The sequence below is a fragment of the Strigops habroptila genome, chromosome 3, assembly GCF_004027225.2.
Source record: "Strigops habroptila isolate Jane chromosome 3, bStrHab1.2.pri, whole genome shotgun sequence".
Classification (NCBI taxonomy): Eukaryota; Metazoa; Chordata; class Aves; order Psittaciformes; family Psittacidae; genus Strigops; species Strigops habroptila.
The window spans coordinates 89,029,416-89,082,643 of NC_044279.2; the positions used below are offsets into that span (position 1 = coordinate 89,029,416).

A 53,228-nucleotide genomic window follows, 5' to 3' on the forward strand; every position below is an offset into this window, starting at 1 on the left:
ATGCTGGGAACTGAAGTTTTGTGCACAACTTTTGAACCTAGACTGCAGGCCTTTACTTCAGTCTTCACTCTTGTATTAATAGCTGCCAGAATAAAAATCAGTATGCAATATAAATTATATACATTCAGAGACATGAGAGGAGAGAAAGGAGGAAGCGTGACAGAAACCAGAACTTAGATGAAAAATCCTTTGAAGATTTTGCTAAGCTCCCTCAAGCCAGAACATGAAACAAGCAGAAAGATGGAGGTAAAACATAAAGGAGGCAAAACATTAACCTACAAATAACCTACAAATATTGAAACTGGATATAAAGAATGTACTGCGGCAAGAATCTGTAGGAGAAGCAGCATTCTGGCCGCAGGAGAGGGTGACAAAGAAAAGCCACTGCATGTAAAACTAAGATACAGCCCCCAATGTGCAACAAATTGCAGTAAACTGTCACAGCTGTGAAATACCCTGGAGACTAAACTTTGGTGAGAACAGCTTGCTGAAGATTTTTTAGAGCTGTTTGCTTGGAGTTAGTGATGAAACTTAAACTGCAGTGGTCAAGTGAAAATGAATTTAACATTTATACTTGAAAAACACTTAAATTATGTTAAAACAGGCAAGCAGTCTGCTCAGCCATTCCTTAAGAGTCTGGAAATGGGATTTCCACCAGTCTGGAAGCTAGCACATCGTGCTTTACCATCGATTTATCTGTAGGTCAGATATCCTGGTTGGAGCTCGGCCACCACATCCAGGGAGGCGCTGCGCGGGGGGGCGCTGCGCGGGGCGGCGCTGCGCGGGGGGGCGCTGCCTCCCGCGGCGATCCCGCCACGCCCCCACGCTGCTCGGGCCCCGCGGGCCCCGGTCGCCGCCGCCCCACCCGGCCTCCGCCACCGCAGCCAAGATGGCCAACGTGTTACGCGCCATTGACGTAGAGACGGAAGTGACGCACGGGCGGGAGCCAGGCGAAGCGGGTGGCAGAGGTCAGCGGCGCGGTGATGAACAGCCGCCTGCAGGAGATCAGGGAGCGGCAGAAGCTTCGCCGGCAGCTCCTGGCGCAGCAGGTACCGACGACACTATCCTCCGGCGGGCCGGGCCGGGCCGGGGCGGGCCGGGCGCTGGAGCGCGTGGGGCCCGCGCTTTCCCGGCGTGCGGGGGATGCTGGCGCGTGCCGCCTCAGGTGCACCGGTTGTGCTAACGGCGGCGGGTGGGCCTTTGTGGAGGCTGCTCGACGGTAACGCCAGGAAGGGGCCCTGCTTCTGGTGAGCGGCGAGGGGCACAGGTAAGCAGCGAGTCCCAGGGTGCTGCCCGGTTTGGACCCGCGGCTGAGGCTGGAGAGGTGGTCGCTGCTGGCGCCTCCAGCCAGCCTGCAGGCGGGCCTGGCTGGTGGGAGGGTGAGTCAGGCTTAAAGAGCGGCCTTTCGGCTTCCATCGTTACTGCCTGGTTTTTTTTTTTTATCAGTGTGAGCTGTGGCGTGAATTTGCTTTGCCTGTTGTTCAGTTAGGAGCTGAGAATGCGGACAGTATCGGTGCCGTGCTGAACAGTAAGGATGACCAGCGGGAGATCGCTGAAACAAGAGAGACGTGCAGGTCAGTATCAGTGCAGTTTCTGTTTGAAATGAGGGGTGAGTTTAACAGTAATACAAGCCTTTGAAGTACATAAAGGTTGCGCTCCAAAAAGCAAAAAAAAAAAAACCAACTTACGGTTTGTTTAATAACATACAATCCAGTGAAAGAAAATACTTTAGTTACTCAGATCTGACCTTTGAATAAGGTGAGTATGGTTTAGACACTCACGTTTAATAGTAGTTTGGAAATTAAGGAAAGTAAGGTTAACTTTTGCTTCCTATGTTAAAAAGCTACTGTGGAGCAAAACTGAGGTGTGAATTTCGTGTATGCCTGCTGCATTGTCCTAGAGTCTTTATGCTTTTGCTAAGAGCAACTACAGGGCAATTTAAAAGTTCTTACAGAGCAGTAGGCATGTCTAAGTGTACCTACTACTTATTAGTTCTCACATGTAATAGTAATCCTCTTGTGTGGTCAGGCTTAACTTTGTAGATGTACTGCTTTGGTAAAAGTTAGCTGTACGTTTTAGAGCAGAAAAGTAAGGAATTGAGAAACCTGTTTTCAGGAGTCCTGTCCTTAAGAAGTTGTGCTGGTCTCAAATATACTGAGAAAGGAACAGCTTCTCGTACACAAAGTTTCAAAAAAGTTTCGAACTTGTAACAGAAATATGTAGTCAAGGAAGATTGTCAGAGATCTCTCAAAAGTTCTCTCTGAAAAGAGAAACGATTTTATATGAAGATCGTTTTTGGATTTTTATAGGGCTGCTTATGATACTTCTGCACCAAATGCAAAACGCAAATACCCAGATGAGGGAGAAGCTGATGAGGAAGAGATTGAAGAATATAAGGTAAGAAAAAAAAAAAAAAGGAATAGTTACTTTTCTCTGGTGTTCATGGGTGTCTGAGGGATTTACAAAATTCGTATGTGTGTGTATAAATAAAAATAAAAGTGATGTCTATAGACACTTTAAAACACGTGTCCTTCAGTGGCATCTCCCTTGATGTTTCCCACGGCAGAGATCTAAGAGAGGGGGCACAGACACTAAACATTTCTCTTCAGATGTGGCTTAGGTGCATTGAACTGTATGTGCACCAGAACCCAACTTTTGGAGGCTTAATTTAGCGCTGCTTCTAGGTGGGCTTAGGTGATAGTACCCACAGGCAATGGCTGTCTTGCGTGGAAAGAAATGGTAAAATGTGGGTACACACAGGAAACATCTTGACCAGAATTCTTTGTGTCAGAAGAAAACCTTCCATTTAGCAAGAGGCACAGGCCACTGGATGAGATACAGGGAGGCTGATGGTGTCTTCCTACCTGCCTGTTAAGTGCAAAGGAATGCAGTTCTGGGTGAATGGAAGAAACGAGATATTCTAAGGAAGTGGAAGTAAGATGCTTGGCTTGGAGTATGCTTTAAGTATCCAAAATATCCAGGAAAAATTCGGTTTAAAGAAAACCAAAGTGTTTCCATGATCATTGAAGCATAAGTGGTTGTCACTCTCATCCCCTTCATTTTTTCAAATGCTCATCCAGGAGCTACGAACAGCTTTCTTTTTTTCATATCTAATGTGTTGTCTTAGCTGAGTGGTAGAGAACCAAGGTTAAGCAAAGGCATGATTATGGTACAGCTATGTTTCTGATTTGCTTTGTGATCTTGTTGCGGTATATATCCTCCCCCTTCCTTTTTAACTTGTGCTAGCCACCTTGCTTTTTTGATTAAGTAGAATCAAGGTCAGTGCATTTATGAAGTAATACAGTGTCTGCTGTTCTCATGGATGCCTAAAAATAGTAATTTTTGAAATATGAGGCTTTGGTAGCGTTACATTTGTGTTCTAAATGTAAATGTGTTGGTAAAAATGTCTATCTTCTGTCTCACAAAAGCAAAAAGGTAATGTGTGACAAGTAATGTATTTGTGATGATTGATTTTTATAAGTCTAAACATGCTAAGTGTTATTCTGTATGTCTTATTTAGCAAACCAATGAAGTCGCCACCTCAAAGAAGGGATTTCTTTGTGCACTATTTGTGGAATCTTTATAATCCCATCAGTTCATATCAGTTTATTTTACTCTTTCACCAAGTAGGTGCTTAACAACTTTTTTTTTTTTCTGTAAAATATATGTGGATAAGTCACTTCAGTTGGCAGAGTATCTGAACATTATAATTAACATTTTCTGCACTAGCATGGAGAAGACTTACTCTGAGGTGGGCTGTAACCACTTGCAAGTGGCCAGTCTCTTGCTATATTGTTGAAATTGAAAAATACTTTAATAATACTAGCTGGGACCAACTTCAGTCAAGGAGATGAATAGATATAAGAAACTTGAAACCCCCAAGTAGAACATCTGTTGTGGAGTCATCAGATGTGTTCTGCAGATGTTGCCGATTTCCACATGACAAGGAGATAAAAACTTAGTAAAATCCCATCTGTATTTATGTAATTTTTTTCCCTACTACTTTGAGCCTGTTTAAATTCACTCTTGTAATATGAACTGATACAAAAATCTAGATCCTTATGGTATCAAGCCCTATCGGATTGAGTTTAGTACTCTTTAGACAAAAGTAGTAATAAACTTAACTACTAGTGTTGCAGACAATATTGCAAATTTGTTGGCTTTATTAGGAAAATTAGAGGCAAGTATTTCCAGTGTGAAGTGGCTCATATGTCTCTAAAACGCTGATTTGCGGTGTTGGAGACAAGAAGCTGCATGGTGACCTTACAGCAGCCTTCCAGTATCTGAAGGGGACCTAGAAGGGTGCTGGAGAGGGACTCTTCATCAGGGGCTGTAGCAATAGGACAAGGAGTAATGGTTTCAAACTTACACAGGGGAAGTTCAGGTTAGATATGAGGAAGATGTTCTTTATTGTGAGCGTGGTGAGGCACTGGAACAGGTTGCCCAAGGGTGTTGTGAATGCTCCATCCCTGTCAGTGTTCAAGGCCAGGTTGGACAGGGTGACATGGTCTGGGGTGAGGCATCCCTGCCCATGGCAGGGGGTTTGGAACTAGATGATCTTAAGGTCCTTTCCAACCCTAACTATTCTATGATTCTATGGACTAGGTTAGTTGAGCTTCCTGGCCTGTATTTGGAAGTGACAGATAATGGGACTAGACTATCTGCTGCCGCTCCCAGGCTTTTCATAGCCTTCTGAGAGTTGTGATTGTTGCTTGTCACTTTCCCCTCCCCCAGGTGAATTTACTCAATTGTTTGAACCTTTGTAACTGTTTGGTATCACCAGTGTTTCGTGGCAAAGAGTTCCAGAGTTTTAACTTTGTATGAAGTAAAAAAATACCTGTCATTCAAATTTGCTGTCTGCCAGCTTAATTTGGTACAGTCCTGTTCTACTGTGTTACTGCAAGTAGTGGACTGCAAGCTTAGAGTACTTCCTTGTCATTATTCTGGAGGCTGAAAAAGTCTTCCTTGGCTGAATTGTGATAATTGCTGAATGTGTCTCTAATCACTTGGAAAAACTATATGCTTGAATATTGTGGGTAGTTTTTGTTTCAGCAACGATGTACATGATATGGAAAATGAGGACGGTTAATGTACAAGAACCTAGTATCTTGTGTTATGTTTGATTGTATCTTTTATTATGGTTAATTTTATTCTGTCTCTGGTTTGACTATGTCCTTTTTCCCTTTGAAGCTGGTGAAGTTGGTGGTGTGGGCATTTTGTTTGTGGTCACAAGATACTTTTTTTAATTGCTTACTAAGGCATGAAGAGAACTTGAATGAGTCAGAAGTAGGCATCTAACAAGTGCTTATCATCAGCAAAATTTAGAGGAAAATGGAAGAGGGGAACACGTGTAAACTTATGATGGCATAAGCAGTTTTTAGGAAAACTCAAGCTTTCAGTTGTTTTGGGGTTGTTTGTTTTTGGTCTGGTTAAACAAGCAAAACAAACAAACAAAAAAAACCCAAAACATACCTCTGGAAGTTCTTCACCTGTGACCTATTAATCACAGCAGGCATTTCAGAAGTTTGTTCAAAGCTCCCAGTTGGAAAGAAAACAGAGCTTGTTTTAAGATTTCCGTAGCTAGAGGGATCAAACTAGGGAGAACACTTATTTTTTCATTCTTCATTCAGACAGCTTGTGTAGCACAGGGTAAATGCAGCAGTAATAATAGCCTCTTCTCTACATCTTTTCATAGAATCATAGAATCCCAGGTTGGAAGGGATCTTGAGGATCATCTGGTCCAACATTTCTTGGCAAAAGCATGGTCTAGACAAGATGGCCCAGCACCCTGTCCAGCCAGATCTTAAAAGTGTCCAATGTTGGGGAATCCACCACTTCCCTGGGGAGATTATTCCAAAGCCTGATATTCTCAGCGAAGAGTTCTCAACTTCATAAGGTTCTTGTTAGCCCACTCTTCCATCCTATCCAGGTCTTCCTGAAGGCTGGCTCTCCTTTCTGAGGTGTCCCATTTCCACTCTCAGATTGGTATCATCGGCAAACTTGGTCAGGGTATGCTTGATCCCATCATCCAGATAATTTATCAAGATATTAAACAGGGTTGGGCCCAATACTGATCCCAGGGGGACCCCACTAGTGACAGGTCACCAGCTGGAGAAGGAGCTATTTACCGCTACTGTCTGGGTGCAGCCTGTCAGCCAGTTCCCCACCCACTGCGCAGGTCATTTGTACAGACTGTAATGCATCAGTTTCTTGGAAAGAGGCTCTGGGAAACTGTGTCAAAATTCCTGGACAAATCAAGGTAGACCATGTCTACTGCTTGGCTCACATCAGCCAAGCATGTTGCATTGTCAAGCAGAAGGCTATTGGGTTTGTCAAGCAAGAAGACTTCAACTTAAGGTGTGTGTCAGTGGGGAGAAGTTGAGTTCTTTTCTATGAAAAATCTGGTTCTCCATCATTCCTTTTATTTCAGTGAGCTAAAATGTTAAAAAAAAAAAACCCAAAAAAACCCTTCATCCTTGAGACTGCTTTTCTCCCCACATGAAGCATTGTATTAACCAATCAAGCATTTGTGTCGTAATCACTAATGTATGAAGGAGTGTAATCATTCTACTAAAATACGATAGATGATGTTAGTGGTTCTTCAGTTTTATTTCTGTATAATATATATACTAGTTTGTCTCAGGATCAATGGGAGAACAAGAAAGTGACATGAAGAAGTGACTCTCTTCTTTTGTTTCTGTTCCAAGTTCTATGTTGGATGTTCAGAGTATGTCAGTGTGACAGATCTCTGAACTCCAGAAATCGAATGAATGAACAGTTGGTGACACACTAACTGGGGGAAAAAAATTGCAATGCAATTCCTGGTTTCTGTAAATTTTGAGACTATAAAATGGTAATTTTAAAGTTACTTTTAAGAACAGTCCAAATGAAATACTGGCTTGTACCGTGTGCTCTTTCTGCAAAGTGTGACTTGGACAGATTTATATAGAGGAGGTGGTTTCAGCTGATAAGATTGGAACAGAAGAGATGATTGAACGGATATAAATATTCAGAGGTTCTACTACTTAAGAGCTTCAACAAAATAAATAATTTGCTTTAGTGCAAGGAGTGATATTTTGGAGAGACAAAGATTAAAAGTTCCACCCCTTGTAAAGCACTCCCTACACCGTTAGGGTCTGGAAATTAAGGGGTTTTTATTTTATTCTTCTTTCAGACACCTTTCCCAATAACACTCTCCTCCTTATTAAGAGAGAAGCAGACCTCTGGGAATACGTAAATCGTTTTTCTCCTCCAAAACTGGAGTTGGAATCATTAGTGACTGCTGTTGTAGGAGACTTCTCTTCGTAGACAGCCCACATCCTTCCTTAAGCAGCAGAATCGTAATGAAGAGAGAAACAGCATGATCTTGCATAATTGCCATACCTGTTTTATTTCCAAGGATGAAGTAGAGCTGCAGCAAGATGAAGAGAACCTGCCGTATGAAGAAGAGATTTACAAAGATTCCAGTACCTTTCTTAAGGTGAGCTGCTTTTGCAATTAGAAGTGTGGTTACAGCTGACATGGTTATGTTAAAGTATTTCTGCAATGATGGTATTTGAAATCATCTTTGGAGGCTGAAGTAATGAACTTGAATTCACAAGTATGAAAGTTTCCTGTGAAAGGTAGGACTGTAACTAGTGCTGACATTGACCTGACTAAAGATCTGGGTCAACTTGCAGTGGTAATGGTAACGGTGGGCCTGATTTGGAACTAAAAACACAATGATGGTTTTGACTAGCGTAGCTTAGAAAAGCATGTTGGAAAGAAAAACCCCAGCCTATTACTTTCTTATTTATCAGACTAACACATGTAGTATTTGTGTATGTCCACTTATCTACCTGTTGCGCTCACTGAACTCCCTGTTGTTCTCCAGGGTACTCAGAGCTTAAACCCACACAATGATTACTGCCAGCACTTTGTGGATACAGGACACAGACCCCAGAACTTCATCAGAGATGTTGGTATGTCATAGTATCGGTTTTATTCAATAGCGCTACTTTTTCTTCCCCTTTTTAATTCCTGACAGTTACTGGGAAATGCATATAGATATATACTTCGTAGTTTTGTCTCTCTGTAAGCATATATATCAATATATATATTTATATGAATAATTTTATTTTTAATCATTTAGGAGGTGATTATTACCAAGGCTACTCTTACTCTTGGTTTTTAACTCCTGGTATTTAACCAGGAAGATTTTTTCAAAACTAAGCTCTTTTTAATTCCAGGAAGTAGATGAGTCTATTGAGCAGATATTGGAACCTTTGGAAGTTTGAATAACTGACTTACAGCTCAGCTGCTTCCTGGACTATATTGCCTCCAAGAATGCATGTAGCATGCAAAGTATGGAAAATACTTATATTTATATTTAAGTCAGATAATATTTACCAGCTAAATTATGTAGCTGCTGACAACTCATCAGAAGGCCCAACACATTACTGAATTTAGAGGATGGTATTTTTAAAGTTTATGTTTGTCCTGCCATTACTGAACTTGTTATTGAGATCTTATTTTATTAGGCCTGAATTTAATCTTTCTAAAACTAAAGTATGATTTGGTCTTGTGCCCCAGAATGGGTGCCTGGTAGTTATATAGTTTTTGAAAAAAGCAGGACACCTCCCTCTGCAGTTTTTTACAACAGTTCTCTGTATTTTATCAAGTTTAAGATTGTCAGGGCAAGTGTGTTGTTTATAGATGCCAGCCCAAACAGGTTTTATTTGCTTATTGAAGCAGTTAGTTTTTATTCTTCTCATTTTGTGAATGCTGCTGTGAAACACATCTGGGTGTTTCATATGAAATATGAAAAATAGGCTGTTTTGACTCAGTTATGTCTTTATCTGAAAAGCCCTTGGGCTTCACAGTTGTGTACTTGAACGACACTGTTCTTTGAAATAAGATGATTATGAAGATACAGCAGCCCACGTTATTTACTCTGTCTTCTCTGCCACAGAAAGAATTGGGGACAGGACAGATTGTTATATGAGTATTAATATGGAAATGAACGTGTCAGCAGCAGTTAGTCTAGACCCTTTATTAGATATGAGTTATGTCAAGTTGCATATTGGTTAGCACACATTTTCTACATGACAATCAAACCTCTACTTAGGTGCTTCCTTGCAATTGGATGTGACCATACAAAAAGCAGTGGGGAAGGAGTGGTTTCAGAACACCCAGTTGTATCTTTCTGATGTTGCTGTTGGTAGAGTGGGGGAGACCTGTGGGTTTTGCCTTAGTTGGTTTGTTGGTTGTTTTTCATTTTGGTGGTTTGTTTTTGTTTGTTTGTTTTTTAACAACTGCATTCATCTTGATTGAAAGTTGGTTTACATCTGCTGCTTAGCTGGGAATAGTTGACTGCTGTTTCTGCTGGTCAGGAGTATTTGACTTGCGTTGGAAATCAGGAGAACACAGTTTTTAAGTTATGTATTATATAAGGAAAATGAAAACTTTTGGGTGTTTTATGCACATGGAATAAGAGAGAATGAGGTTTGATACTAACAACTTGGCTTTTACCAGTGTAATTCTGTTGTTGCTTGCTTTTCTCCTTGATTATATTTTTATTGGCTCCAGGATCTGCTGGTTCTTTTATTTCTTTCACTCGTCTTAAGCAAAAGGGACCAGAAGTGAGTCTTTGCTTCATGGCCTAGTTAGCCATCTAGTCTGCTCAGAAGTGCCCCCCAACCCAACCTGTGCTTGTAACACAGCTGCTTATTATGGGGAGAGACTTTTTAGCAGGGCTTGTTGGGACAAGACAAGGGGTGATCGTTTTAAACTAAAAGAGGGGAGATTCAGGCTGGATGCGAGGAAGAAATTTCTTTACAATAAGGGCGGTAAAATACTGGCACAGGTTGCCCGGGGAGGTGGTGGATGCACCATCGCTGAAGACATTGAAGGCCAGGCTGGATGTGGTTCTGGGCAATCAGATCTAGTTGAAGATTTCCCTGCTCATTGCAAGGGGGTTGGACTAGATGGCGTCTGAAGCTCCCTTCCAACCCAAGCTATTCTATGATTCTATGCTAGGGTTGGGAGTTCAGAAGCTGGAATTAAAATTAAAATAAGGAGGGGAATGAAGCCTTGTGGGGTTTGTGGGTTTAGGTGGTGGTGTGTTCTTTCCTTCCCCTCCTCCCATGGAATAGTACCAGTTAAAGTGGTAAATTTAAATCAATGTGAAACTTTGTAAATAACTCTATTAGTTGAACTGATAGTGATTGGGAGGTGGGAATGGTACCTTTTTTGGTTTGTGCTGAGTCTACTGCTAGCAATAACCAAAACATACTGTCTCTACTTAATTTTTGAAGGGGGAATGTAATATACGGAATCAGGTACTGGAACAGGCTGCTTAGGGAATGGTGGAATCACCATCCCTGGAAGTGTTAAAAAAACCTTGTATATGAGGCCCTCAGTGATGCGGTTTAGTGGTGGTCTTGGCAGTGCTGGGGTGGTGGTTGGGCCTGATGATCTTGAAGGTCTTTTCCAACCTGGTTGATCCTGTGAAAAGTTTAATGGTTTGGATTTTTTTCTTTTTTTAAAAAAGTTTGCTGCAGAAAACCTAATTAGGATTCTCCCTATTGCATTCTGTACATACAAAAGATTTGAAAAGTAACATCAGAAAGTTAAGTCTAGGAACCCAATAAATAAATCCACGTGTTCAAATCTTCATGACTGATGCCAGAGTACCCAATCCCAATGTAAAGGTTGCCAAAGGGAATCAGCCGTACCCCAGCTGCTGCCTTAGAAATAGTCTTCAAAGGTTAAAAAAGAGTAAATGAATGTTACTCAGATCTTAATATGAACTTATGGATGTAGGGGATAGCAAAATAACTTCCTCTCATCGTTCTGGCACTTTGAATTTAAATGAAAGATTGTTTCCTTCTGGTAGAAGGGATTGTGAACTCCTGATCACTGTAGCGCTCTACAGAAGGTTAGAGCACAGACACTACATTCAGTAACAGTCATAATTAACTGGGTGAAGGCGGGAGTCTTTTATGAAGTACTGAACAAAAAACTTCTTTGAAGGGTTTGGTTTGTTCTAACAGAAATTAAAATAAGGCTAAGTATTAACATTGGGTCCTATTCAGAATACTGGACAATGCTTGATTGATACAGATTTACTCTCTTAAGTAGTTGTTAACTTCATGTTTTCTTCTTCTTCTTAGGCTTAGCAGATAGGTTTGAAGAATACCCAAAACTTAGAGAGCTCATCAGGTTGAAGGATGAGCTGATATCTAAATCTAACACTCCTCCCATGTAAGTGTTCTTGTGGAAAATGCCTTTCTCTCCAGACCTGTTTGAAGTTAGCTGTCTGCTTTGCAAATCTCAGTCTTTTAGCACCTGCTCAGAATTTACATTTTCTATTTCTGTTTGTATATACAATTTAATCAATTGAAACTTCAGAAGAATAAAATCAGTTAGATTTTGCTAGTTCAATCTAGATGTTTCATATGGTGTATATAAGCTGGTTTGTTTTTCCAGTGTGTGATTATTCATAGTATCTAAAGCTTTGGTTTTTAAGATAGAACTGTCAGTTGATTGAACAGCAGGCTTTAATTTGGGAACTAAAAGAACACAGTATGATTGTGGATCTCATGATATCAGGCAGTTTACAGTAACAAGAAAAGCTTTAAAAAAATGGCCTCTTGATATAACATTAGTTGTTCTCCTAACAACTTTTTGTTTTATAATGTTCGGCCATTTTCTTAGTATCCATTAATCAGATTGGAGTTTAAGACGAGAAAAGTTTAGGTTGGCTGGAAGTGATTTGTCATATTCACTTTGAATTACCTCTGAGTTTTTGCTGAAGGTTAGGCACAGTATAAGCATGCTGCGTGTTACTCCCAGGAATTTGAACCTGTCTGAATGTTGAACCTAATGCTTTTGTTATACTGTAGTCATAATCTGTACAGAGTAAAACAGCATTACTTCATGATAGTCACAGGAAAACCTCTGAAATAGTTATTTGAACAACTGAAACACAAACTGCAAAACTCAGGTTGCCATTTTGAAGTTAGATACGTTTTGGCATTTTTAGTCTTAAAGCACAACAGGGGAAAAATAGTAACCAAATGCTGCCTTCTGATAATACCAAATATGCTTACGGAATAATAATCTCTTCTATTCACTTTGTTTGGAAGGGGGAGGTGGTGCTCTGCTGATCGGCTTTTTGAAGATTAAAGGTATTGAGGGGAGGGTAGTGTTATTCTTTTCATAGTGATGCAGCAGTGAGTGGTGGGCAGGTGTGGAGGCCAGTCGTAAGAGTACATTTGAGAGTGTATATAATAAAATCAGTGTGTATGGGGATTAGACTTTTGTTATAGCGACAGAGAAATAGATTTCTACTGTATGAAAAGTAACCACATTTCCAGTGTTCAGAATCTTCTGAACATAACATGTAGTAAGTGGCAATTCTAAAAATAGGCCACCTTGTAGCAAACCAAAAGTCCGTTAGCCAGGTAGTGAGAGTTTGAGTCTTAAATGTTGATATTTTTTCCTGTATAGTCTATGGATGTACACAAAGTTCAGTGATTCTGTGCATATTGTACCATCTGTGCAGGCATCTGTTTCCTGCTTGCTAAATTAGAATCCTGAAAGCTGTTTATTTAGAGAAAGCCTACTTTTTAAAACCTAATGCAACAGCATCCAGCCTAGGTTAAGTGAGAATGTGTTATGCATCTCTACTGGTCTTGGTGCGTATGAGCTATACGGACTACACAAGGAGGCGCTACTCTTAACTGCTGACACGGACGTGCTTTGTGGAGTATAATTTTCAAACCAGTGTTACAGTTTGTCCAAGCAGTCGATCATCTTTTGTTTAAACAGGTACTTACAAGCAGATTTGGAAGCTTTTGATATTAGAGAACTGAAGTCCAAATTTGATGTGATTCTTCTGGAACCACCACTGGAAGAATACTACCGAGAGACTGGCATTACTGCTAATGAAAAATGCTGGACCTGGGATGATGTAAGTATTTTTCTTGCTGTGAAGAAGATTTCATACATGTAATTAAGCAAAAAATTTTAGGGTTTTTTTTTTTTTTCCCTTTTTTTAAGAAAAAATAGAGTATGTTCTTTTGTTATGTTTTTGAAGAGAAGTCTAGATTCTTACAAAAAGTAAGTTTTATATTGTATGCATGCCTGCACTATTTGTGCTTGAAAGATGGGGGCTGGTTTTTTTTTTGAGGAGTTTAATGAATTACATCTACCTTCTTATTCTCCCTGAGCCTGGTTGAAAACTGAAATCTAATAACAGTGTTATTTCTCCCTACCCTCTGTGAGTTTTCTATTTGTTTTTTGCTATTGAAATTCAGAGTATCCGTTGTAAATATTCCCTTGTTTCTTGAAATTCTCAAAAAGGTTTTTAAGGTATGCTTTTTAATACGCTGGTCATCTAGTCAAAAGAGATGGGTATGTTTCAATGACATACCTCCTTTCTCCAGAGTACTGATTGGACAGGAAATTTTTACAGTCAAACCAACTGTAATCCTGAGAAGCCTAATAAAATAGATAAACCCTGCTTGTGGATTGTTTTGCTTGTATTTATGTATTCCCTTACTGTTTAGTCATGTCAACAGATTAGGATTTTTCTTTTTTTTTTTTTAAGTCATGTTGATTTCTGACCCCTTTTTGGTAACAAGGAGAAATCTTAATGTGTAAGATGTGATCTTTTCTGAGATCACTGTTGCTGCTCTTGTTTTATTGTGCTCTAGTAAACATTTAGAGGATTGAGTCAGAGTAAAGATTTTCAAGTTCCTTCTGTAGTAATGCATGTAGATGCTTGTAAAGAAGGAAACAGTATATAGATGTATTAATAAGTAACTGCGTTCTATATCTTTACCCTTCCAATAAAGTGAGCCCTGGAAAAGCAAGGTGAAGGCTGGAGGCTATGAAGTGCTGGATGTCATCAAGCATAACAATTTGATGACATAAAGCCTGCTGCCAAATTGCCCTGTCCTTCAAGATTGAACTGGAGAATTCCTTCACTTGAGCATTGAATAAAGAACTTGTAATGTGAAAAATAGTGGTAAATTTGCTCTGCCCTATATACCTACACTTTACTCATGGGGGGAGGGGAAACCCAAAAAGCAGAAAACCAAACCAACAAACAAACAATCACACAAAAAAAACCCGAAAAACAAACCCCACCCTCACAGCAGTACAGACAATCTGGAGGTGAGGAACAGCAGATTAAAAAAATGTTTGTGTAATGGTGTCAGGAATTCTTAGGTTCAGGCGTGAATGGGAATATGCAACTAATAAATACACGTTATTTAGACACCCTACTTGAAAGGTATGCAGGACTATGTCTGCATTAGCAGCACATTCGTCATAATACAAGTGAATAAGTAGATGAAGGCAGTTGTTATTGAGATTTTCTTACTTGTGTTCTGTTCAATTCAGGGGAGAATGGTGGTCTTACTTTAAACTAGGTTTAGTTTGTTCTTTGGCTGAAACCTACACATGTGTAACTTCAGAAGTGAATCAGTCAAACTGAAGGATCATGGAAACAAAATAAAATTCAGCCTACCTTTTCAGGAATGAATTTGGAAACAAAGGCCTGTGACAAGGTTAAGGAATAAGTAGCTTCTGTATTAGCCATTCTGTTACATCAGGTAAAACAGGTGCCTGGTAGCATTGCCCCAGGGAAAAACATTCTGTCCTAAAAGAAAAACCGGAAGTGTTTGGGGCAGGAGTCATACTCTTAGCTGGGAGTCACACCCTCTTAGAATGGCTTCTACTGCATAATTTTTCTTCACAATGGCACAAAATGAAGCTTGAGTTGATGTGTTAGCAAGTTGTAGATGCATCTTCTCATTGCGTCTACATTGCAGATACTTTGCATCTGAAGTTATTTTATCCTGAATGTTACTCATTTGTCATTGTTGAGCGGTGTCATGACAAATTCTTGCTTCTTTTTTCCTGAAAGGGAAAATGGAGAGAATGTCTTTGCTATATAATAATAGGAATTGAGGTGAGGTTTTTTAATAATGTGTCTTCACAAGCTTCATGTAAGTAACCCCAGGGCTGAAAAGAAGCAGAGCACTGTGGCTGTGTTACTAAATCTTTTTGCTACCAATGGAATGATAAAATGAAGGAGAGGTTTGGGTGGGGGGAAATCACGTGGTGGGTTGTATTAGTCCCTGAAGTCTGGAATTTTCTATGCAGATAGAATTTCTGTTAAAAAGAATTAATTAAGCTGGTCATCAGCTATGTTGAAAACATAGACTTGGGTTCTGATTAACTTTTACAACATGTTTTCTGGAAAACAATTTTCAGAGGATGGCTGTGAATGGTATACAGACTAAAATTTTTAATAGAAGTGCTTCCTGATGGTTTCTGCTGTAATGCTTCAACACTTATTTAATGTTCTTCCTGATATAATAGGAAATTTATATTTAATTCATAAACACTTCTATTACTGTTGTTATTAGATAATGAAGTTGGAAATTGAAGAAATTGCAGCCCCAAGGTCATTTGTGTTTCTGTGGTGCGGTTCAGGCGAGGGTCTGGATCTTGGTCGAGTGGTAAGATGATGTTTTAATTCAATTTATCAGGGACAGGCTTAGCAGTTTATTTTTATCATTGACTTTTTCTGTATAGAAATCTCAACTGTAGCTTCTAAGAGATATTTTGTTACTGTGTTAGAGGATACAGAATTTTAAATGGATTAGATATATTTAAGTGTATCTGGCATTAACTTTTTAGATACTGTTGTGTTCCAGATAAGTTACTCTGACCATGTGAGGAAGCATAATTCTATAGGGTCTAGAAAGCTGTACTGCTGTCTTGTTCTGATGTATGCATTTTGCCATAGCAGGTTGCCATGTTGAGTGCATTTACAATATTTTTTTTTTTCAACAGAAACCTTAATAGTTTTCTGCCAGAAATACTCATGCTAGTAGAAAGAAGCTACTGTTTCGTAAAGTGAGATAAGCTTGTGTGCTTAGCACTGCTTGTTTTCAGATTAGGTTTATTCTTAGTGAGCTTTACAAAGTTTTACTCCTCTGTAAGATCTTGGAATTTTAGGGTAATCTTTCTCTATGCCAGTGTAGCACTGCTTGTGCTTGGGTTGGTGGACTAAGAATTTCCAGTTGGCTCTTGCTGTGCTGAAACACTCTTTGCTTAGTTTGAGCAGTGCTTTCTACTAAAACAATACAGCATTTGTATAAGGACAACAGGCAGTTACTAATCTGATTGCTTTGTCTGCTTTTCATTGTGAGTTTGGTTAAAATAGCTGTTCTGGATAGATTGATTTTGGTCGTAGTATCTGTAGTAGCTGGAGAGTTCTTTAACACAGCAGTAGCCAAATGAGTAAATGAGTTTGAGTCCTTAATGCCCAATTTCCTCCCTTTCAAAGGCTACACTTGCAGGAGTTAAGAATTAAAGAGTCATGTAAGTTGGTTTTGGTGGTGGGTTTGCATTTTGGTTTTGTTAGGCTGGGGGTGGGTGGGTTTGGTTTGTTTTGGTGGGTTTTTTGCCCGGTATAAAACCCCAAAATAGTAGCAAAAGCTTTTGGCTATTTATCTTCCCATTTATAGAATTTTACATTCATGTGAAAAACCATCAGAGTGCAGCAGTTAGTGGAGACAGGACCAAGGTAGCTGATCACTATGCTGGTCAGACTGATTTTGATGAAGTTTAGGTGTCACTGGGTAAAAATGAGTGCAGAGTTCTGTAAGGGGATCTGTGCAGTGGTTAGATATTTAAGAAAAGGGGGGGAGGCCGGGAAGCAACGCGCAGACAAGTCTGTGCCCATAAGCCTCTTCTTTTTCTTTCTTGGGGTTTTTTTTTTTTTTCCCTTTCCAATTCTGGGAGGGGAGCAGCTTGACAAACCATAGTACAGTCCTGCCAGTAAACTGTTTCAGTTATCTGTGACAAACTTCTCTTCCAGCTATGCTTCAAGAAAAATACAGTACCTATGTGAGTGTTCAGTTTAAGTTATTTGGTGTAGTGTGAACTGTTTTATCTGATTGTAATATTTAGTGTCTACGCAAGTGGGGCTACAGAAGATGCGAGGACATTTGCTGGATTAAAACAAATAAGAACAATCCTGGAAAGACCAAGACTCTCGACCCTAAGGCTGTTTTCCAAAGAACCAAGGTAAAAGGTTTGGCTCAATTTCTCCTCTGTCCCCACCGTGTCTCTTTATGCTGGTAATACACCCAGTGCTCCACAGCAGCTGGTGGCACGCTTTCAGGAAAGCAGACATGCGGACTTCAGAGTTCTGTTCTGCAGTGTACATTATATGGAAATAAACGTATTCATAGGATGAACGATGAACTTCTGTCCCATTTGACTTTAGTCAGTGTGAAGTATAGAGGTTTCATCTACATTTAATACTGCTTGGTAGATTTCTATTACAGTCCATTAAATGTGGTACTCATTTGACCCTTGTGGAAATGCAGGTACCTGGGGAGGATTCATAGATTGATGGAAGAAGAATGAAATCCCGAGAGGGAAGGTGGAAACTGAATAGAAAATGTTACTTTACGTTGCAGTGTCTTTGACTTCTGGGTCATTTTGGTTAAGAGTGAATGGTAAATAAGCAGTTGGTCTGTCAGCAATACCTTTTGTGTAAAATACAAGCTCCTTTCCAGATTAAACTTGCTGGAGGAGGAACACCTTTTGAAAGGAACTAAAATTAGCAGTACGGTTTGACTAAATTTAGTGTCAAAAGAAGTCTTTAAAACTGTAAATTATAAATGGATGTTTTTGTAAAAATAACTCTGGAAGACTGACTAGTTTTCCTAAATACATGCTTGCAAGTAAGTGCCCAGAGCTTAAACCAGATACAGGACTGGTGGCTCAGTCGCATTGCCTGACTTCCTAGACATGACAGAATTGGTCAGCTTGCTTTAATTAACATAAACAGCTTCTTAGGGGATTTTTGTGGAGGACATCTATTGAAGAAGGTGCAGAGAAGAGAAAAAAAGTGTTCTGATTCAAGAGACTCAACTGTATGTTATTAAGAAACTTTGAAAAATGTAGGTAGGATTAATAAAGGATTGTTTTGGGTATATGTGGGTGTAACTATGGCAGTTGTACTGAATACAGAGAATTGGCTGATGAGTTAATAATTAAAAGTGTCATTTAACCTCAGGACTCATTCTACATTCACTGATCATTCATGAGTATTGAACATCATCAAGTCTGTCTCAGATTTGCCATTTTTTAGGAGTATAAACTTCCCTTTTAGATACCTGAAATCTTCCTTTGACTGGCATTTACATTAATCTGAAGTTTGTTTGAAAGTGTGTTGTATTAGTTATACAATATTTAGACTTATAAATATTGTATTTTTATTGCATATAATATTGCAAGTATGTGCAGCTCACTCCTAAGGGAGAGGTTAAAACTAATACAGGAGTATTGAGGAGACTAGTTTCTGGTATTAGAGGATTTCTCTGTTTATTGAGCAAGGGTTGGGCTGAGGTCACTATTTATAATAACAAACATTGAAAATCAAGCTAGCTTATTCTGACTAAATAATCTGTTGTGCAAGATGTATTTACCAATGATCACGACAGCAAATGCTATCCTGTTACATTTAGTTCAGGCATCTCTAGGTGGATGCTTTATGCTGTGCCACCTGTTGCAGAATCTAAGGTATTGATGAATGACATTCCATGTGTTAGGAAAAGAAAATGGTTTGGCTAGTTTTTCTAAAGACTAGATTTACGAGGCTTTGCTGGATGGATATTTGCTGGGCAGTGTTCTGCCTTTTCATTTAGTTAAATTTAGTTAAAACCCTTCCTAAAAATCCGTAAATGATTACATAGTCTTGTCTGAAGCCTTTTTTAGAGCCATCTGGTGGCACTTAGTGAATCAGTGTATTTTTATGGTACTGGAGGAAATGGCTCATCTGAGTTTAATAATCCCAGAGACAGAACTCTGAAAGAAATATGTAGAACACTCTTTCCATCCCGTACCAATTACGGTGATTCCTCATTCATCACTTAAATTGATCTACAGTGTTCTAGAGGAAAGCAATGCTTATCACAGCTAAAGAACATTTTAATGCTGATGGAGTGAGAGTACATTGACAATTTGATAATGGTTTTAATTTTTTGATGCAGCCGTATCTTCTAGAAAGGAATCTAAGGGTGAAAGCTACTGTTAGCAGAGTTATGGTCTGAAAAAGTACATCTTATTTTCCCTGAGTGGCTGTTCTGTGATTGAGAACTTTGAAAATTATTTACGTGAATAAAGTTAGGATCAGAATGCTGATACAAGTATTAATCATAATTATTAACTATTCCCTTACTCTTGCCATCACCTTGTAATCTCTTTCCTTGTGGTCAACTTAGAGCTCTATCTTTGCTGTAATTAAAGAAGTCCAAATATCTTTTGGCCAGCTAACTGGTCTCTGCTTTGTTTTCAAAGGCTGTTTTGGTAGCTCCAGTTTATTCTGTTCTTCTAGTTTGTGCTTCAGACTTTTCTCTCTAGGCACAGTAGATTCTACTCTTACACAATTTCCTTTTCTCTCCATTGCGCTAAAACCACAGGCGTATGTTCTGCAGCAGTATTTGCAGCACGTGACAGGTACTCTTCTGTGTTCTGTGTGCATAGGAGCACTGCCTCATGGGCATTAAGGGAACTGTGCGTCGCAGTACAGATGGTGACTTCATCCATGCTAATGTTGATATTGACCTCATCATCACAGAAGAGCCTGAAATTGGCAACATAGAAAAACCCGTAGAGATTTTTCACATCATTGAGCATTTCTGCCTTGGACGACGACGTCTTCATCTTTTTGGAAGGGACAGTACGATTCGGCCAGGTAACTGTTCTGTTTATTTTTGTCAAATGCTTAAATTCTAATTTACTTTAATAACCCTATTCCGATTTAATAATCCTCTTCCATCATCTGAGACCACTTGATGGATTCTGATGGAAGCTGAGACAATAATGGTTAATCCTAACGCATGATTCTTCTGCCAGGACTTGCACCAGCTGAATAACTGTGCATTTCTGCATATGACTCGATTTCCCTCCACCATGGGATTAGGATGCTGCCCAAAGCTGGATGAGCTTTCTTGGAGATTTCTCCATAATGAATACCTAGTCAGAAGGCAGAAAATCTACTGGGTGGAGACATTTCCAGGTTTCCTACCCTTCAAATTCAGAAAACTAACCAGCCTAGTGTTCAGCAACAGAGGGATTGACAGTTTTCCCAACACTTGGACAGTAGCAAAGTGATTTCTGCCCTAGTTAATGTTCTAACTCTCATGATCAAATAGCAGAAAATTTGGCTAGAACTAAAGATCTCACATGGGTATTTTCTTAGCAAGAATGTCTTAGGGTGAATCCTCAGCTTGTGTTGCAGGAGCATCATAGAGACCCCTACTAAGGGATGTTACAATTAGATTATAATTTCTATTACTGTCTTTGAGAGCAAGACCAAGTCACAAATCCAGTTTTAACACTGCTTACTGTTAAGTTTTGGTTTATAAATACTTATTTTTGGAAGTAAATGATTGCTCACACAGTAAGACTTTTACTCTCTTGTTTGTTCCACGTTACCTCTAATTGAAGATAAATGCTGAAATTAATAACTTTTCTACTGGAATAGGAAAATGCACAATTTCTGTACTTTAAGTTCAAATTCTGAATAATTCCTTTCTACTAAACTTTTATTTTTGGACTTAATAGTGAAGTAAACTCCACACTAACTCTAGAAATTAAGATGTATTTATCATCTGCAAGACAGAGTAGCAGAAATCTCTGCTTGTAAAATTCTTGTCAGGGTCCTAAAGAGGTTTCCAGACCTGTCCTAGGTGAGACAATAGATCTCAAGGGGATACAGTTTTGGTTTATACGAAGATCTGTCAGTCACAAAACTGTTGTTTGTAAAGTGTATGACAAGTATCAATTCTATCAATTTTTTCAGAAGAAGGTTTTTTGTTCACCAGTATTTTTTGCTTGTTCATCTGTTTAATTCATCAGCAAGTATAACAGAATTCAGTTGAGATTTCTTTTTTCCCTATGTGCCATCTGTTTACACTTCTGAGAAGCGCTATTTCTATCTCTAAACTGATTTTAAATCCCCGTGAGTTTAGTGCTGGTCCTGTTGCCAGTGTCTGAAGACCCAGTGTGTTACACTGGATGCTGCATCTGGCGTGATAAAAAATGCGTAGAAATAGATGGATCAGATTGAAGGTAACTGCATTTTATTTGTTGACTGATGATGTCAGTCTTAATTCTTTTGGCTATTGTGTGTGTATGTGGAGGGGGCTGTTTTGTTTGGTAGAAAGACATTGTTCAGGTGTTACTGCAGTCCCGTTGTGTGTGAATTCTTATATGTTAATTTCTCATGGGGTCATGTTAGTCCAATTCAACTTTTGTGTTTTCTAAATTTGGTAGTAACCCTGGAATTGCATTGCACACTGTAAATTCTAAACTCATCACAGATCCTGTGCTACTTTAGCTCATAATCTGAAGAAATAGGAATGTTCGTGCTTTAAATATCTGCCTGCTGTAATTCATCTGGTGAAGCTGAAGTGCCCACTGAGTATGCATGAACAGGTTAATTTAACTCTTTAAGCTGTGTGTCCATATTGTGGGCTTCAGCAGAATTGTTTCTGGATTTTCAGATACGTGCTTCCAGCATGCTGTGCTCTTGGCTGCACTGTCACAACTGGTTTCTGGAGACGAAATTACCTAATTCAAGTTTAACTGCCTTTTTTAAAAGGGGAGGAGGATGAGGATGGTGTTATTTTTAAACTAGATGAATTTGCTGATCTGGTTTAGTGTGGTCCTAAAGGGGCTGGAAAACATTGTGGTAGTGTAAGAGCAAAGAACAAGTAGGAAGGACTCTAGTGAAACCTCAGCATGAATGTTCCCATAGCCATGTGTAATCAGAAAAAGAAAAAAAGGAAAAAAAAAAAGAAAGGGGGAGGGGGAAAGAAAATAAAAGAAGCCTTTAGAAATAATCAAACTGAAATCTTCACTTCCCAACAACCCTGGCTTTCCTAGAGGTGACCTTTTCAATTCTGTTCAACACTGGTGCCATGTAGGTAAGTGTTTGTCCCTATCACTTTAAAGTTCATTGACTGGGAAAAAGACAAGAATGGCCTTGAAGCCTGAGTTTTTTTCTTGCTTTTGTTGACTCTGGTTTTGTTCCCTAGGTTGGCTGACTGTAGGACCCACCCTCACAAACAGCAATTTCAATGCAGAAACGTATTCTTCATACTTCACTGCTCCAAATTCCCACCTGACTGGCTGTACTGAAGAGATTGAGAGACTTCGGCCCAAGTCACCGCCGCCCAAGTCCAAGTCTGACCGGGGAGGTGGTGCTCCAAGGGGAGGAGGAAGAGGAGGGACTTCAGCAGGCCGAGGAGAAAGGGGCAGAGAGAGGAACAGAACTAACTTCCGGGGTGAGAGGGGTGGCTTCAGAGGGGGACGGGGAGGTACCCACAGAGGAGGCTTTCCCGCCCGCTGATCACTGTTAGGTAATTGCTTCTTCCCCCAGTCCTGTGCCTCATCTCTGAACCTTTTTCTTGGTCTCGTTTTTGCTAAAGTGAATTATTCTGGTGACTCAAGCTAGGTGACTTTTAGAGTTGGTTTTGGTGCGAGCAGTTACAGTTAGTCTGCCTTGCAGTGACTGGCCTGGTGCATCACCTCACCTACCTCCCGCATCCTGTAGCGAGAGCGCTACGCTTGGCCTCCTGGCAGATTCTCGTGTCAGAGCAGAGCGCACCATCTCTTCAAACCCCAGCTGGGACTGAGGTGAAGATACTTGCTTTTCCCTTCTGAAATGTGCAAAGTGTAGGCTTTTTTGTTTTCTCGAAAACATGGATTTCTCTTCTCTGAGGGTTCAGGTTTGGACTGACTTGGATTAATGTGGTGGAATGGGCATGAAATGCGGTTCTGAATTGCATGGCCATGCCAGACTTGCTCTCTTACTCACGGAAGAAAAAGTGCTGTGTCTATATTGACACTTGTTTAAACTTCTCTGAAACCAAGGAGCAAACTAAATAAATAGAATTCTATTTTTTTCTTACTTGGTTTAAATTTCCCAGATTATTGCTGGGAATAGGGAACATGTTTATTTTTCATTTGTGGTGTATATGCACTCACTTTTCACATCTGTCATAGAGGGAGTGGTAATTCTGTGCAGTCGTGTGTTATGCTTTATGAAAAACAGGAAGCTGTGTATTTATGTGTAGTCCAGCACTACACATAGGTCTGGGTTGCTGCTCAAGTAGAGGTCTTCACCAAGCATCTGTTTATCATAGCCTTGTCCTTTGGTAGTTTATTGCCAAGCAATTGCAAAGCAAGTAGTAGAAAGACCTGGCTGGAGGTCATATTGGAAATGTGAGGTCGCGCTGTAAGAGCGAGCGCTTCCGGAGACGAATCCCCTGGGTAAGGAGGGCACGGTAATCCAACCGAGTGTTGTGCTTTGCCTGTGAACCCTCCATGCACTGGAAGTAGACTGCTGATGATCAGCTCCAGAGTACGGTGTGAAGAGAAAGCGATTCACTTGGGTATGTACAATGAACTTCTAGTCAGTACTTCGCAGACTGAACAAACCTGGCTGCTGAAGTCTCAAAGGCTTAGGTGTGGATGTTTGAAAACTGTCTTTTAGGTCTCAGTGATGTTTCTCTGTTTAAGCCTAGCTTTTAAATAACTTCCTGTAAAGTAGTGGATTATTAAACTTGTTTATCAAAACTAATTTTGAAATATTTTTCTTAGTATTTTGTGGGTTTGTTCTCCTTGAGGTTTTGGAATTGCTAAGTTTTGCTGTGGTTTCCTCCCTGCTGTCCCCTTCTTACTGCTAAAATGAAACGGTACAGGGAAACTCATCTGGTGTTTACATTTTGTGTTTTCCTGTGTTATATTTGCACATCTGAAGAGTGACTGGATTTAGGTTAGGGGGTATTTGACAGGTAGAGCTCATTGAATTGTCGGTGATGTCTATGAAAGACTACCTGGAACAGCATCCGATGGAAGTTATGTGCCACAGTAAGAAAACCTTGTGATTTTGCCCTTATGTTCTTACTCAAGAAGTAAACAATGGAGACACTTAGGAAGGTTGCTTTTGTGGCCGTGACAAATCTTTTTCTTTTTTTCTCAATTAGTAGAAAATGTTAATTCCCATTTCACCCTTTTAATTGCCTGTCCATAGCTGATAGTTGAGGGCGTAGGCTACTCTTAACATAGAAGCTTAGGCTACGCTGAAGAGGAGACTCAAAAGTAACTGGTTGAGATGTGTATGTGTGTCACTTTGCAGAAGCTGGGATGCTGCTCAAGACTTCAGTGACTTGGGAAATCAATTGCACATGATTTTGTATTTAAAAAAAAAAAACCAACCAAAAAACCCCCCAACAAACAGATAAATCCCTTTTGAGCATGCAGAGCTAGGTTTCTGACTTCTTCCCTCAAAGCTGAAATAGCAAAGTAGTGTAAGGAAAAGAAGACCACTGCTCCAGAGGTGTTAGATGAGATCTGGCTGGCTGGGCCAACTTCACCAGGGAAGTGTAACGTATGTACTGTTGAGGAGCAACTGACTGTACTTCTTTTAATTGAGCTTAATGGACAAGGAAGTAGAACTTTGTACATATCCTCTATGAAGAAAGATATCTTGTGGTCGTAATTCGAAGGTGGTGGTGCAACAGTGATAGATTGCCTGTACAGGTAAGACGGTGGTGCACGGGCTTGCTTCACCAAACGCTTGATGTTGAGTAGTTGTGGTTGTGGACATGTGTGGTGGTGCATCCCCCCCTTCTCCATCGTCTGGGCTGCTCCACGATCTCAGGAATGCCTGTCAGGCCTTGGCCTTTGTGTAATGAGTTGGATGCTGAAGCGTCCCTTGATAGTACCAGGAACTTACATGGCTAAGCGGGGAGGCATGGGTCATACCAGGGACTCCTGTTCCCTGGCTATGGTGGGAAGTGAGAGGAGGGATAATCAGTCATTCCATGACAGCCCTAGAACACTCCTTCCCTTAATTGTAGCTTGAGTGGAACAGTACCACTGTTATTGGAGTTTTGAAAAAATTCTAGTAATTACCGACTTGGATTGTGGCCAGGATGGAGATTTACTATTGACTAAAGCAAATAATCTTGTGAACCCTATAAACAGAGACCCTAAGTGAGGCCCTTTGAGCTGTACTGGTGGCGACCAGCATCTCCCTCTGAGTAGAACACTGGTCAGAGCTTGCAAACTCTCAGGTTTGTGATAATCAAAGAGCCATCACCAAAAGGTGGAGCCCAGGCTGATGTCCTTCACTACTTGAGGCTCGACCCTCACCTGCTGAGAAATTGAGACATTAGACATGAATATTTCGGTGACTCAGGGGAAACTTTTAACAGGTATACTTTTATATGTCTTTTTGTATGCATGTATAGATTGTTATAGCAATGTAGAAAATTCTGTTGACTCACTTGAGAAGATCCACCTTAAAACTGCAAACTGCTGCTAAATGACACTTTTAATCCTTTAGATGTAAACCATTGAGCAAGTCTGAGACTAACACTAGATTCAGCCATACCTAGGCTCCATCAGGAGTTCAGAAAGCAAGGGGTTCCAATCTGAACCTCATGACTCAACAGGAGGGCCTACCTTACCCGTTTCCCCTTAACACTGTGTACAAATCTTTTTCACTTGATTCTACCTCCATTTTCCTTTGTATGCTTCCCCCATATAATAAGTAATAGAGTGAACCTTGCCATTGAATTCTGTTAGGTTGGGCCTTTGTAACTCACACTAAAACTGCTCTTGCTAATTCGTTCAATTGTTGTTCTTGGAGCAACCCTAAACCACGTTTTGTGACAACATGACACTTAGAAAATACTGTGGTGAGACACTATTCCCCCTTGCGCCATGATACAGTAAAAACATTTGGTCATTTTTTTAATCCCTCTTGGTTTGGACAGTATCTAAAGTGGTGTTTAAAGATGAAAAGCTTTTAATTTCATTGCTAGTTGTCAGTTAATTTCCCAGTTGTAACACTTGAATAGAAGGAGTGTAACACAATCAGTACACTGATGAATATTTCATTCACCACAAGTAAACGAAGACTCAATTTGAGCATGCTATCCTTGGAGATAAAAAGCCTTATCTAACCTCAGACATTTCTTCCTTCATAATGTTAAGTGGATTAATGCCTCCCATCTGATTTGGGATGTCTATCTGGATCTTGTCACATATTTCCATTCTGGAAGAGACTTATAGTACTTGGAATATCTTACACCGTACTGACAGTTGCACTGACAAGATACTCAGGATGGCTGAGCATTTAGCTTCAAAGGGATTTTAAGACACCAGTCAACTGTAAATGATTGTAAATCAGCCATCAGCTTGAGAATTCTTTTCACTTTCTACCACTGCTGGCTTTAAGAAGTTGGCTGACATGCTGGATGTGCTGTGTGGTTTGCATTTCTCTTGGGGTTGTTGAGTGGCATGAACAGAGCTTCACTCTATGTGTTCATAGACAGAGAATCCCTTTCCCCTTTTATATTCTCTCCCCTTGTTATTTCCCTTATTATTATTGGTGGTAGTAGTAGTAGTTTTGTATTATACCTTAGTTACTGGACTGTTCTTATCTCAACCCTTGGGATTTACATTCTTTCAATTCTCCTCCCCATCCCTACGGGAGCTGGGGGGAAAAAGGGGAGGGAGTCATCGAGCGGCTGTGTGGTTCTGAGTTACCGGCTGGGCTTAAACCACAACAATGATCATCAGTTTTCTCAACAGCATTGACATTTGCTTCCAGTACCACAGACTATGTGTTGTAATTACTCCCATTGAATCGCACCTGACATTAATTATGTTTGAAAGAAAAGGAAAAGTTTTCCCTGAAATTTTCCTTTCTGGCACTATGATGGTGCAGGGGTGGTCACCCATCTGCTGCAACAAATGGCATGGGGAGGATGGAGCGCGAGTGAGTTTTACCTGGCTTACTGCCAAAGGGCTGGCACAGTTCTTCCTGTAACATGCTAGAATGTGAGCTGTCTGATTCACCAGCATCTCTCTGACCATCTTCAGCGGTTAGCTTGAATGGCCTTAAAAGCTACAAATACGGAAGAATAAAGGAGCCTGCTAAAGACAGACGTGTACTCTTGGAAGTACGTAGATATTCTGCTAGCTTCTGGTTCTACTAACCTGGGGTCTGTGGCTGTTTTGTGGTCTCTTTTACAGACAGCGTCTGGGAGAATGCTTATTCATCTTTGCAAAAAAAAAAAAAAAAAAAAACCAAACCCAAAAAAACCCCAACAAACCAACCTAAGCGCCCAAACCTCCAACACTATGTCAGGATGTCCATTTCCACTGTGCAGTTTTGTGCATTACATGTTTGTAGCTCCCTTCACAAGCTTTCCTTTATGGTGGTATGTCTAAAACACAAAATCTGTCTTTTCAGTTTTGTAATACTTCGGTTGCTCAGGCTTGGAGCAGCAAGTTACAAAACATGATTTCCCCCTAGGTGATCACTCCAGCTCCCTTTCCCTCCCCTTCCTCCAGCCCAAAGTAAAATAGGAAACAAATTTTCTGTTTTACCTGACCTAGCAAAGAAGGTAAGTGCATCTGTCTCATGGGTCTTGTGGACATCCACTAACTGGGAGCTGCAATTCAAATCTATATTGTGTGTAAGAAGTCTTTGCCCGCTTATGGATGTGTAAAGGACAGCACACTGCAAGAGAAGTACAAAATGCCATTTATTTTTTGTTTTAAAACAAAAAGCTTCACCTGCTTTGTGCATAGAAGGCATATAATTACTTGTGAAGACAGCCTAGCCTTGCAGTGCCACTGTCAGCTGTAGGACCAATATCCCTGTGGTCTTCATGACAGTAATATGACTGATTCAAAGGCTTATTACTGTCATTGCTGCATGCTGATGGTATCATCTGAAAACAGGAGTCCACTGATTTGTAAATCATACTTTGGGTAATGTTTGAACAGTTCAAAGATTCCATAAAAGCAACGCGATGCTTGCTGAGAAGTGCTCTGCCCATCACATTAGCTACTGGCAAAAGCAAGACAGGAAAACTTTCTCATCTTGAAAAGCCGAGTGGTCCTTTTTACATTAATAACTTGCTTATAAAGTGAAACAACAGGTGCCGCTAACCCTTGTATCTGGCAGTTACCATGGGCTTGGATATTAAATATTGAGGGTGTAATTTAAGAATTTCCTTATGACTCCAGTTCTACTTCAATATACTGTTGATACTTGAACATAACACATTGCATTCCCCAAGTATCGCTGTCAGGGTTTAAGCCCAGCAGGTAACTCAGAACAGCGCAGCTGCTTGCTCACTCCCCCCTGCTTCTTCCGCCCCGCTCCCAGAGCGATGGGGAAGAGAATCCCATGTAAATCCCATGGGTTGAGGTGAGAACAGTCCAGGAAAGGCTTTTTATATTTTTGTGGAAACTGAGGCAAAAATGAATTGCCAAACCAACCTCAATTAAGACAGCAATGTTGATCATTTCCCACACCACTATACACATCCTTGTGCCTTTCTGATCAACGTAGGATAACCTAGTCATTCTTGCAATGTGCTTTTTTAAGAAAATACTTGTATGCATCAGCAGGGGTGGTACTAAACTATCCCCTGGGTGGGGGGTGGGAGGTATTTGGTGTTCACAGGCTTTGGATTTTTTTTTTAAATCCTCATCCGCTTCTAAATACAGAAAAGTGGCATTTACTTCTCTTTTATTAAGACTTGTCTCAGACTATTATTTTCTGGTTTAGACTGAAGGAAAACTATTTTGGTTTGGTCCTGACAGAAAGGATCACTGTAGAAGGTTGGTGATGTGAAAACTGAAATAAACCACTTTGAGTCTCACTTAGCCTAAACAGAGACTCTGCCTTGTAGCTGGTGTACAAAATGTCAGAGAACTAAGAGATCAGTTGAGGGTAATGGAGAATGGTTTCATCCTAGCTGTAACTGAACTGATCTTCCCATAGGTCAGTGATCTGCAGGGGGAGGGAATGGTTATCTGAAAGGAAGCACAATGCAGTGCATGGGGTAAAAAGGAAAGGCAATTTGATAAGAGCAGTGGTTGATGAACAGAGTCTGGGGCCGTGTGGATCTAACACTGAATATCAAGGTTATAAGAAAAAAGTTTCCACACCATTGAGTCAAGTTCAAACATATATAGAGAGGGAAAGTAGAGTGAGTCTCCTTGCTAGACAAAAAGTGTACGGGTGATTATCAGTGGAAAGATTTGTGGCAAAAAGGATGTGAGCCTGTACAGGTAGCACCAAGATCAACTACAGAAAGAAACGTGACACCTGCTTTGGTTGTATCTGAGTTTTGGGAAGCCTGCACAAGTTGTCACAGCCTGAATGTTTTGAAGTAGTAGTGAGCAGCAGGAACCACAGCTGCTCTTCGCTCTCCAAGCACCAAATCCTGCCGCTATCCATTTGTGCCCACCTGGGACCCCGAGGAGAAGGGCTAGCACCAGGGGTGGCATGAGCAAAAAGGTGCATCTGTGAGCCCTGTCCACGCTGTGAGTAGCCCCTGCAGCACCCTGGTCCCCAGCAGGGCCATGGGGACACTGGTACCACAGGTCCATTAGAGTGTGGGGCACTGACCCATTAGCTCTTTCCGAAGGGTCTGTCCTGCTGGGCGTGTTTCTGGGGGATCAAATGCCGCTGATACTGCTGCATATAGGTATAAAGACAAGAAAAGTCAGCATTAACTGGGAGTCAGATCCAAAGGTTCTCGAAAACTAAAGCCACAAGTTTCTGTGCCTGATTTGGCACGTTACAGGCATGGCTTGGCGCAGTCATGCTATGGTATTATTGCATAAGCACTGCTTCTGCTCACCCTCCATGGCATGTTTAACAGAAGCTAACATACTCCTTTTAGGAACGTACTGATATGTGCTCACAAGGAAGGTGATAAATGTGAGTTACTGCCTGTAGTCAAAAATACTATCCAGAGTAAATAGCTCAACAAAAGGTATCATCAGAAATGCATACTTCATAATTGCAATGCCAAGATTTCATTATTTTAAATGTTCTGTCTTTCTCTCCAGAGTTCTCCTAGGCATGTAGGCCAACCGAGAATGAAATGTGTGATGCAGAAGTACTTGAGAGCGCTCCTGCTTTGGCTCCAAAGGTGGGCTGCAAAGCCAAGATAGATAGCAAGTTTTCAGAAATACTTGAATGAGAAAAAGTCTTAAGGAAGTCAAATCACACCTGCCACAAACCAAATTAGCCTGGGTCCACTAGTGCTAAACGTGCAGTGTTTGAGCTCTTTAGGCAGCCAGATAGCCCTTTCTCAGCCCTCTGTTCCTCATCTTGCCCTAGCACTAGCATTGGCACAGCTGGAGAAATAGTCTGCACAGAACTAGACCAGCAAAGAGGAACAAGCTGGGTCCTTTGTAAGGCAAGTCAGCTCCCTTATCCAGTTCTCTGTGAGGACATACAAACGCTTTTATTGCTCGTGCTGGGTGGGAGCAAGCCAAGGAGGCAGAGAGAAAGAGAAAGCAGGCTTGGCTGTCTTGGCAAGTGCTGGCTTACAGCCTTTGCTGCACAGCTGCTGAAATTTCCTTGCTCACACAGCAGTACCAGTGTTTTCCCAGCAGTGGAAATTGAGACATGCAGTAAAGCTGTGGGGAAAAGGCAGCGAGAGCAGCCCAGCTTGTGGTGCTTGACCCTCCCTTTCTTCATCTGCTTTCTGCCTTGAAAGCATGGCCATGGGTACCTCAGTGACAATGACAGCTGATCAGCTGCACCATTTACAGAAGTTCTTGGCAGTGAGTGGGTAAGAGGCAGCTCATAAAATCCGGGAGCCTGCTTAGTGAGCTCCTCAGGCATCCGTATGGACCCTTGCTGCAGGGTGTCTTTGGGCTGCTCATGAATTACACAAGGGCAAGTTTCTGCTCAGCCAGCCAAGCTCTTGCATCCAGCTGCATATAAGGGAAAAGTGCTTTAGCAAGAGGACAGTCAGCCACTGGTATGTGTTCCCTAGGAAGGTTGTGGTGTCCCCATACTTGGAGGTTTTCAAAACCTGCCTGGATACATTGCTGAGCAGCCTAGTCTGATCCTGTAGCTGGCCCTGGTCTGAGCTGGTTGGACCGGAGCTGGTTTGTGGGACGGTTGAGAGCGCTGCCGAGAGAGAGGCAGTACGCAGGTGGAGTTTAGGTGGCAAAGCAAGGGTGAACAACCTCTTCCACAACACTGACCTCCCTCCTCAAAAGAATGGTAACATTAAACTCAGGTGCTCCATGACGATTCCCAAATCCGACACCATGGCACTCTCTCATCAGCTCTAGGACCTAAGAGTCCAAGAAAGTCAAAATGATTGTGGCACCTGTGAGGAGTCAGCAGCCCACAATCATTCTCCTCATGGCTGCACGTGCTCTCCTCAAACACCCCTCCGACTCCCAAGGCGACCACACGACACCTGCAAGACCAAAGATACGTGCTAAACTAGGCTGCCACATTACACTGGGCCAGTAGCCACCAGCCTGACCGGCAAACAACGTAGTCGATCTTACCGCTCGTTGGCATGTGGCTTCACAGCTCTGCGGCTGGGTGCTGAAGCAAACAACAATCACGCTTTGCAGCCACTGGGACTGATAAGCCAGTATTCTTTTATTGCAGCGCTGGGGCTGCACCGGGATTTCTCCTCTCAAGCGCTCCCAAGCAATAGCCTATCAGTACATAGTTTATACTTTCTTACTTCATACATATACATAAGCTTTCCGAGAATTACTGAGCATGTGTCCCCCTGTGCCCCCCCCATGCCAAGAGCTGGTCACATAGGCACGAAGTTCGTTATTTCACGGTCTCTGCTGCCATCTATTGACCAGGGACTGGAACTTCAGTCCCTCTCGTGGTCGTTTTTACTTCCTCGGCGGGGGTCTTTCCTTCTTCATCACTTGTCCTTTAGCTACCTTTTAGCTTAAGCATGCGCAGTTTCTGTTCTGGTTATATAAGCTCTTTGGACTAGCTTCAGTATTTGTTGCAGTTATTTCATACGGACAAAGAGTCTATTTTACAATACGGTTACATCCATCCTATTCTAGCAATACGGTTACATTCTGCAGGCCTTGCAGTCTTATTTTGCAATATGGTTACATCCTATTCTAGCAACGTGGTTACATTTTGCAGGCCTTGCTTACAATAGATTAGATATGCGAACAACCAAGCCAACTAAACAATTTGACATTTACACGATTTAACAGTTTCAATGGAAAAATATTAACCTCTTGTTTCAACTCCCCCCTTTTCTATAAACCTGAAAATTCTTTTACAACCTTGTAACATCCCTCCATGTTCAAAGACATGGTTTCTAAAATATTTTCCTGTTTCAATTTGATACTTGATCCTATTTCTTTTCCATGCCTCATATTCTCCAACTGTTTGTCGCCAGCACCTAGAGGAACACGGTTTTGATGTCCGTGGTCCTTCAGGTGCTTTCTTTACTCGAGAATAGTGTGTCCAAGTCGACTGTACTCCAATCTTGATTGCAGTGAAGGTTGTCAGAAGCACCTGATGAGGTCCATTCCACTTTTCTTCCACTTTTCTTCCAGTGGTTGTCCTGAAAAAGTTTTAACATATACCCAATCTCCTAGTTTAAAAGAATGTATTGCTTGGTCCAAACCCCTGTTTCTAGTACATAACACAATTTTGTGGAGTTTGTTCAATTGTCTTCCTAAGGCTATTACATATTCTTGTAGGTTGCGTTCGCCAATTTGTTTTAAGTCTTCCCCTTTGTACTGATATAAATATGGCTTGCCATGTAATATCTCAAAAGGACTCAGATGTTCTTTAGACTTTGGCTTGACTCTAATTCTCAACAAGGCAAGAGGGAGTGCTTGATACCAATATAGATTAGATTCCTGACAGGTTTTGGCTATTTGTTGTTTTATTAAATGGTTCATCTTCTCTACTTGTCCACTTACTTGGGGTCAACATAGACTGTGTAATTGCCAATTAATGCCCAAAATTTTACTAACTTGTACCATTTGTGCGCAAAAATGTGAGCCTCTGTCTGAAGATACAACCTCAGGTACTCCAAATTGTAGTATTATTTCATTCAATAATGCTTTTGTCACTTCCCTTGTCTTGTTAGTTCTGCAGGCAAAGACTTCTGGCCAGCTCAAAAAGGTTTCTGTTAAGACCAGTAGGTACTGATACCCCCCTTTTCTTGGAAGTTCTGAAAAATCTATCTGCCACTGTTGTCCAGGAATATTACCTTTCCCAATTGTTCCTACTTGAACTTTAGTTCTAGTATTTGGATTGTTCTTTAAACAAATTTCACACTGTTGAGTAACTTGGTTAATACTAATTGTATACTAATTGTGACCCACCATTTTCTTATTTAAGTATTTATATAAAGTGCCTGCTCCCCAGTGGGTTTTATATAATAAATATATAATTTATATAATAATTATTATTATATTTCCATAAAATGACTAATTTCCATAAAATGTTGGAAGGCATTACTAGGTGTCCACCAGGTATGTAGGCCCATCCATCTATCTGTTTCTTACCCTTAAGGTTTTCAATTAGGTGATTATCATCCCTAGAATACTTGATATGTTCCGGTTTCAAATCCAGGGTCTCAGGTTTACTATTTGGTATCAAAGCTGCAATCTCACTTTTTGTTTCCTCTGCCACTCGCCTTGCCTCATTATCTGCCAAATTGTTTCCAATTTCCTGATCAGTGTTACCCTTTTGGTGTCCTCTACAGTGCATGATAGCTACCTTCTCCAGCAATTGCACGGCTTCAAGCAACTTTAACATTTCTTTAGCACGTTTTATCTGTTTCCCTCTCTCTTTACAGATGGCACCATGAGCATGCACTACTCCAAAGGCATATTTAGAATCTGTCCAAATGTTGATTCTTTTTCCTTTTGCCAGTTCCAATGCCCTAGTCAAGGCTATAATTTCTGCCTTTTGTGCCAACATCCCAGCGGTCAAGGGTTTGATTCAATTACCTGGTGAGTGGTGGTAATGGCATACCCCACCTGACAGTTTCCTTCTTTCGCAAAGCTGCTTCCATCTGTGAACCAGGAATCCTCTGCATCCTCAAGTGGCTCTTCTTTCAAATCTGGTTTACTAAAATAGACGGCTTCTGTGGTCTCCAAGCAATCGTGCGCCACAGGATCCGAGGTTTTCCCACTGAGAAAAGAGGCTGTCATTCCAAGGAATGTTCCGAGTTCTTTTACTGTTGCAGGTTCAGGTGTCTGGCAGATGGCTTCTTTTCTTTCTGTCCCAGGTTCACGTTGTCCTCCAGATATTTCAAATCCCAAGTACGTCACTTGGCGCTGTATCAGCTGAGCTTTCCGTCGGGAGACTCGGCACCCACTTAATCCCAGAAAATTTAGCAAGCTTATTGTCCATTGCATACGTTCCTCCTCAGTTTCAGTTGCTGTTAACAGATCACCAACATACTGTAACAAAGTTCCATTACCTGGTGGTGATTCCCAAGTCTTAAGTTCTTTTGCCTAAATAAATAATACTCATTTTCTCCTTTGCCCTCAGGGCTGGGTTTACACTCCTTTTGCACCCGGTGAGGGGCTGTGCCAGGGGCTGGGGGAAGAGGTGACACACAGTGGAGGCCGGGTGATGGCTCCCTGCTCCTGCTGGGCTGCAGCCGTGGGCCCCGGCAGGAGGAGCCCCAGGTGCGGGCAGTGAGGCTGATGGTGACTTGCCCTTCCTCTTAAGGGGTGGCTGCCCTGGCTCTGTGGGTAGTGTAGCAGCTGGTGTGGGCTTGGGAAGGGGCAGGAGGATAGCTGGGTGTTGCTGGGCTGTGGATGCCCCGGCAAAGAAGGTAAGCTGGTGCCGGGTGCAGGACCAGTGGGTCCTGGGGGAAGCTCTAATGAGCACGGTGGTGATGGTGGAGGAGCAGGGCTGTTGGGGTCGCTGCCTGAGGGATTCAAATCGTTTGGCTGCTTCCATAGGGTCATCCCTGTAGCCTTTTACTATTTCCCTCCATGCATCCAGGTCACCTGTATTAAAGGGGACCTTGAGTTGTGTTGGCCCCTCTGGACCCATTGTCTGCCTTGGAGGGGCCTGTATAATTGGTCCTGCTTTACTATGGGTTCTAGCTGTAATCGGAGTGAAACCCCTTTTGGTACTTTTTCCCTCCTCATCTCCTGATTCCTCAACTTCAGGACTGGAAGGGGGCCCCATAGCTGCCTGAGGTCCTCCGAGAGACGAGAGATAGTCTTCCGGTTTATCTTCTGATTCCTTCTGGTGCTCTCATGTATGTTTTAAAAACCTTTGTGCTACACTACAACAGGAACAGCATTGGCAGAGAGTACTTTGCCCCTTCTTTTTCTCTTTTTCCAAAGCTAATACCAAGGGATCTTGAGGAGGCAAGTTAATCCCACAATCTTTCTGTCACTCTGGGTGATTTCGCAGAGTGAAAAATATATCTGTATATACCGCCTCATCCCATTTTCTTTCCCTTCGCAAAAACAACGTTAATTGTAGCAAAGTATTATAATTTAAAGTACCATTAGAGGGCCATTTTTCTCCATCCTCTGATTTCTACAACGGCCACCATTGGTTGCAATATTTTATGAGGGTCTTTTGTCTATACTTCCTCCAGGTGAGCCCCCTATATTCTTCCCAAGGGACTCTTTTCTTTTTTTTCCTTAAGAAAAAAAGAAGTTTCTCCACTTTGCTGACTACCCATCCTACTGATTCTTCACTTCACTTTCTCGACTGCAGTATACCTTACTTACTTCCACCAACCTATCCTTTTTACCCCACTCAGTCCAAACTCCACACCCTGTGAAATCAATATCCCATCCAAACTCTAACCACAACTTTTTGTTACACAGGAGACAATTTAAAATGAAAAGTGGCTTACATTCATTCCCAAGACGAAATGAACAAACCCCAGCCTCAGAATAATTCATATGCTTTTCTTTCGTCCATCTCCAGCTGTTTCCCCCGTGGGATAACAGAACCATGGATCAGGACTCCGCACTTGCATCGTACCAATGGTATATCTCAATCACTCATCAAACCAAGACAGATCCAAGTATTGCAAGCACAAAAATAACTCGCACCAAACCAGGGCAGATCCAGGTCTTACAGCAAAAATATAATATCATACAAACGATTATTATGATCCCTAAAACTATGCAAAGAACGATCACATTAACCTGAATCATGAAGATTTCAACCACCAGAGCCCAGTTTGTTCATAACCAAGTATACCTTTAAGGCGCTAGCTGCCCGGTATGTGCTGTCCTGCACAAGATCTTGCATTGTGACTTAGGGAGAGCTGCCAATTGACCGGTCCCAAATGAAACCAAACAAAAAGAATACCTTTTTCTTAGATGGTCCTTGTCTGTTCCTGCAGTGATCTGATTGAGGCAAGGTGTTCCTCTGGAGAAATCCCCGGGGTACCCAAAGGAGTCCTGTTCTCAATGGGTCCTGCAGCCGAGCAGAGAAGATCCCATCTGTGGTGCCAAATCCGAAGCAAACAACAATCACACTTTGCAGCCACTGGGACTGATAAGCCAGTATTCTTTTATTGCAGCGCTGGGGCTGCACCGGGATTTCTCCTCTCAAGTGCTCCCAAGCAATAGCCTATCAGTACATAGTTTATACTTTCTTACTTCATACATATACATAAGCTTTCCGAGAATTACTGAGCATGTGTCCCCCTGTGCCCCCCCACGTGCCAAGAGCTGGTCACATAGGCGCGAAGTTCGTTATTTCACGGTCTCTGCTGCCATCTATTGACCAGGGACTGGAACTTCAGTCCCTCTCGTGGTCGTTTTTACTTCCTCGGCGGGGGTCTTTCCTTCTTCATCACTTGTCCTTTAGCTGCCTTTTAGCTTAAGCATGCGGAGTTTCTGTTCTGATTACATAACCTGTTTGGACTAGGTTCAACATTTGTTGCATACGAACAAAGAGTCTATTTTACGTATGGTTACATCCATCCTATTCTAGCACTATGGCTACATTTTGTGAGCCTTTCTTACAATATATTAGATATGCGAACAACCAAGCCAATTAAGCAATCGCCATTTACACGATTTAACAGTTTCAATGGAAAAATATTAACCTCTTTTTTCAGTGCGGCACCTGGGGGGAAAAAAAGGAAAAGGGGAAAGGCACTTGCTGGAGGTGGGGGGGAGAGAAAAGCCGCTCCTCTGCAGCAGGTCCAGCTCGGTATGTGCGCACCCAAAGCCCGTCCATGTTCCCCTCCTGAAAACCTGCTTTCTGGAGCTACACTCTGTAGTTTGCTGCCCTTCCTGTCTTCCCAGAAATCCAGGGCTTTACTACAACGCAAAAGCTGAATAAAATCGTCAGAATTATCATCTACCAGGACTATGCAACAAGCTGGATAGGTTCTCCAGACAAAAACAACTCCACATATAAATACATATATTGCTCATTATAGGGACTGCTTCATAATCGCATTATTAGGTCTACTAATGGAAGAGAAGGCCGAGGGAAGATTTTATATCAGCCTTCCTGATATACCTGAATACCTGAAGGGGTTTCCCGGCACACGTCGGCAAATAAGACCGCCGACCAGAAACCCCGCTACCGGCAGTATTCCCGGCTCTCTGATGCTGCGGGGACACCGTCGTTGTCTCTATTCCTCCTCCACACCCCCCGCTGCGCCCGCAAGCCGCTTTCAGCACCAAGCGAGTGTTACTTGTTTAGTCTGCAGAAAAACACCTGGCGTGGCAACGGGATGGGGGGGTTGTGAGGCGGCACATCCTGAATCCATGCCCCCTGTCCTTCCGTAATCCCGCGCCCAGCACAAGCCCCGTCCCCTGCCTCAGCCCCAGCGAGGCTTTTCCAATCCCTGCCCTAGACACGCCCCCCACCCCCTCCCCGGTACCACACCCCTCCACCCCAGCATCCCCACAGTCCTTGCTTAGATGACGCCTCTAAGATTGGCCCCTCCCTAAAACACACCCTCCCTTGGGCCCACCCCAACCCCCCCCGGCCCTGCCACCGGACCAGACTAAATAAATAACACTCGTTGTCTCCTTTGCTCTCAGGGCTGGGTTTTCACTTCTCTTGCATCAGGTAAGCTGGTGCCAGGCGCAGGACCAGCGGGTCCCAGGGAAAGCTCTGATGAGTGCGGTGGTGGCGGTGGGGGAGCAGGGCTGTTGGGGTCCCGGTCCGAGGCCTGGAGCGGTGAGGCTTGCGCGGGGCTAGCTGGAGTCGTACCGGAGCCGGCGGCGAGGCTACCGGACAGAGAGGCGGGCGGGAGTGAGGGCTGCCTGTAGCCGCGCTGGGGAGCGCCGGACGGCGCTTGACTCTCGGTGCGGCTTGTGGGGACAGTGAGGTTGTGGATTAGGAAGAGGGGCAAAGATGGTGTCTCCGCAGCGTCAGAGAACTGGGAATGCTACTGGTAGCGGCTTGCGAGTAGCCGTGGTCGTGGGGCATGGGGGGGTCGGTCGTATTGTTTTGCTGAGGTATGCCGGGAAGCCCCTTTAGGATTGGGAAGGCTGTTATAAAATCTCTTCTCAGTCTTCTCCTCTGTTAGTAGACCTAATGGTGCAATTATGAAGCAGGCATTATAGTGAGCAATTTGTGTACTTATATGTAGAGGTTTTTTGTCTGTAGAGCCTATCCAGCTTATTGCATGTCCTAGGAGATGATAGCGGTGGCTATTTTTTTCAGCTTTTGTGTTGTAGAAAAGCCCCGCATTTCAAGGTGTAGCTCCGGAGATCGGACTTTCAGGAGGGGGACACAGGTGGGCTTTGGGTACGCGCATACAGAGCTGGAGCTGCTGCGAAGGAGCATCTTTCCTTTCCCTTTTGCCTTTTTAAAAAGTGCCGCATCCAGTCGCACAGCCGTGAAGCCGCACGCTGACGAGCGGTACTCTAAGGTACGTTGGTTGTGGGTCAGGCTGGTGACAAATAGCCCAGTATTATAGGGCAGCCTGGTTTTGCTTGTGTCAAGTTTTTCAGCGCAGCACACTCCTCGGGCTCCGTGCGTATGGTCTTTGCGGTTCGTATTTGTCGGCGTCATGCTGGTCTAGGGCTCCAGGCCCTCTCCAGAACTCTGTTTTGTAGGCATCTGCCTGTGCGTGTGTGTGCAGGCATGTGGCTCGGAGCTGCTCTGCTCAGGGGGTGGAGTCGGGGTTGGGTGGGATAGCAGTGGGAGGGTATGGGTAACATGTTGATATGCACAGACTGTCAAGGCAAAAGTTGTGCATGTCTCTCGGATGGACTAGCCATTGTCAGGCTTTGTGGAGAGTCATTTTGATGCTCTTCTGTAGATCAAATTGGAGCTGCCTGGGAGGGTGTGTCCAGGGGTAGCGAAGGAGACTGAACCATTGAATATTGGTTTTGCAGACGCAGAGAGCACGAGCCACGTGCCACAGGGCGCAAGGAGAGAGGTGTATTGTGCACTGTCAGCAGGTGGGTCAGAGTGTCACGTCATAGGGAAGCTGCGCCTTGCTCCTGTATGAGTGGCTCACGGCTCTTGCTTTCTGCTTTTATTTTGAAGGAGCTAAGGGAAGAGACAAGCGGGATATCGGCCCCGATGATGACTTGGGCCAGATGAGAGAGATGAGTAGCGGGCAGCAGGGGGCCTTATTCTTAGGGTGTGTGGTGTTGGTGCAGTTGTGAGCAGTCCTTTGTCACTTCTGTTTTTAGGTACTCAGTTCTGGATGCAGCAGACAACTATTGGAGGCCTGGTGGGCGAGGGGCCGAGGTAGGGAAGTGGGAGAATGTATGCCTAAATGGAAAGAAGACCTTCGGGCTTGCGGTTTTGAGTGCTCTCAATGTCCTCTTTTCTCATTTCCTGCTAGTTTGTTTTTTTTTCAGGTGCCAAGTGTGATTGTTCTTTGCTTCAGCACCCAGACACAGAGCCGTGAAGCCTCATGCCAACCAGTGGTATGATCAAGTACGTTGGTTGTGGGTCAGGCTGGTGGCGAGTAGCCCAGGCTGTGGGACAGCCTGGTTTAGCAGATGTCTTTGGTTTTGCAGGCTTCATACAGTGGCCTTGGGAGTCAGAGGGGCGTTTGAGGTGAGCGTGTGCAGTCATGAGGAGGAGGATTGTGGGCCGCTGACTCCTCACGAGTCCTGTAGTAATTTTGTCTGTCCTGGACTCTTAGGTCCTAGAGCTGATGAGAGCCGGTTTCGATGTTTGCGTTTGAGCAGCGTAGCACGCTCCTCAGGCTCTGTCCAGCGCGCTCTAGTTTTCTGGAATGCATTTATAGGTCTATATATTGTAAATCTGTGACGAATTTCCCTGCTGTCTTCCCAGTTCTCCTCCCCAGGAACACCTTGTCCATATGCAAGTCTGCACTGACCTCTGGTGTATGCATCAAGGAACTGAAGGTGTTCGGAGGGAGGAAGGGGAACTTGGATAATCCTTACAGTTGGTGTGAGCCTGGAGAGAAAGTCAACTTGTAAAGGATGGGAACCTAGCTGAGAGTTCATTTTCCTCTCGTGATTGAGAGATTTATCAAAGGTTGTTGGTTTGATGTTGTATGGGTGGACACACCTTGTAGGAATTTTCCTAATTACTTGAGACTCTTGGTATTGGCTGCAACGGGGCTTTCCAGCTGGAACTGTGAGTCTGGATGATGATTCAGTGGTAATTGGTGATGTATTTCTTCTTTATCTCTGTTCTTTCTATGTGGTAATGATTTAATGCATTTCTAAAGCTCTTCAGTACTTCAATTATACAGCTATAGCTTAGATTTGCTTTACAGTACTTATTCCCTATAGAGAGATATATTTACCTAATTCTCATTAATGTTCTTGATTTAGAGTGCTTATTAGCTTTGTGTGCTTGTTTAATAAACTCTGCATATTGTACAGCTAATGTGTGGTCATGTTGTGGTGTACCCTGTCTGTCAGCAGAACAATTTGGCATAGGCAGCCGGATATGAAATAAAATGGCATTTTTTTAGGATTAAAAAAAAAGGTTTCTAAGACTGTGGAGCTGGATATTCCTGGTTGGGAACAATTACTTTATCGTAACATAGCTGCTGAATGGTTGAGTTCTGGTTTATGTGAGAATTGGGACTCACTGTTTGAATTAGGCAGAACCTCCTGATGTTGTTAAATGTTTACAAAAAGTATCAGTAGAAAAAGGAGAATAATATATTTCTTTTGAGAAGACAGGAGTGGATTCTGCTGGCTGCATAGAGAAAGCAGAGGAGAAAGCGAAAACAGAGGGAGAAGATGGATTTGGAAAAACAGTTTTGTTAATTGCAGGGAAAAATAATTATGTAACAATGCCAGAATCGATTACTAACTGATAAACTGGACACTTACCAACTGGTAGCAGGAAAGGCGGCGGGTCGGGTTGCACAATATAAATATAGAACACAAAGAGGTCGAGTAAACAAGCAAAAAGTGGGTGCAGTGATGGCGGAGGCAGGAAGGAATGAGGACCATGATAAGTGGGATGGAGATATGTGGGATAGTAGTTCAGAGGGTGAGGTGTCTTTTGAAGCAAAGACAATATTATGGAGAAAATCGGAACACGACTCTAGGTCGTCTGGGTTTAGGCGGGACGTTTTAGATGATTTCACTCATCACGAAAGAAATGACATTATGGACAGGTTCAAACAAAAGTCTGGAGAATATTTGTTTTATTGGATCATCAGGTTGCATGATTTAGGGGCTTCGGAAGTTAAATTGATGCATGCGATGCTAAAAAAAGCAGCAACAAAGACAGAAGCAGATATACAACCAGAAGAGGAAGATAGAGAGCACGAAGGACAAGCAGAAGAAGCAGCAGAAGAAGGTAAAAAAAAGCACACTGATGGCCCATAAGCAGAAGGCAGGAACCTATAAAAAAAGGAAGCAGAAAAAGAAACAAAAGCAGCAAAAGATGACAGAAAAGGAGAAGAAAATACAGAAGTAGACATTGAAGCAGAAGAAAATGCAGGAAAAGCAGAAGCAGCAGTAGGAAGAGACTAGAAACAGTACACTCAGAAGAATCACGGAAAATACATGAGCATAATTGGACGAGAGAGAGGCCTAAGGAGAAGCAGAAGATACAGGTGCTTCATTTGTGGAAATTTCACCTAGCACCCAGTGCTGCAATAAACAAGTGCCTGCCTCTTAATGCTACCTTGGTGTTAAGGAGTTTTATTCTCCTGCCTTTTGGTGACAATTTTTGGTGACCCAGATGGGACCTTGCGAGTGAGACTGGAAGAGATGGAGTGCCGCTCAAACCCCAGCCGGCACCGAGGAATTCTCGGGGAGGAACATCGCCCTTGACTTTGAAAGCTCCTTGCAACGTTCCCTGGAATAAAAAAAAAGGGTAAGGCACTTCTTTCAGAGTTTGGTTTGGAAAGCCTGCCCGGAAGGCGCAGTGAAAGTTGTGCAGGGTTGGGGCTGAGAGGGCACTCCAATGCCCGTTTGCATTGGAGTGCTAGGCGTCTACCCATAAATTATAAGTGAAAGCTATTACAGGGTTGGACTTTGGTTGGTAATTACAGTTGCATGTTTGGCAATTACCGTTCGCATTGGTATTTGATAACCACTGTTGCATGTTTGGTGATTACTGTTTGCATGTTTTATTATTGTTTAGTAATTGCCGTTTGCATGTTTTGGTGGTTACTTGTGAATAGTTTATTGTAATTTGATAATTGTGGTTTGGTTGTTTTGGTAATTACCGATTACATATTTTATCATAATGGCATCAGGATTTGCAAAATTGTTAAAGAGTCAAAGTTCTGGGAATTTGACCACCATGGATAAAAGGATACCAAACACATGGCCGTTAGGATGTTTGTTAGCACATTGGGGTGATTTGCATGATGCTTTATGCAAAAGCCAGATGATTGACTGTGGTAACCACTGGTGGGTTTTGTATGTTCTGGAGGACAAGGAAAAGCGGCCAAAAAATGGAACTTTGAGTTATAATATTGTTTTGCAGTTAATGTTGTTTTGTAGAAGAGAAAGTTAAATCGATATCAAAAATAGGTGCTTTATGGAGTAAATCATAGAATGCCAAGGGCTTTAAATAGGCCTAAATTATATAAAGTAAAACAAGATAAGAATGAATCTCCCTCTGTGTTTCTTTAAAAAAGTAAAGGTGACTGCTAGAAAATACACTGATTTAAAATTGGAAACTGAGGCAGAATAAGAATTGGCTTTGAATTTTTTGTTTTGTTTTGTTTTATTTTTTTATGGGACAATTAGCACCCAATATAAAAAGAAAACTCCAAAAGTTAGAGGGAAAGGATTCTAGAAATTTAAAATGCTTGAAGTAGCATGGAAAGTTTATATCAATCAATCAATTAAAAAAAAAAAGGGGTGGGAATAGAAAGAGCAGAATAACAGCTCCGTTGACAGGGACTGCAGTAAAGAGAAGAGGATGAGCCAGAGGAAGAGGAGGTTTCAGAAACTTTGGTAACCAAGAACCTAATGCACCTCTAGGGATAGATGAAGGTGCATATTGCAGGAAGGAGGGACATTGGAGAAAAAAAACCTGCCCTAGAATAAAGGCAAGTCAGCAGGAAGCTGCAAGGATGATGACCCTAGATGACTGAAGAGGACTGGAGGGGAACCCAGATGAGTATCTGGTCATAATTAAGCTGGGACGCGGTAAGGTTAAATTTTTAGTAGATACGGGCGCAACATAGTCTGTTTTGAATGCTTGCAAAGGGAAATGAGGAAATAAAACGGCCAGGAGCGACTGGGAAGTGAGAAAATAGGCCATTCCTTCAACCCCTAGATTTGAAATTTGGAAATAAGGTAATTAGACACGAGTTTTCATATGTAGCAGAGTGTCCGATACCTTTGTTAGGGCGAGATTTAATGTCCAAATTAAATGCACAAATAGTGTTTGAGGAAGGAGAGATTCTTTTAAAAATACCAGAATCAACGACAGGGGAAATACTGATGAGATAGGAGAAAGTTAAGGAACAAATACCACAGGAGGCAGATGAGGCTGTTATACCTGTGGTCTAGAATACAGACATACCTGTTAAATGAAAGACAGCACAACCTGCACAAATAGAGTTGAAAGAACAGGCAAAACCATTGAGAATCGAGCAATATCCAGTCAAGCCAGAGGTTAGACAAGGACTTAAGAAATTGATAAGTTCTTCAGGTTTGGGATTCTTGAAGAGTGTGACTCATAACACTCCAATTTTACCAGTTTAAAAAAAAAAATGAAAGCCCTTCAGGTGAACATAGATTAGTTCAGGATTTAAGGGCTATAAATTAAGTAAAGATGTATACCCACCCTGTAGCTGCAAATCCATATACGCTTTTAGCAGCATTGAGAGGGGATCATCAGTGCTTGATTTAAAGGATATTTTCTTTTGTATACCCCTGGAGGAGGGAAGCTGAAAATGATTTTTTTTTTTTCTAGTGGGAAAATCCACGAACAGGATGAGAAACATGGACCAGACTGCCACAAGGATTCAAAAATAGTCTGATGAGCTTTGATTACTAGTTGGCAAAAGAGCTGGAACGGTGGAAATGGAGAGATACGGAACCTAAACCTGGACATCTGCTTCTACAAGACGTGGATGACATCTTGATTGCTACGAAAGAGAGAGTGACCTGTATGAAGGTAACAATAGACCTTTTAAACTTTGCTGGACTAAATGGGTACAAAGTGTCTAGAAATAAGGCTCAGATAGCAAGCCAAAGTAATGTATCTGGGCTTTGGGCCCATAACAGCAAAAGGCTGGACTTACGACTGGCTTGAATGACTGCCCCAGCATTGGGACTTCCAGACCTAACCAAAGACTTGAAGTTATTTGTTCCTGAAAGACAACATCTTGCACTGGGGCACTGACTCAGAAAATAGGAAGCTGGGAAAGAGCAGTTGGGTATTTCTCCAGGCAACTAGACACTGTAAGTAAAGGATGGCGTGCTTGTCTCCAGGCAGTTGCTGCTACAGTCAGTGATGCTAATACAAGAAGCACGAAAACTAGCTTTGGGGAGGAGAATAACAGTATATGTACCACACATGGTAATTACTGTTTTAGTGGAAAAGGTGGGGGGTCATTGGTTATCCATTAGCAGAATGATGAAATACCAAGGGATTTTGACAGAAGAAGATGATGCTAGTTTGAAAACAACTAACCTGATTATCCCTGCAGTCTCTTTGAACTCCATACAGGAAGTCGGACAATTAGAACATGACTGTTTGGTGACCATTGAACATGTCTATTGCAGTCGAGAAGAGTTAGAGGATAGACCGCTAGATGATCCTGACTGGGAATTGTACATGAATGGTAGCAGTTTTGTGGAGGGTGGAATTCGATACGCAGGCTACGCGGTGACTGCTGAGAATTCAGTTATGGAAGCAAATTCTTTACCTTGCACTACTTGAGCTCAAAAGGCAGAACTTGATGAGAGCATTAGAACTGAGTGAAGGAAAGAAAGTATTTGGACTGATAGAAGATATGCCTTTGGTGTGGTACATGTTCATGGAGTCCTGTGGAAGGAAAGGGGATTATTATCCTCCCAGGGAACAAGTACTAAATGCAATAGTCTTTCTTGGGCAGGTAGAAGGAGTGGGTTACTTGCCCGTACGAGACTAACAGGGCAGGGCAGCTCCAGCCTGCATCAGTGTTGTCATGTGGTTTCTGTAGTCTGTGTTGCACGGAAAGAAGAAATCTTAAAATTAATACAAGCAGTCCAGAAGCCAGTTAAGGTGGCAATCAAGCATTGTAATGCACATCAGACAGGAAATACAAAAGAAGTTATAGGAAAGAATTTCGCAGATTTAAGAATTAGGAGGATTGCAGAAGGAGATGCCTTCCAAATGGCATTAATCCCTACTGAAACTACAGCTCTACCAAGAGAACATCCTAAATATTCAGAGAATCATGAGAAATTAGGAAGTTGCTAAATGCAAAAAAAATCTTCTAGCAGATTTGTGGGTGATATTAGAAGGTTAAGTAGTATTAGAAGGTTAAGTAGTAATCCCACCACTCATAATGAGGGTTATAATACAGACCAAATACAAGGAATGTCATTGGGGAGCAGAATCATTAGTGACATTTTTAAAGAGATTCATTGTAAAAATGCTATTTCTACCTAAAATGAAAACTGTAAAATGTGAAATAGATTTGAAAAATAAACCAGTTTTAAAGACAAAAGTTCAAATGGGATTATTGAAATTGGTAATGGAACCAAGAGATTATTGGCAAATAGACTTTTCCGAACTACCTCGGCAAATTGGGTATCGGTACATTTTGTTAGAGGTTGACACTTTTACAGGATTGCTGGAAGCCTTTCCCTGTTGAACCAATGAGGCAAACAAGTCATTAAGTAGCTATTGTAGGAGCTTATCCCAAGATTTGGGGTGCCTATTGGAATAGCATCAAATAGATGTCCACATTTTATTGCAGACGTTGTACAGGGTGTTAGTAAAATGTTGGGAATTACTTGGGACTTACATACAACTTGGAGGCCACAATGCAGTGGAAAAGTAGAAAGAATGAATCAAATATTAAAAAGACAGGTTAGCATAATATGTCAGGAAAATAATTTGAAATGCCCTCAGGCACTCCCATTGACCCTCTTGGGAATTCGGGTTCAACTCCAAGTGAAACTTTAATTAGTCCTTATGAATTGTTATATAGAAAGCCATATGAGTCTCCAGAAACAAGTTTGAATGTACATATAAAAGGAAAACTATGTATATAACTATTTACCTATGAAAATCTTCGGAATGTGGTTTTTTGGAACAGGCCTCGGTGTTTGGAGAACCCAGTACATGATTTCCAACCAGGAGATTATGTCTTCATGAAGACATGGACTTCTGAACCTCTTCAAGAATGCTAGAAAGGACCTTTTTAAGTAATGTTGACTACCTTCATCGCCATCAAGAGAACTGAATCAGAAGCATGGATATGCACTAGGGTGAAGAAAGCACTATCATCATGAAAAATTGTCAACAGGGATGATAAGACCTCAAAATTGACTCTGAAATATGTGTAATTTTGTGTGTCCTTTTCAAATGTGTAATTGTTATACCACTGATATGGCGATCCAAGCTATTTCTCCTTTAGCTGCTGCTTTAAAATATGAATGTTTGTGTAGAGGTCTTAGGAATAACCTCGAATTGACTCAGACATGCATATGCAGAAGGAGAACACTATTTAGTTGCTAAAGATCAGCATTCCGGAGCCAAGGACACTTAGTGTGAACAATGAGTGATGGGACCTGGACAACTCATTTACCTCTAGATGGTAAAGTAGGAAAAATAACATTAGGCATACCAACTCTGTACAATCTGGAAAAGAACTCCTTTTAGAGGAGCATTAGAACATGTAAAATTAGAAAGGGTGAAGAGGTCAGAAACAGATGAAGAATGGAATGAACCTTCGACTGGAATGAAAGTTGGCTGGGCTTTGTAGTCTTTGCTGACTCCTTTAGCAATATAGAGGAACAGGGAATGTATATATCAATTAACAAGACAAGTAGAAAAATGAGCAAATGCAAGCAGGAAAGGATTTAAGGATTTGAATATAAAATTACAGGCAAATTCAAGGATGACTTTACAAAACAGAATAGCTTTGGATATGCTCTTACTTAAAGAGCATGGAATTGTGGATACTTGAAAGGTAGAATTGATCATTGTTGTCCACACATTCAGAATGTGACTCAAGATGTGGAGCATGACTTAGACTTATTGGAAAAGGTAGAACAGAATAATCAAAAGATTCAACTAGACAAGAAAGTTGGATAGATAAAATCTTCAAGGGAGTAGAATGGAATTTGTGTTCACGGATGAAATCACTGATTAGCACTGCGATAGTCTTGATAATTTTTCTAACGATTATTTTGATCTATTATTATTTAAGAAGACAAATAAACAAGACTGCATTCAGTCGAATGATCATCCAAGCAGTGGCTAGACAACAAGATGAACAATAATCAATTCCAAAGGCTCCCACTAACATATAATTACTCCCACAAAACAGTAATAAAAAAAAAAATCTTAAAGTAATGAAATTATTTTCAAAGCTTTCAAAGGGGTGAAATGTTGCAGATTGTTTTAAGATTTATTGAATCTTTCTATATTTTGTTTGATGATGAAGCCGTTATGTATAAGAACATCTAGATTTAAAAATTTAGCCTCTATGTTAGCACGTGCTATGCTAGCCATGCTATGTTAGCACGGGATGCTGTGTTAGAAATTAGATGCTGTGTTGCTTGACATCTGTGTTCTCTGTGACATGTCCTTACTCTCTAGAGCATAACCAAAGCATGATGATTTAAGCTAAAGCCAGATGATTGAATATTGTAACCACTGGGTTTTGTATGCTTTAGAGGATAAGGAAAAGTGGCCAAAAAATGGAGCTTTCAGTTGTAATAATATTTTGCAGTTAATATTGTTTTATAGAAGAGGAGGTTAAATCGATGTCAAAAACAGGTGTTTATAACTGGGAGTGTATTACCTTGTAATATTTGTGTATAAATGTAAAGATGAAATTGGCATTGGGCACGCGTGATTTGTGGAAAAACCACCTAGCACCCAGTGCTGCAATAAAGTGCCTGGTTTTTAATGCCGCATCGGTGTTAAGGAGTTTCATTCTCCCGACTTTCGGTGAGTGTCGCCTTGTTAGTAGCGTTGGGTGCCTTGTCTGCCTGTGCCTGTGCACATTTTCTGCTTCTGTTTTCTGCTGCTTTTGCTTCTGCTGCTGCTGCTTTGACCGTTTCTTGTTCTTATACTGAGTCTTCTGTTTCATTCTCTTTCTACTTCAGCTTTTTCTGCTTTTTCTTCTGATTCTCGGTCTGCTTCTGCGTTTTCTGCTTTTGCTTTTTCATCTACTCCTGTTTTTTTCTTCTGCTTATCCACCTGCAACTGCTTTTTTTAGCTTCTGCTCCTGCTGCTTCTGATTTTCATGCTTCTTGTATTTCCGCCTTTGAGTCTATGTCTTCATATGTTGCTTCTTCTAGTTCTATGTCTGCTTTATCTGTGTCTTCTGCTTCTACCGATTCTCCTGTTGTTCGATGTTTTGGGAGCATTTTGGGAGCTCACTTCTGACCTGGTGATGCACAGATATAGGTCATCAGCTTTTACATCGGCTGGTCAGAGAAGAAGGAGATCGTGATCTTGGTGACACTTTGAGTGTGAGGCTGCAGTTGTCGTGCTCTGACTGCTCACACCTGCTATAGAGGTTATCCAAGCTCCCCTCCCTCCCTCCGGACACCTTCATTTCCTTGCAGCAGACACTAGAGGTCAGTACAGATTTGGATATGCACAAAGAAGGAGACCTGGGAGGAGAGCAGGGAAAGCAGAAAGAGCAAATGCGTAATAGACCCAGAACAGAAGCAGCAGCAGAGACAGAAGAAGATGCAGAAAGAGAAGTGCATCTACATAGTAATAAAAAGGCCGAAATACAAGCAGAAGAAGCTAAAAAAAAGCAGATGGAAGGCTGATAAGCAGAAGAAAAAGCAAAATGTATGAAGAAGAAAAATAGGAGACGAGTAAGCAAAAGCAGCAGAAGACGACAGAAAAGCAGCAGGAAAGGCGGAAGTAGACACTGGGGCAGAAAAAAACAGAAGCAGCAATAAGAACGGAAACGAACCAGGAGAATCAAAAGAATCAGAGAGAACACGAACAAGCAGAAGCAGCGGTAGAAGCAGCAGATTCAAAAACAGAGAGAAGCAGATTCAAAAACAGAAACGGAAGATAGAGAGAGGCTAAGGAGAAGCAGGACATGCAGTTTGAAGATGCTAAAAATAGCAGATGCAGACCGATAAGTAGTAGAAAAAACAGGAGAAAATGAAGATGCTAAAAATAGCAGATGCAGACCGATAAGTAGTAGAAAAAACAGGAGAAAATGAAGAAAAAGAAAAAGAAGAGGAAGATGCAAAATCTGCAGAAGAACCTATCTTTCATTTCTGGTTCTGGATCAGCATCTGGTTTTGTTGCTTCTTCTACAGCTGCTTCTGCTTGCTCATGTGTTTTCCGTGATTCTTCTGAGTGTACTGTTTCAGTTCTCTTCCTACTGCTGCTTCTGCTTTTCCAGCATTTTCTTCTGCTTCAGAATCTGCTTCTACATTTTCCGCTGGTTTTGCTACTTTGCCTTCTTTTTCCTGTTCTTCATCTGCTCTTGCTTTTTCTTCTGCTTATCGGTCTGCATCTGCTTTTTCAGCATCTCCAACTATGTGTTCTGCTTGTACTTAGGCCGCTGGCTCATCTAATTCTGCTCGTGCATCTGCTTCTGTCTTTGCTGCTGCTTCTAGAGCTGCTTATGCTCGTTCGTGCTCTTTTAGTGATTCTTCTGATTCTCCTAGTTCATTTCCTTTCCTACTGCTGCTTCTGCTTTTTATTGTGTCAAGGGGCCTGCAACTGCTTTTGTAGCTGCTCCTGCTTATCCTTCGGACTCTATCTTCCACTTCTGTTTCTGCATCTGCAGATGCAGCGGTAGGAGCAAGAGGTAGGAAAGAAGCTTGTGCAGAAGCAGAAATGGAAGTTAGAGAGGCAGAAGAACAAGCAGAAGGCAATAATAAAGCAGATGCAAGGTGGACAAGCAGATGAGAAAAGAAGAGCACGTGAAAAACAGGAAAAAGCAGGCAAAGCAGAAAAAGCAGTGGCTGGTGGCGGAAAAGAAGCAGAAAAGACAGAAGCAGCCTCTGAAGCAGAAGAAGCAGCAGGAAAAGCAGAAGAATCAGTAGGAACGGAAATGAACCAGTGGAATCAGAAGAATCCCTGAAAGTACACGGACGTTAGAGAGGCAGAAGAACAAGCAGAAGGTAACACTAGCTGTAGAAGGAGCAACAGAAACTGAAACTGATCCAGAAAGCAAAATGAAAGGCAGGCTTCTGTGGCTTTTGCTTCTCCGCCTGCTTTTTTTTCTTATTTTTCTCCTATTTTTTTCTACTTCTTAGCTTTCTACATCTGCTATTTTTAGCATCTTCAACCACATCCTCTGTTTCTCCTTATCCTCGCTATCTTCCACCTCAACTTTTGAACCTGCTTCTATCTCAGGTGCTGCTTCTACAGCTGCTGCTTTTTCATGTACTTTCAGGGATTCTGCTAATTCAACTGTTTCATTTGCTTTCCTACTGATTCTTCTGCTGCTTCTATTGCTTCAGTCTGCTTTTGTGTTTTCTGCTGCTTTTCCATCACCATCCGCTGCTTATGCTTTCTTGCCTGCTTTTTCCTGTTCTCCATGTGCTCTTCCATTTTCTTCTGCTTATTGTTGTGTATCAGCTTTTTTAACGTTTTCAACTGTGTCTTCTGCTTGTCCTTAGGCCTCTCTCTCATCTGATTCTGCTCGTGCATCTGCTTCTGCCTTTGCAGCTGCTTCTAGAGCTGCTGCTTCTTTTTTGTGCGCTTTTAGTGATTCTTCTAATTCTACTGGTTCATTTCTGTTTGTACTGCTGCTCCTGCTTTTACTGCTTCTTTGTGGGCCGCTCTTGCATTTGCTCCTTCTTTTGAGTAGCCTCTGACTCTTTCTCCTTGTTTGTCTGCTTTTTCTTGTTCTTCAGCTGCCATTCTCTTTTTTCCTGCTTATCGGCTTCCACCTGACTTTTTAGCTTCTGCCGCTGCTTCTTCTGATTGTCTTTCTGCCAATCTTCCACATCTGGTTGTGCACCTGCTTCTCTCTTTGCTGCAGCTTCTACCTCTGTTTCTGCTTTTCCGCGTACTTTCAGTGATTCTTCTCCTTTTACTGGTTCATTTCCGTTTCTACTGCTTTTTCTGCTGCTGCTTCTGCTTCTTCTTTCTCCTCTCTTACCCTGTTTCTGCCTCTTCTGAACTTTCTGCTTTATTCTCCTTTCACTGCTATTTCCCACATTCTTATTCCAGAAATACCTGGTCCATATCCAAGCGCGTTAGGACATCTAGTGTGTGCTGCAAGGAACTGGAGGTGTCCGGAGGAAGGGCAGCTTGGCTAACCTCCATAGTAGTTATGAGAGTATGACAACTGGAGCCTCACACTCAAAACAATAAAACTCACCAATATTACCATCTCCTTCTGCTCTGACCAAGTGACCTAAGCAGCAGACGGAAAGAAGCAGAGGCCGATAAAGAAGTGGAAGATAGAGTCCGCAGGATAAGCAGAAGCAGCAGCAGAAGAATCTAAAAAAGCAGTAGGAGGCCCATAGGCCAAGAAAAAGCAAAAGCAGCAGAAAAAGCATAAACGAAAGGTGAAGCAGAAGAAAAAGCAGAAGAAGCCTTAGGAAGGGAAATGAACCAGTAGAATCAGAAGAATCCCTGAAAGTACAAGGACAAGCACAAGCAGCGGTAGAAACTGCAGCAAAGAGAGAAGCAGATGCAGAACCAGACGTCGAAGACAGAGAGGCCGAAGGACAAACAGAAGACAACATGGCAGAAGCTAAAAAGGCAGACAAAGAATAGAAACAGTAGAAGGCGACTGAAAACCAGGAGAAAACGGAAAACCGGACCACGAAGAAGCAGAAAAAGCAAAAGCAGCAGTAGGAACAGGACTAAACCAGTAGAATCAGAAGACTCCCTGAAAGTACACGAACAAGCAGAAGCAGTTCTAGAAGCAGCAGCAAAAGAAGAAACAAATGCACAAGCAGAATTAGATGTGAGAGAGGCCTAAGGACAAGAAGATACAGTTGAAAATGCTAAAAAAGCAGATGTATGGCCGACAAGCAGAAAAAAGGAAGAGCACGTGAAGAATAGGAAAGAGCAGGCAAAGAAGCAAAAGCAGAGGATGGTGACGGAAAAGCAGCAGAAAATGCAGATGCAGACTCTGAAGCTGAAGACGAAGCAGAAGCAGCAGTAAGTGCAAAAGAACCATAGAGTCAGAGGAATCACTGAAATGGCACCAACAAGCAGAAGTAGTGGTAGGAGCAACAGGTAGGTCAGAAGCTGATGCCGAAACCGAAATGGAAGTTAGAGAGGCAGAAGAACAAGCAGAAGGCAATAATAAAGCAGATGGAATACCGATAAGCAGTAGAAAAAAGAAGAGCATGTGAAAAACAGGAAAAGCAACAGAAAACTGAGAAGCAGTCTCTGAAGCAGAAGAAGCAGCAGCAAAAGCAGAAGAAGCAGTAGGAACGGAAATGAACCAGTGAAATCAGAAGAATCCCTGAATGTACACAGGCAAGCAGAAGCAGCAGTAGAAGCTGCAGTAAAGACAGAAGCAGGTGCACAACCAGGCCTGGAAGACAGAGAAGCAGGAGAACAAACAGAAGGAGCGGAAGAAGATAAAAAGGCAGACGGAACACGATAAGCAGGAAAAAAGACAATGGCAGCTGAAGAAAAGGAAAAAGCAAAGAATAGAAACGGTAGAAGGTGACTGAAAACCAGGAGAAAAAGGAAATACGGACCACGAAGAAGCAGAAAAAGCAGAAGCAACAGTAGGAACAGGATGAACCAATAGAATCAGAAGAATAACTAAAACAGTACCAACAAGCAGAAG

General features: G+C 41.9%; 1 protein-coding gene and 1 long non-coding RNA gene across 5 annotated transcripts; both read left to right on the forward strand.

Annotated features, from left to right (window-relative positions):
- Positions 1 to 785: 785 nt before the first annotated feature.
- METTL14 (methyltransferase like 14) lies at positions 786 to 23,665 on the forward strand. Of its 2 annotated transcripts, none has more exons than XM_030478883.1 (11): positions 786 to 1,049; positions 1,486 to 1,574; positions 2,310 to 2,397; positions 7,400 to 7,480; positions 7,874 to 7,961; positions 11,154 to 11,244; positions 12,814 to 12,955; positions 15,423 to 15,515; positions 16,975 to 17,091; positions 19,561 to 19,771; positions 22,119 to 23,665. In XM_030478883.1, the coding sequence occupies exons 1-11, from the start codon at positions 984 to 986 to the stop codon at positions 22,430 to 22,432; spliced, it is 1,380 nt and encodes a 459-aa protein (XP_030334743.1). In that variant the 5' UTR covers positions 786 to 983; the 3' UTR covers positions 22,433 to 23,665. The 2 variants fall into 2 exon arrangements, with proteins under 2 accessions (XP_030334743.1, XP_030334742.1); XM_030478882.1 differs by having other exon boundaries at positions 910 to 1,049; positions 1,447 to 1,574.
- Positions 23,666 to 37,860: 14,195 nt separating this feature from the next.
- Positions 37,861 to 48,267, forward strand: LOC115605067. Of its 3 annotated transcripts, none has more exons than XR_003990500.1 (9): positions 37,861 to 37,960; positions 38,561 to 38,768; positions 39,238 to 39,303; positions 39,392 to 39,598; positions 39,696 to 39,790; positions 39,874 to 39,913; positions 40,154 to 42,169; positions 44,231 to 44,434; positions 46,569 to 48,267. It is a non-coding gene; the product is annotated as an uncharacterized LOC115605067 (long non-coding RNA). The 3 variants fall into 3 exon arrangements; XR_003990498.1 differs by having other exon boundaries at positions 39,712 to 39,790; XR_003990499.1 differs by having other exon boundaries at positions 38,714 to 38,768; positions 39,712 to 39,790.
- The last annotated feature ends 4,961 nt before the right edge of the window (positions 48,268 to 53,228 follow it).

What these genes read in the sequence shown, in the direction of transcription:
- METTL14 (XM_030478882.1), top strand. Translation starts at nt 984, where the DNA reads ATGAACAGCCGCCTGCAGGAGATCAGGGAGCGGCAGAAGCTTCGCCGG. An exon ending in GGCAGCTCCTGGCGCAGCAG is followed by an intron (nt 1,050 to 1,446) that starts GTACCGACGACA and finishes TTTTTTTATCAG; the next exon opens with TGTGAGCTGTGGCGTGAATT. An exon ending in CTGTTTTCCAAAGAACCAAG is followed by an intron (nt 17,092 to 19,560) that starts GTAAAAGGTTTG and finishes CTGTGTGCATAG; the next exon opens with GAGCACTGCCTCATGGGCAT.